This window comes from Lytechinus pictus, chromosome 3 (assembly GCF_037042905.1).
Source record: "Lytechinus pictus isolate F3 Inbred chromosome 3, Lp3.0, whole genome shotgun sequence".
Taxonomy (NCBI): domain Eukaryota; kingdom Metazoa; phylum Echinodermata; class Echinoidea; order Temnopleuroida; family Toxopneustidae; genus Lytechinus; species Lytechinus pictus.
Window position 1 is genome coordinate 48304996 of NC_087247.1, and position 60794 is coordinate 48365789.

Here is a 60794-nt window from a genome sequence, read left to right on the forward strand (position 1 = left end):
TTTGCCATTCAATGGTTACTGACATGGTATCCTTGATTTTGATTGGCTGTTGAGTATTGTTACCATGGTAAATGGCAAGGGTACTAAATTGGCTTTATGCAACAGGCCCAGGGTTGGTGTTGTGGTTGGAACTAATGCCTCAACATCAACACTAAGCCTTCAACACCAAATATGTCATCACCTGTCGTATGTACGATACAAAATACTATCACTAACTCTGCTGCCCGATAGACAATGCTATGTATATTTGCATAAAAAATGTAAGTTATGTTGTTCATTACTAGATGGTGTACTGTATACTACTTAACAAACCACATTCTATCTCAAGTAAATGCATTCTACATCTAATATATGTCATCTATATTTAATAAACCTTTTGTCGATTACACTCCAATTATGTGTCATTTGACTTGTTCTTCAAGAGATGTATGAGCAAGTGAGAAACCCAGGTAACTGTCCTTTGAAGTCAATTCTCCTGGGACCACAGAACTCTTGCCAATTAAAGTAAAGGTTTCCATTAATTCCATGGTACAGAAATTAAACCATCCTTCCAAGAGTTTATGAAAAGAGAACCTGGGTGGTGTTTCACAAAGATTTAAGTATGACTTAAGTGTTGCTTTAAAATGCCTAGTTGTGTGAGTTACAAAAGGCATGACCGCATCGGTCAGATCATGTAAGAGGACGTGAACTACTGTGTAATAATAAGATTGCACATTGCAAATATTTGCATCGGCATTTTAGTGCAACTCTTAAAGTCATACTTTTTATAAGAGGTTCCATCCCATTTGAAAAAGTTTGACAAAATTCAACAATCTCTGAAGTAGTAGATGATAAAAGTTGTATTTCAACATAAAATACATGCAATATAAGCATCATACAATCGTAAACATCCTTGATTCAACGTTAAGTAATATGTAATACCTGTGGCACTATGAACCCAATGCTACCATTTTAATACAGGTTGTCAGTAGCTGTACATTATGTAATGTATCAAACTTTTGATACACATAAAATGCAAAAAAAAAAAAAAAAATCTTGAGTAAAGCTCAACAAGCTCTCAGAACTTAGAATCTAACCTCGGATCATAAATGAACAAAAATATAATGCTGCCCTTATTCAAAGATTTCCTTTGTCAGTGGACAAAATAAATAGAGCAATCTGATTTACTGGGTCTCCTGAAAGGAACAGAAACACTAACTTAAAAATAGTGTTTAGTTTTTTACTACTTATCAAATAAAAATATTGGAGCTAAAAATATCAACACAACAATTGAAATTAATAAAAGGCAACACCAGTCATAAGATGTTGGGCTGTACAAATAAATATCGACCATAAAAGAAAATAAATGAAAGTTGATGATTTTAAAATATTGAATATCTTTTCTTTTCCTTTGTCCAAAATGTATGGAGATGATCTTGATATACATTCTTCCCAAATCATTTCTGAACATACTTTAAATAATAAAAACTCCATACAATACATTTCATTTTTTCTTCAGTAATGGACTGAAATACTATAAGGAAAATTTAATGTCATGATAATACATTCCTCTAAATATCAACAGCATAAAAATTCATATCACTTTTTAAATTCTCCTCCATGAAGAGAAACTTCTGTACAAAATGTAAGCGGGTCAAGCAACATCCACAAGCTGAGGGATAAACCTTTCTCGTGGTCCCCATATAAAAGCAAATAAAGACCTGATCACATGACGAAAATGGGAGATTTTGATGCAGTACAAAGCAAAGTGATGACAAAAATCCCAAAGGTTTAACCCTCAGTGAGGGCATACTTTCTTACATCTTGCAAAAATTATTTAAAATGTCTTATTCAAATTATGACAAACTCTTGTCTTCAAGACGGCACAGGTGTTTAACCAAGCATATAAAGTACACATGACCTGCCGTGACATTTGGTTGACTGTTTAAGCTGAATGGTATTGATAAAGATCCTTTTAAAAAATTACACCATACAAAGTTGACAACTTTGAAGGATGTGATGGAAGTGCAGATAAATCTGAGGCTCAGATCTCAAACAGAAGAACAAGTCAACTGGCAGCAAGAAATAACTTATTTTTCAAGAGTTATGTTAACAATACTGAATACCACAGTAATGCAACTGATGAATCTTTGTTGTTACTGGTTAAATGCTACAGAGTTGAGTAACATGAACACCAACTATCTCTTATTGACGGTCAAATACCCTTCTCTGAATGATATCTTGTGTAATGTAAAGAAGCTATTATACATCATTAAGATGTAACCCATTTAGGCTTTCATTATATCATATCATATCTTGGTCTGCAATTGTACCCTACACTTTCATAAATATGGATATGATTTTTTTTTCTTGGGAGAAAATGTACTTTTTAAGGCAATGACACAAGGAAGCACCTAAATCAACCAAAGTAATACACTTCATTGCATACTCTTTAGAATAGCTTGAATCAGATCTCCATCAGATTAAGAAGCATACAAAGAAGCTTGTTGCCTATCATTTCTACCCAAAAGATGTGTGATTCATAGAGCCCAGGGCTGAACTTGGAAAAAGAACAATCTTCGATCTTTTATTTTTAAATAAATTTTACAGTGAAAATAGAATTTAATCATTGGTTTATTTCAATTATACGAAAAGTTCAGTGTTATATCATGCTGACCATAATATATACATGTGAAACTACATCATGTCAATGGAAGAAATATATAATATTCAGTTGAAATCCTAATGTGGTTGTTATTCCTCTCATCGCCTGCTTGTGGATCCACCCTTTCGCTTTCCAGCAAACAAGTGTTTAGGCATCTTGGTTGGAATCTTACGATCGGCTTCACCCTTCTTGGCGTTCATGTTCATCTTGCGTTGGGACACCTTGGATAGGGTACGCACCTTCTTACGCTTCTGTATGAGTGTGTGAGAGAAAGAGAGAATGAAAGATGAAAAGAGCCATGGTAGCAATAATAAAGAAAAGAAAAAGACAAAGATTGTGAATAGAGAGTAAGAAATAGAAAGGAGAGAAGAGTAAGTCATTAATCATTACCATGTATGTATTGTATACGGTGTAGTCAACTTTAGTATTGATTTATTTCTCAATAACCTACACTATCTTCAGAAAACAAATCCAGTTATTATAATGCATCAATTGAGCATGTACAAAATGTGCACACTTTCCCCCATTAGTTGCATAGAATTATATAGTGTTCATGTGATGTAACAAATTAGTTTGCAGTGCAAAATTCAAGTCATAATACTTTTTAAAAGCATAGACTTCAATCTTATATTAGGAAGAAAATCTAGAATGCCAACACTATTTAGCCGAATAATAACTCATTACATTAATTTCTCAGCCAAGCAAAATATCCACTAAAATATCAATCAGCTAAGTGTAATATAAACATTGGCCCTTTAAAACTTCTTTAATTCAAAATGATTCTCTGATATGTCAACGCGAAACTGTTGATTCATACTATGGTAATAACATAAAAAAAGACCAATAGTAGAAAATAAGTAACATAAAGAATATGATTTCGTACCTCCACATCTCTGATTCCAGATTCATCTCTTGGTGTTCTCATGCTACTGGTTGCACGTCCAGTGGAATCTGTGCGGCGTTTCTTGACCAATGGAGCGCGACTGCTACTCCTTCCACGATTCTGGCTAAAGTTATCCTGTGAATAAAACAAGTTTTATTACATCTTGGGCGCTTTCAGATGCCACTCGGGAGATCAGTAAAAAGTCAGTCACATATTATCGTCATTTGGGATAAAATTGCAAATAACAGGTGATCAGTACCACGTTATTCAGACATTATCACCTCTTACAATAGGTAGCACACTTTATGATTCTCTTCAACAGAACTTGTGATGCATCGCAATGCACATTGCAATTGATCATTTGGATGTTATCGATTGCACAAACATGGCCACAAGTGGTAACAGGTTTAGAGTAGTGATCAATTACTTCTGGTGTTAAAAAGATTATTCCGATGTGATCTATCACCAGTGGTGATTGCTTTCAATTGTGATTGGCAATAACATCTGGAAGGGAGAGGGGGCTCAAAGAATAAATGTTCTCTTTTGCTATTGAATGAAAGCTAACTAAAACAAAGTATAAATAGGTCTCACAAGAATCCGGTTTGATCCAGAGGATTCAAAGTATTCACCAACCCCACAACCTACAGCCAAATTTATAGAGCAATGTCCCCCTCCCCAAAGGGCATTACAATTCCAGCACAAGAGTCTACACTTCAAAAGAAATCGTTTATCAATCAAGAAATTAAGCTTAAAGTGCATCACTATTGATATTTTCTCCATGTGGATGTAAAAAGCCTACAAAAAAGAATGCCACTTAATAATCTGCTTACCCCTGAAATTTCCACACCCAACTCAGTCATCTCACTCTCAAACCGTTTCCTTTTAATCTGTTACGGGAAGAAAAATAGAGAAATCATTAAGAAACATAATATAATTCAACAAAAACTAAGTGAAAATGTATTATGAATATGTTGTGAAAGTTTAGAGCAAGTAGTTTCAGTGATAGCCCTCTAAATCACAATGATTTAACACACAAAAGGGTATGTAATTTGCAACATTAGCGGGACTGACTGTAACAAGACCTGTGAATTGAAAATCCTATAAGACATTACAATAGAAAGCCAGTTAAAAAGTCCAATGTTTCCACTATTACTCTCATGGTATGAAAACTGCGATATCCTGGTTTAGAGTATCAATTATCTCAACAATTAAAGAAATCCCTGTTTAGGGTCGGCAAATCTGGGACATCTGATCACCCCCCCCCCGACCCGTCACCTGACAGCTAATATACAAAACCAGAGAATGAGGTTGCTTTGTTCAATATGTGTTCTTACCCCTTCAGTCTTCCTAACAATAGAAGGATGTCTGATCCTCTTCTTCTCTCTTGATTCCATCTGCATTAGGATCTTCTTGTCACGGATCCTGAAAATAAAATAGTGATATCATATCTTGAATGTCAATGATAACAGTGAATGAAGATGAAAACCTCCCAATATCTTTTCCATAATCTATCGTTTACCCGAGTGGAAATTGAAATGACAATATTGTCATTGTGATTATGGATTGTGTCTAAAATAATTATGACCATTGTGATTGAATTAACAATTCAAATTTTCTACCAAAATAATGGGGAGGTTAACCACAACAGATTAGAAATGAACATGCCTGTAATTAAAAAATCGTATCCAATCTTTTAATAAAAAATAAGTCAGCTCTATATTTTCTACAAAGTCTTTCCTACTCTCATATTCATTGTATGAACAAAATAAAATGTACAGCTAAATGATTTTACTCACTTCTTTGCAGTAATCCTGATTTCCTTCATCTCTTCATCCTCTGACTGTAACAAAAACAAGCAAACCAAATAATGATGATGACAAACAACAACAATAATAATAGGCATTAATAATCAACTCGGCTTACGCTCAAGCAGCCAATCCCTGTGCTGATTTCATTCTAGATATTGAGTCTACCAATTTACCTAACGTGAGTTAAAGATTTTGCCACTTTGGGTCTAGTATCAAGGTACAAGTGAACCTTATCTAATGAGTATCGTTTTGTTGGAAAGGAGTGCCCGTTGTATTTCAATGACAAAAATTCATAAACTCCAGCTGCTCATAAAGCTCTGTATCGCTTACATTAAAGTTACAATATCACTTTCTTGCATTTGTCAACCGAAAACATACCCAAAATCAGTATGGTAAGTGAATGCAAATGGCAAAGCAAGATGAGACTCACCGATTCTTCATTGTCATAGACACCAGCAGCCTCTCTCATTGCCTCCTCCTCTTCTAGCTCAGCAAGCTTAGCATCAATATCAGGATCCACAAAGTCAGCAATGTTCTTACCCATCCAGAGCTCTGGGATGATATCAGTCTTCTCTTCTTCATTCTTAAGATCCCATTCTCTATGCAGCTCTAGGACGAAGTCATCTCCTAGTTCAAGCTCTTCATCTCTGAGAGAACGTTTCTTGCGTTCGGTCTCCATAGCATTCTTGCGGGCTACCACAGCAGCAGGAATGCAGGGCGGTCTTGCCTGTAGACGGCAATGCAGATATAAAATATAATTAAATAAAGGGAAATCTATCTGTTAAGCTCATTCAAGTGACCCCCCCCCCCAAAAAAAAAAAAAAATTGAATAGGAAATATACAATTGCACTTAATCTTCTTCATTAATGAGAAATCAAATTATTTACTCTCAAGCAAGAAAAAGAAAGGGGCCGAGGGCAATTTAGCCTTAGAAATAGAATTGTCCAAAATAGAGGCCAGAAAGCTACAAAATAACCCCATAACCCCTGTGCATTTAGAAAGAATCGAAGCAAGAAAACTATCCTGTACAAAAATTTAATTTCTTCCTAAAGTACAGCTACCAGTATGTATGACTTTGATGGATGGTTTGCAAACTAGTCTCACTAAAAGGAACAGGATTAACAATGTACCTTTTCATCTCTTGGAGTAGGCATAGCAATGTGGAGGCGATTGAGAACATCATTGACCTTACGACCTTTCATCTTCATATCAACCCTTTGTAAGAGGAGTCTGTCACAGGCCTGCACAAAAATAGTGAAAAGTAAAAGGATGACTTCAATAAGGTTACACAGGATTGCCTAATGTCTTTTGATCACAAAACTTAATTCCACTCTTGATAATTGACAACACTTGCTACACAGTAAACACTAATGGTGTCACTTTCCCTAAAAGCTGATGCTATGCAGTTGCTAAGCCAGATATCATAACATAGTAAAAACATAATTAGCCAATCAAGACAAATATTTGAACCATGGAGTGTGTCAGGTTGATATTACAGTTTGGATTTTGTTTGAAATTCTTGATGATTATGATTTTACCTCTGTTTTGACCTGCATGATACCATCCTCTGTGACTGTGCTTGTTTCTATTACATTAACTCCATCAGATTCTACTTTCTTGAAGAATTCCTGTGAGCAAGGGAGTAAAAGAAAGACAAGGAGACAGAGAGGGAGACAGACAGTGACAAATAGAGAGAAAGGGGGATAAAAGGATTTTACTTTCAACAACAAAAAACAATACAATACACTCTGAATACTATTTTATCATAATTGAACAATTTTTCAAAGTACCGACCATGAGTGAAACAAAACAAAAAAGGAAAGGTATGAACAAAGACAATTTCACTGTCACTGTCTTAGTAGTTTATCAATAGTTCAAGTCCATTTTAAGCATCATGACAGCAAATTTGAACTTAAGATGACTCTTCAGCGAAATTGTACATGAAGCATACACTTACATTGCAGTATTGTAACCGTAAATATCCCTTCATAGCCAATACTAATATGCCTTGAAATTTCTGCGACAGTCCTTGTTATCTGCATTTGAATATTGTTACAATTGTATACTTAACAAAGGTTTTTGCTTTGCAAATTGATCAACCGATATTTATAATTTTTCATTTCTTCCACAATTTAATTGGGCACACTAAAATAAAAACCACTGTTGTACTTGAATAATATCCATAAAATAGTTTTATTTTTTATTTATTTGTTGTTGTTGTCATTTTGCCTACGACGAAGATTCTGCTAGGATCGAAAGCTTAGGCCCCTTTTGACTTTCTAATAAAATAATTTACCAACATAAAGCAGCACAAAGACTTCAGCAAGACAGCAATTTCAATATTTTCCCACTTAAATTAATACTACCATTGCTAACCATGAGCAACCATGCAGTGAATAGAGAAGTTGCTCTATGAGTATTGTCATAGCACATGTATGCAAAACATATTACTGTTTGCTATCTATGAACTCACCTTCTGATCATCCCTTAGATCTTTGATCTGGATTATATCTGTCTTGTTTGCTACAATAATGAGAGGTTTGTTGGCAAACAAGGGACGTATACTCTCAAATAACTCCACCTGTAGACAAGAAAGACATTTCAACATAGACAAGAGTAAGTTCATCTCTAAATTTATCTCTTTCTCTACACCAATTGATTTCCACAAACTATTCAACTTGAAAGCCATTCTCAAATGCAACACTGAAATATTTTGGATGCTAAATTTTATTAACATTTTCCAATAAGTACATTCCGAACTAGAGGTAAATCATCAATAAAATTAAGTTTCTAAAACATCTACTATGCAATCTACAAAATTCTTTCAATAAAATGAATCTGTCATCAAAATCCTTACATAAGGCTCAGAATTTTATATTAACATATATATTTATACACAGAGGCATGCTAAGTTTAATGTTAACCTAGTAGTTTTGGTGTTGGGTCAATGTTTACATCAGATCAGTACCAAATAGATGGTCCGAGGATTTATCTCACTAGCAACTGAGCTATGAATAATATGATTTTATAATTTTGTAAACTACAATTAGGCGTTGGAGCTTGGGAATGCTAGTGTCAACACCAACACTGAACTTTAAATCATCCAATAAAAAATCTGTAAACATCAATAAATAATTTTTTGTTCAGAGGTCATCTTGAGGTTACATATCTCTCTCTCTCATTTTTATGTTTTCACTAAACCAATCACATATTCGAAAGTCACATAGCCACGGTCTAAGAGGGTAATCTGATTTCCAAGCATATAGGCGAGTACGAGAACCAAATATACCTGTTCTTCAATTGAATGTCCACACTGTTCTGATACATCCATGATATAGAGAACTGCTGCCCTCAGATGTGCTAGTGCTGTGATAGCTTGCATCTCAATAGTGTTCCTATCCTCAAGGGAATGATCTAGGATACCAGGGGTATCAACCACCTGCCAACGAAGATACCGGTAGTCCATATGACCCACAAAGAGAGACTTGGTGGTGAAGGCATACGGTTGGACCTCTACATCAGCTCTTGTCACCTGGCATGCGAAGTGGAACACCATATATGGGAAGATCATAATTTTTAAGTCAACATTTACTTCAAAAATATATCACTCATACTACACTAAAAAGTGGAATTGAAGTGCAATCAGAGTTTGATAGAGTGTATCGTGGGGGCGTCGTGGTCTAGTGGTTACGACTCACGTCTTTCAATCAGGTGGACGTGGGTTTGAATCTCAGACATTGTGCCGAACTCAACCCAGGTGAGGTGAATGGGTATCCAGTAGGATTTATTCCTTGAATGCTTTAGCACCTATACGGCGGCTCAGCTACAGACGGGTAATAATATACCAAGTATCAAGCGCAGTAGTATATATGCAATTATATTTGCTACGCTATATAAATGGAACATATTAATTATTATTATTATTATCTTTCACCCAGCCAGCGACAAGGGAGACAAGATCTTTTCCTAACCTAGTAGTACTAACAGCATTGCCATAGACATGATTGAATAAACTGACTGAATTCTATACAAGTTACCTTTGACCTGCTTAAACAACAATCTAAATAACTCTTACAATCTGGTTTCAAAACATACTATGCATAAATGTAATGTAAGTTTCAATCTATGTTATAGTAGATGTAGTAATCAAAGGTTGAATTGGGTTTTGTCTCCATGGACAAGGGTGGTGTGATTTACCTCACACTAGAAGAAACTGCCCAATTACTTTTTTCTTCTGCTATGCATAAATGTAATTTTCAGCCCCCCCCCCCCATAGTTATAAAATACATATGAACACACCTTATTCATGAAGCTTGACTTGCCTACGTTTGGAAAACCACAAAGTAGGAGTGTGCGTGTGTTTGGATCTATAGAGGGCAGCCTTGACAAATGCTGCCTGACCTGCTCCAGGTACTCCAGACTCTGTCCTTGTCTCTTCATGATGGTGCACATTCTTCCCATCCCAGCTCTTTTCAACTGCTTGCATCGGTACAAGGAATCACCGTACTTCATCAATCTGCAATAATCTCTAGCAACACTGGAGAAAAGCACATGGCAGTGTGAAACAAAATACAGTAGTGTGAATCATAAATCATTTTGAAAAGAAAAAATAATAGCAAATTCAACAGGGCTAATAATTAGGAAAAATCATTTATGATGACTATAATAAATCAGTCACACAATCTTTTTAATGATATCTTTATGATAGCATTCAGAGCAGAAATTCAGGTCTTTTCAGATTCCAGAATAGATTTGTTCATTTCTATGGAAGAAAAAAATAAATACAAACTGTTCCTTGTATTACTAGAAATCCATATGGTATTACTGAAATGTGATTGGCTTGAGATAGCACAGCAAATAATTTTGGCAAGATTCAGTCAACTCTATATTAGTTCTCTTTGATTATTTCATACGACGTATAATATGAAAGATTCTCAGTATGATAAGCTCTCCCAACCATTGTGCAAATTGTTATATATAGCCATGACCATTGGATATAGCAACTATTTTTGCATGGCCTTTTGTGTATAAATTTCCATAGGCCAAGATGCACAAGAAGTAAGGCATTTAAGTGCTACCTGCATTGGATATTTTGACTGTGCTTCATGTTTGTGATAGATGTCCAATCTAAACAGGTTACTAGGTTCCGTTAATTTGTATCCATTATACAGTGTGTATCAAAAACACACTTTGAAAAATTCCTGGGAATTAAAAAATATACAACATGTGGGTAATTTTTCACATATAATCTTGGGTTTGGGTCTCATCTATCCAATAAAAGTTAAAGTTTTTATAGAATGTTACACTTGAGTGAGCACTGTCCATTTTTGTAAAGCTCTCAGAAATCTGTTTGCGCAGAAATGCTTGTTTTCACGCTGTGTCAAGGGGAAAGGGCGAAATCAAACTTACCCTGCGAAACATTTCTCATACAATTCCCTTGCACTTTTAGTCAATTGAAATAAAACAGATACATTCAAGCATTTTGTAACAACTTTGCCACCGAAATTGAAATTTCAATACTTAGTAAGCACAACCTTTACCCTTTTTGTGCCAGCTGGATCTGAGGACATAACTGAATCAGAGCAAAAGTTTATATCAGACATCTCCAGCATTTTACCACGAAGTTTTTATCATTTAAAGTGGGTTTACATTTCATTTTTTTATTTAATACGTGTTTCTCCACACTTTTCCCAAGCTTGACAATGATTAACAAAATGAAAATCATGCCTAAACCATTTTATGTAAATCACAGCTCAGTGTAAAGCAAATATTGTCACGATGGCCTCGGTGTGTTGGGGAGTGGGGTGGGGCGCAATGCACTCTTCGAAGTGTTTTGGGCAAGGAAACAAGTTTAAAAAGGTAAAAGATATCTTCAAATCAATTTTACTAGCTAAATTCCACGTGTTCTTCATTATTAAGGTTACTTTTATTCGCATAACTATTTCAAAGTTCTGCGCAAATCATTTTTCACTAACTTTTCAAAAGTAAGTGGTGCTCACTCAAGCGGAAATATTTTTCTACAGTTATATCGTCATTTGCTTAAATGGATCTGTACTAATGTTAGAATGTGAACATATCTTCAGGATATTACAAATGTATAATTTTACACGGTTTTTTCTAAGTGTAAACTTTTTTTGATACACACTGTATAGTGCATGCTTACCATGAATTATACCTCATCTCAGGCTAAGGTCTTGGTAACATACAAAATCCACTTTAAAAAATTATAAATCTGTAATTTACCATTTTGCAATACATATACAGAATATCAAATTCACTACAATGTTTAGTACATTACACATGTTTACTATAAAGAATCAACTTGAGTACTTACTTGTCAATGAGATGCAGGGCTGTGTTAATCTGACCCAAGGCAAGCTTGTAATGATCTTTGTCATAGAGAACATTCATCAGATCAGCATAGAATGGATGGACATCCTGTGTGGGGTGGAGGTGTATAGATACTTAATATGGACCTGTTTTCATTAGAGGTACAATTGATTCAATCATACTAAAAAAAAGGAAACCTACAACACCATCACCATCATCATACATTTTAGTTCAAAGTGCTACATCTAAATATGACTATCACTACTGCATACTATGGCAATTCAACTTCCTTTTGTTTATATATAGTAAATATATAAGATATCAATAGACAAGTCCGTATCAAATTAAAGTAACAGTGTATATCATAACACTTAAATACATTTCTCCCACTCACTTCTAACTTGGGAAAATCCTGGATAATCTGTTGAAGTTTGTCATGGTAACTCTGCTGTGTAAACTTGATTTTTCTCATGTAAAATTGTCGTATCCTGCTGATCTTATAATGCTTGTGGACAACTGTTGGAGTCTTCCGTTGGGTCTTTGATAGCACAATATCAATAAAGTCCTAAAATGCAAAATAAAAAAAAGATTTCATCAAAGATCAAAATGTTTAATACACATTTTCTGCTTTTACATACCATGAGCTTGAATTCAATGATATAAAATATGCACATATATCTATACAAAAATAGACTACATGTACTATGTTCAGTCCTCAAGAGCTACAGTTATTAATAAAAAAAAATAACTACAATTTTAGATAGCAGAAATTGCATTATGTGAAAGTGTTACAGTGCAGTGGTTCTGTTTGATTTGATTTTATTTCATTTTATTTTATTCACCAATATAAAAATAAAAAATAAAGATTTCTGAAGATGTAAAATTAGATTGCAAGTTTCTTGCAAATACCTCTCTCTTGACCGATCGATCGAGAGAGATAAAAAATAAATAAAAGCCTAGCTAAGCACTAGTAACACGAGCTGTTTATGTTTAGTTCATGGGCGCCCTCGTGCACGTTTGTATTAGTTTACAAAGAATTGAAAGAAATACAAAAACAGAAGGAAATAATATGGAGATATACAAGAAGAAAAAATTGACTGTATCATTATCCTGGTATTTATTTCAATTTTGATTACTTTATAGACGAGGTCCCATAGAATTGAATATTGTAAAATGATTGTTGTGAGTCGCCGTGTCGACCGACCTGGACTGAAAAACAACATTGCTGGTCTTTGCTGGGCAGCCTGGGCTAGCTAGCGCGCGCTGAGGCTCCAATAAGAGGAGTTAATTGCGTAATGCTTTCAATTTCGAGATCAGAACGGACCCATTTCGTGGTACAAAGTCACCCCAAAAAACATTTTCTCTCCGGAATAAAAGGCGAATTTGCAAATTGTAAGTAAATTCACTCTAAGCTAGGTTAGTAGTTGGCATATATTTTCCTGATTTGAGCCTGTATAGTGTGGGGATTGCATAAATAATATAACTACAATTTTAGATAGCAGAAATTGCATTATGTGAAAGTGTTACAGTGCAGTGGTTCTGTTTGATTTGATTTTATTTCATTTGATTTTATTCACCAATATAAAAATAATATAAAATTACAATAACCCGCACCCGTTGCGGTACGGGTTAACCTGCCGGTATGCCCCCGGTCGCGGGTTGGGCCGAGTTCATTCTCAAACCCGCAGACCATCATACGAAAAAAAGGGAGAAGTAACGACGCATAATAAAAACATTAACAATGAAAATTGAGTTAGGATCATGTGCTTCTTACGTGGCGGATTCTTTTAGAGACGTAGATATTTCCTTTAAAAAAATGCCGGCATATTTTTGTCTTGTGAACAGTGAACAGGACTGAGACAGTTCGACATAATACATCGAGTTGCTCTTTCAAAGGAGCGCCAGTGCAGCGCAGTCAGAGAAAGGAATGTTTTACGACTGGGAGAGGGGGAGAGAGAGAGAGAGAGAGGGGAGGGGATGTGTTCGGAGAATGTAAACAGATGCCAGAATACATTGCGTAATCATGTCTGGCAAGGAGCGAGTAATAGGCCACGTGGCAGAGAAAGGGATGCTTTATGACTTGGAGTGGGGCGAGTCAAGCCTGTTTCCACGGCAACGCTCGCTGTTTGAGCTCGAGGGATTTGCGGTGAACGGCAGTGAGACAGTTGTTTCAACCGTTTCATTTTTCAAAGATAAATTGACTGGCGGGTTAAAACCCGACGGGTCAGCGGATCCCGTTTGCAAATTATTGGATTATACGGGACGATACGGTTCGGGTTTTCACTTGCGGGTTACAACATTAATAATACATGTATAATACATAACAACTGCATCGCGCGATTCAATATACATGTAGCAGCAGTGCTGACTTTGAAAACTACCCGTACTATAAAATAATTATTCACAAAAAACACCATTCATATAATGATACAATACTACGTTCATTGACAATAAATTACATTTGACCTTGATCATGCTACCTTAGACTTGTCAGTAATACTTGATTACCCCTATAAAGGCTATATCCACATTTTATAAACTATATCTTGAAAGTTATGATAATAATCTAATAATTACCTCCAGAATGGCCAAAGCTCATTGACCATAAATGACCTTTGACTTTGGTCATGTGACCTGTAACTCACATGAGATGTTCAGTGATATTTGATTACTCTATGTCCAAGTTTTATGAACTAGATCCATACACTTTTGGAGTTATGATGGTTATTCAACAATTACCCCCCAACATGGCAACAGTTCATTGACCTTTGACCTTAGTCATGTGACCTATAACTTGCACAATATGTTCAGTATACAAATAATGAATGTTTATGAGTTCAATGGATAGAATACTTCATGAGGTGAAAGATGAAAGAGTTGAATGGATCATTCATTTCATCTTTCACTGAATGAAGTATTCTGTCCATTGCACGAATGAAGGAACATTCATTATTTGGTTTATATGACACTTAAAACTAGATTATTTTCATAGGAAATTTATCAATTTCAATGCAAAATATGATCATGCAGTATGAGCTCGGTCTGTTGATTGTCGATTATGTTGAGTACAATGCGTGCGTGCAATGGACAAAATCGTATGGATCCTAAATTGCACGGTCGATGACATCATTGTAAAATGGTCCGAATGATCGATATCAAACAACCAATCAAATGCTTAGGATCTATCTAGGTGTCATAACGAAACTTGATTACTTTCATGTCCAAGTTTTATAAATCAGATCCATAAACTTTCAAAGTTCATGATGGTAATTCAACAAATACCACCAACATGGCCAAAGTTCATTGACCTTTGTCATGTGACCTGAAACTCGCACAGGATATTCAGTGATACTTGATTACTCTTATGTCCAAGAGGCTGTTCTCACTACGTTCCTAAAACTAGTTTACTGGAAACTAGTTTAGTGGAAACTAGTTTAACGCGTAGTGAGAACGGTCGAAGCGGTCTTGGAAGCGATTTTCCAAACCAGTTTGGAAAACCACCTCGCGATGTAGTTTTCAAGATCGCTTTGCCTCGTTAAACTGGTTTTAGCGTAAGTGAGGACACAACCGTTCTTCGGGAAGCGATCTTTGCACATTTTGAGCGCGCTACTCCACACGACAGGTGTAGAATGCCTATGCTGCGGTTTCGAATTTCGCGCGAAACGTGTCACCCCACTGAGAGCATTTCCACAGCAACAAGAGCGCTTTACATGAAGTGATTTTGAAAACCACTTTCGTGTGATCAAGTGGGAACGCTAGCAAAGCGATCTTCCAAAGTGGTTTCCTGAATCGGTTTCCAGTAAACTAGTTTTAGAAAGCGTAATGAGAACGGCCTCCAAGTAATATGAATCAGATCCATAAACTTTCAAAGTTATGATGGTAATTCAACAAATACCCCAAACTTGGTCAAAGTTCATCGACCCTAAATGACCTTTGACCTTGGTCATCTGAAGGAGCGAGGGGTTGACCCCATGTAACACCAACCCCCCCCCCCCCCGCCTTGTGTACGCTACTGGTTGGACGATATATATATGTGTGGATTAATTAAAAATTTACATTTAATTTTCATTTCATTTATTTATTTCAAATTCTCATTAAAAACATACAACACAACATATAATTCAAATTGAAAGAATACATGCACAGTATAAAAATACACAAAAATGGAAATTATAAATAACAAGAGAGAGAAAGAAAACCGACCCCAAAAATGAAAAGAACGGTATAGGAACAAAAGGACAAAACAAGAAAAGAAGAATAAATAAAAGCAAAAAAGCAAAAACAAATAAATAGAAAAGGGGAAAAAAAAGAACAAACCAGAAAATAAAATTGAACAGAAAAAAAATGAGGGAGAAAATAAAACAAAAAAATAAGAAAATAATTAACATGAAAATAAGCTCTTTTCTTGAAAAAAAAAACCCATAGGGTTAGGGAAAAAGCAGAGGCATTTAATTTCGTGACTGGTCGCCAGCCAAACCAATCCAAGAACCTGGCAAAATTTACGCCACTAGACTCATGAATTATCACAAGATCCTTTCTACTCGACGCCTCAGACGATAGCCTTTGTCAAGGCCTTCAGTTGTATTTTCTCCATAGGATCTTTAGTGAAATAGGGGGTCTGATAATAATACGAACATAGTCAAATCACATAATCATTTAATATTTTACTTGATTTTCTTTTAATCAAATTATTATTTTACCTGTCATTTTTGTTTTCTGCCTGTATGGTGATAAAAATCGATTTATCTCGTGTGCCTTCTCACAAGGCTTTACCAATTCTCCATTGCTTCCTGCACGACCGACTTTTGATGCACACCGGGTGATTTGCCCTAGTTTTGGGGCATCATTTCCAAGTTTTGAGGGCCGTGAGAGTTGCACATAAATTTGTGAGTATGTAGTTTTCCATTCTTACATTTTATTAAATTTCATCCTTCCTGCTGTGATTCCCAATGCTTCTTGGATTTTCATCTGGTGAGTTCGAGTACAACTCTGCGCAGCCCGAACACAGCGTAGACTACCTCAGGCAATGGTTTGTATAGGCTACACTACACTTCACTACCGCTACTCTCCGCTCCACCTACATGTATCCGAACCATCGGGTGACAAACATGACAATCGCTCTCACACCAAAAAACAAAGACAAACTGTGGCACTTTATGTATAGAAAGCCAGCACATGAAGACCTAAACATTCAACTGACTACTGTTACTAAACTTACCACCAGACACACTCTCTCCAAGTTGCCCTTTCTTCAAAACGTCTAAAAACCGGTGATTTGAAGCCGAATCGCGGTACCCTACACGTATTACATTCTCTGCCGAATCGAAAATGGCTCATTGCTCATGCAATGTTTTGAAATCGGCAGTGAATTATTTATATGTGAGAGGAACTCGATGTTGGCTCTAAATCACTAATTTTGAGGCTAACCGGAGGATGGATAATATGGACTGAAATTAAAATGAAAAGTAAGAAATCAAGCTTCTTATTCTTTTCAAGCTAGTTTCGGCGCGGCGCAGGGTTTTTACAATAAGTATGCTTTTTTTTTTTGCATGTTCGGGTAGGTGTCGCGTAGTGTAGCGGTAGTGAAGTGGAGCCTGCACAAAAAATCCATTCTTGAGGTAACCTAGGCCCCAATGACCATGTTCGGGCTGCCGCAGTAACCAGCTGCAGCTGTCTAGTAAAGTAGTATAGTGAGTGATTGTATTACCGACCGGCCTTGTATTACCGAACGTGCGCATCATACGCATCAGAAAATAATTCCAAATGCTCAAAATTCTGCAACATCCTTTCAAAGAGAACTTAAAGGTCAAGTCCACCTCAGAAAAATGTTGATTTGAATCAATAGGGAAAAATCAGACAAGCACAATGCTGAAAATTTCATCAAAATCGGATGTAAAATAAGAAAGTTATGACATTTCAAAGTTTCGCTTATTTTTAACAAAATAGTTATGTGAACGAGCCAGTTCCATCCAAATGAGGGAGTCGATGATGTCACTCAATCACTATTTCTTTTGTTTTTCATTGTTTGAATTATACAATATTTCAATTTTTACGAATTTGAAGATTAGGACCTCCTTGCCTGAACCACAAAATGTTAAAATAATGGAATTCCACGTGTTCAGGGAGGAATGAAACTTCATTTCACATGACAATGACGAGAAAATCAAAATATTTCATATTTCATATACTAGTAATAAAATACAAAAGAAATAGTGAGTGAGTGATGTCATCAGTTCCCTCATTTGCATACTGACCGAGATGTGCATGTAACTGTTTTGTGAAATGAAGCGAAACTTTAAAATGTCATAACTTTCTTATTTCACATCCGATTTTGATGAATTTTTCAGTGTTATGCTTGTTGAAATTTTCTCTTTTTATTCAAATCAAGTTTTTGTTGGGGTGGACTTGTCCTTTAAATAGAAAGATGATGAAAAATTGTCAAAAACACATTTTCAAAGTCTTAATATTCGAAAAATAATAAAATATGGTCAAAATAACGCGTCAGTGATTTTGTTGTTTTCTCAACTTTTCCCATAGAAAACACACGTTCGGTAATACGATACCTTTTTCAAGTGACCAAAATATTTTACATGCCAAGAGGGGTCCGATTGGAAGCTAATATTGTAAAAAGGAAAAACGATTTTGGCCAAATTTTTACATATTTATATTTTGTAGGTAATTGTGTATTCATGCTGAAAGTTTGGTGAATTTAATGAGAATAGTGTGTTTGATATGATTGAATTCATGAAAAGTGTTCGGTAATATGATCCACTACCATACTACCGTAATATCAATACGGTACTTTGATTAAAAATAGGACAAACAAGTCTGAAATAGATCTATACGACTTTCAAATAATTAACCTAAAAGTTGAAATATTGTGTAAATACTAAATGTCACAGGAGTCACAATGGAATGGCTGAGGCTGCTGAATTGAGGTCACACCAGCAGTTCGACAGCTGGCACCCGTCTGTTTCGAGGATTTTTTTTCACATTTTTTAATTTTTTCATTACTCCTCGTACACAGACGGCTTGCCATCGTGCAGCCACCATTATGTTTAGGGGGTTATTGATTTTTGTCTTCATTTCATAAAAATATATAAAAGAACTGTACCAAAATAAAGATTATCATTCCATTTTGGCCTGAAATGCACCAAAACGGGGAAAAAGATAAACTTAGATAGAAGGGGAAAAAACAGCCACTTACTTCGGCTGTCGTGCAACTTCACTTTCCTGTTTTATCCAAACTTAAATACATAAACATATGGCCATTGAGTCACTGTACAGATCGAGCTAACGTTAGATTAGAACTTTGGTCTCTGTATTTGGTGAGTGGAGCCAACGGAGTTCAGCGGAACAACCAACATAACAGAGACCGAAGCTTTTGGTCTAACCTAGCCAGGCGGCTTCTTGAGAGTAAAAATCATTTACTAACGTAGGCTTACTCTAAACGAAGCCAGGGAGTCCTTCCTATTCATCTGCGTGTACCGCAAAAAAACCTGAAACTTTCGCCCCCAAGATTTCTACTTTCCTTCTAAAAGATCTAGCTCTAAATCCACTCACACTAATACGAGGTTAGTATATATACTAACCTCGTACAAGGGACCGTATTTGACCCTGGATTTCGAAGTAGTCGGCAAACATCGCTTCATTGCTGAAGTAATATTTGCCGAAACTCCTTCTCGCTATGCACCGGGGCTCTTTCCGGTAAGTATCAATACATAAACAAATTATACATATGATTTGGAAATAATTTCCTTATAAAAAGAGCAAATTTTGCTTACCTCGGGCCTAGCAAGTGACTTCGTTTGTCTCTTCTAGTTCTACGGAAATACAAGGAAGCCCGTTGGTGGCGCTAATAAATTTCACAACCTTGATTCAGCTCCTCAGTAATTTTATTACTGTGTCTAAATTCTTTGAATGCGCAATTCTTATGATTAATTTACTAATTATGGGCACCAATAAATGAAATACCTTAAAAAACATAATTCAAGATTACTATTGGCGATGAAAACACTTTTTTGCAATTAATTTAAAACGATGACTAATAAAAAAAATTGAAAAAAATACACATGCCTGGAACGAAACCAGCAGTACAAGCTTTAACGAACGTTAATACGGTATACCAAAGTCTATACAATGAAAAGATTGGACACTTCACGGACTTCGCGTAATGCCTTGCGTCGATTTGCGTGTAAAATAGTGTAGGTGCCTAGTCTTTCCCTTGTCGTGTCTTTGATATGAATATAAATCGCACGCCCTCTTTGGGAGAAAATTGATATCCACGCTAACCAATTTTTATCTCCGTGAAATCTTCACTAAAGATCAAGAAAATATACATATTTTTTAAAAGAAACTTCAAGGAGAAGTCACGGAAGGATCTAAATGATTCGGTAAGTGTCATAGCAGAATGTGAAATACCAGATTATGCGTGATATTTTATGTGGGCAAAAGCCCAGTATATTTTAGATGTGTCGTGTGTGTCGCGTGCATATGACTGATATTCCTTCGCACGCGAGACGATATGAACCCATGGGTGGCTCTAAATCATGTACATGGGATACACTCACACAACATGCGAGGTTAGTATACTAACCTCGCTCAACGCATGTCATTTCATAATGAATTTAGACGTTTTCATTCATCACACGAATGTGAGAATATGAAACACGCCTAAATCTTCACAATATACTAAATTTAGTAATCTTAATCTTATAATGTAATCTAATTTTAAAAATCAGCACGAACTTATCTATAAAAATGGATTTTAAACGCTTACCTCCAAATCTCAGCCAGTTACTCCGTCCGATCCTTAATACTGCGGTGGAAATTACGCAAACAACAATCGAAATGCGAATTTTTCCTATCGAACAGTCTAGATTCAAGTCGCCGACGCATAATAGGAAATTGTACCAAAAATCAACAGGTTGCATGTCACGAATAATCGCTGATGGCGCTAGGGTAACGCGCCCGGTATTCGGTCACTTAAGGGGAAATCGCCGGTAAAATAAATACCTACCTCATTTATTTGTAAATCCACCGACCAGGAGAAAGAAAAAATTGTCCTCTTTCAGATTATTGAACTCATTTAGAATATTGAATATTGTTGAACAAAATATTGCCGATAGACCGAGGTGGTGTTTTCCGCCCAGTATTCGGTCACGCCGCCCAGAATTCGGTCGCGCGAAAACGCGCGATTTATCTGATGTTAACTATTCGAATTTCTCTTATGCTTATTGTTTTTTATTCCTTTTATGTGATCTCCACATCTTAATTATACATTTCTAGTGTTTATTTTTTAATAATAGCAACAATAAAACCTAATTAGTCCACTAAAAATAACAGAACAGGTGGAAGAATTGAGACTGAACGGTATTGTTTGAAATTTCGCCATGTGATGGCGTAAACTGAATATATGTTTCATTATTCATTCTATGAAAATACATGTTTAATAATTAACTTTTGTATTTTTTCTTCCCTCTTTTACAGGCAAAACTCCTTTTGTATTATTTTACTTTGTTTATGATTTATAATTTCCTACTTTCAATCACTTGTTTTGCTTTGCGACGTTACATTTCATGTTATTTTTTTTCTGTTTTATTTTGGTATTTATATAATCCCAACTTGCATGGTTTCTTACCTGTTTGCCGTTTTCATATTCCTATGCATGCCCCGGATGCATGCTCGTTTGTTTGGGGGTTTTGTGTTCTTATATTTTGTTTATGAATTTCAATTTCCTACTTTCAATCACTTGTTTTGCTTTTCGATGTTATGTTTATGTTGTTTTTGTGTTTTGTTTTGGTAACATTCCAACTTGCATGGTTTCATACCCGTTTGCCGTTTTCATTTTCAGATGCATGCTCGCTTGTTTGGGGTTGTTCTGTTTTTGTTTGAGGGAGTCTTTAATTATTTTGGTCTGTTTATTATTATTATTATTTTTTTGTTGTTGCTTATTTGGTAATTCAGTACAGTGGGGAATCCAAGCGGGGAGCAAGGTCCGTGTACCCGTAATTCCCGTTTCTTTTTACATGATAAAAGTGTCAAATTAAGGGGGCTCATCCCTGGATCCGCTACTGAGTAGAATTTATTATTTTGGAGATTTTACTTAATGTTCATAATTTTCTAAAATCATATTTTTAATCTGCCATCCCGATAGTCCTGATAGTCATTCATGAAAATCTATCAAATAACTTGGTTTTTGTTTTTAGTCGCTCCAGTCAATCACCAAAAGATAATCAGCCACACAACCTATGTCAAATAGTAGATCAACACTAGCTCATTCAAACTATGGGCATCAGAGAAGAGGATTATCTTTTGTATTTTTTAGGGGGTGGATGCAACAATAGAGGTCCCCAATGAATATTAATCCTCTGCTCTGCTGACCATATCAATCCCCTCTCGTTAAGATTATATAAATTTTCAATCACTCAGAATTTTTAATACAACAATCCAAAACGGAATCAACCAGAAAATGGCACAGCATCATCGTTTCAGTCAATTTCATTACAGACAAAGAGTCAAATGGGCAACATGTTATTGAAACTTCACGTCTTTGCAGTCAAGATGTTGTATATTTTTTTCAGTCTATGAAATAAATGGCAAGGTGAATGTAGAATTAATACAAATGGCAAATAAGTTTCATACTCTTGTCTTTCATAAATGGAAAGAAATCAATAAATCAAATACTCTGTAACAAAATTTACTGTTTGGCCATCTACGTACAATACATAAAATTTATATAAAATTAAGAATGATATGAATACAAACAATAGAATGTAAAAATAATTCTTGTACTGCAAAATAATTAGTACCAGGGCGTAACAACTGCGTAGAATATATATTTTCTTTGTAATTTCTTGGATTTTATATTAGTTTATTTTTTACAATAAAATTAATGGCTCAATGATACTTATAAGATCTACGTCGGCCTCCGATATAGGGAAAGCGAAGAGGAAATTTGGATTTCATATCATTCCTTTGATAAATCAAACAAAGTTTTAGGGAACATTGTCATATAAGAGGTCATTGAAGACTATCTTTAATTCACTCAATGCTAAATCTTTCTTGAATACAAGTGTGGTACGCCTTCTTGATGAAATAATTTGAATGAAGATAATGTACATAAATTAATTTCATCATAATGGCCTTAATCTATTATTCTTACACTATCCTTTTCATAATTATGCTCATTGTTTTATTGCAACTTCCTTCAATATCATCATTTACTGGTTCCATATTAAAACACAAAACTACTGCCCTCGCTATTGTCATTTCCTTTACTACATCAATGGTCCTTTAAATCCCCCAAAAATGAACGAGAAACATTAAAAGGGAAAGAAAGACAAAATAACGACGAGACCGACAATTAATTTTGAATCATCTGCTGAAACTCTAGTCTCTTCACCCCGAATTTTGCCATCCGCTGTTCCCATGCCGCCAAATTTGCTTTCATAGCAACGGACAGGTAAGGGCTGGAACCATGCCGCGATTTTACTGGTGTCTTCCCATCGATCTGTGGAGAAACTGGTAAGGAAACATTTTAGAACATTTGAATTACACAGCATGATGGAAATTACCGATTGATATAATAGTTTAAGTTCAGAGTATGGTTAAGTAAATAAAAAGATGTAGACCTACTTTATCCCTATGCGTTGATTTAGGTATCCCATATACCTCAGACGCCCTCCTTTTTGACATCTTGTCTACCATCCAATACCGAGTTGTCAACCTGCTGTTTGATATACTGTTAGTAAAGATTTTGATATCTGTTTGAAAAGTCATTGAAAGTATGAACTCAAAGAATTTAAAATTAATATTAGACGAAAGGAACATTTTATTAATTCTATAAATCACTTTAGGCCTAACTCGGGCAACTGAATTCCAATTGAATTCACAACAGTAACTGATAATTCTAACCGAATTCGTCAACATTGTCATCCACTTTCGATTGATGTTATTAGCAATGATGACAATATTAAAAGGCCCCTTGTTTTAAATTAAAACGACCAAGAAAATTAGCCGCAGACCTCTGATATGTGAGGGACGGGCAAAATTGAGGGGCAAAATTGAGGGGCAATTTTCCAGCCTTTGATCTAGCAATGACGTCTTTTAAAATAACACTCGTGGAAGAGCCTTTTTAATTTTTTTTTTCTTGGGGGGTCCATCCTCCCTGGAACCGGATGTATTATTCAAATTAATAATAATATTGAAAATAACTATAACATTAAAAAAATAACACGGTTTAACTATTGAGGTTGAGTTTGACTATTGAGGCCAAAAAGGAAATCACTAAGACTTAATCTCAATCACGTTAAAGGCAATATCAAAATGAGCCCTGGTCAAATTCGCCAACTTCGTCACCATCGTCATTCACCCGCTCATATTGCATTTTCACAGGCAATAAACATCTTTGTTTTAAGATTTTTATTAATAAAAATAATTGTACTAGGTATATTCTTAACTTATTTAGGCCTAACGTAGGCATATCATTTGCCCTATCATTTGAGAAAGATGTAGACTTCAACTCAATCACGCAAAGGCAATCAAAATGAGCCTTGGTCAAATTTACCAACTTCGTCACCATCGTCATTCACCTGCTCAAATTGCATTTTCATAGGCAATAAACATCTTTGATTTAAGATTTTTATTCATGAAAAATAATTTTAGATATATTCTAAACTTATTTAGGCCTAACAGAACAAAATAATGGATTAAGATAAGTGTTTCACTTGCGAGGAGCAACGTATCTGCACGCTCTTCCCTCCTCACAAACACACCGGCAAAACACTCAATGTTGCGCGACCGAATTCTGGTCGAGCGCCCTCTCACTATAGGGGCAATGTATAAGCCCTCGCTACTCATCAGTTTCACTGCTAGTTGCATATTCGCTGCGAGTGGGTGAACACACAAGTCTTCCCCTTCACACTCGTACCAAATTCACTACACCTACACACAAAGTCATGACGTCACAAGAGTTTACATGAGGCTGCGTCCGTTTAACTCAATAGCTAAGAAACCCGGAAGTAAACAAAACCCCCCCGACGCGGTCAATTTTAAGGTTAGTTTTTGGCTGTGTGCTTGTCTTAATCAACATTTTTTTTTAGGTGGGCTGGAAGTGCTGGTTTCTTGCATGATATGCCAAAGTTTTCTGGCTCATGCATTATTATTTTTTTTTCAACAGCTGTTGAAACAGCTGTCTGACCGAATTCTGGGAGGTGACCGAATACCGGGCGCGTTACCCTACATCATAAAATAACGCTGAACAGCGAAAAAAATGCGGAGCGCCTAGAACGCAGCCAGCAGTACAGCTGATCTGACGTAAACGACGTAAACAAGTTTATTAAATAATGCCGCGCGCCCTCTCTGTGCGTATAGAGAGAACCAGCTAATCGGGGCCATGCCTGCTTCGACATCAAGAAAAATCATCGATATAATTATAAAGTACCAGAAAGACAGAGAGGAATTGAAATTGGCTTCATATCGTTCGGTAAGTTTCATATCCAAAGCTTACTTCATGTAAAATGTAGATAAATTTTAAATTTTTAAATAAGAATAAAAAACTTATTGCAAGTGCCGTGCCAGCAGTTATCCTGTGCACGGCGGCGGTAATGTACCCATAGGTGCATGGGATAAAACTTCATTTCCGACGGAAGAGACTTGCCCGATGTTTACGCCGCCATCTTCAATCTTGATTCTTGTTTCTTATTGTACTTCCCCAACGTTACGCGACGCTCGCGTCCGTAAGGCGTAACGTCTTTTCACAATATTTTTTCATTTTTTTGATGAATTCTTGTTTAAAAATAACGAGAGCGTAGAAATGTCGGAAATGAAGTTTTATCCCATGACCCATGTACATAACATACTACATCATGTACTACTACTAAAAAGTACTAGGGCCTACATCATGATTTACAAATTACAGCTAGGGCCTAGATCTTTTTTTAGAAGGAAAGTAGAAATCTCGGGGGCGAAAGTTTCAGGGTTTTTTGCGGTACACACAGATGAATAGGAAGGACTCCCTGGCTTCGTTTAGAGTAAGCCTACGTTAGTAGGCCTATAGTAAATGATTACTATCAAGAAGCCGCCTGGCTAGTCTAATCAGCGGTACTACGATAACCCATCCGGTACAACCCATCCATTATCGGCGAAAGTCTGGCGGTGCCCTTTCCCCGTGTTCGGCAAATTGATTTCGGTACGAACGGTATTCGCTTACGGATTTTAGTTTAACACATGTAATTTTATTCATGCAATTTATTACATTCAAAATGGAAAAACGTTAATATATGTCACATACCTTGGCTGTTGGCACAACCGTAATCTTCTTAAAGTTGTAAAGAGCCATGTTCTAGTTCGACTTGCAACCTCTTTCGCAATAAAATTTGTGCGATGCATGGATATGAATGCAGCTAGCATACAGCGCATGACATACCGGTACTGTTAAATACCTAGTATATATGGCTGGCAGCGCAGCGCAGGCTAGGCCACGTGCATGAGGGATCTCGACCATGGGCCGATTGCACGAAAGGGTCTTTGCAAGGACCGTCTTTCGTGTCGCCCATCTTTTATGATACGCCATGTGAAACGCATTTCAAATAAATTATCTGCAAATATATTTTATTTGTCCGTTAGAATAAACAAAAATATTTTTTTATAAAATGATGTGATATCTCATGAAATTGTATAAAATTTGATTTAAAAGCTAGCTTACGAATTTCATTTGTTTATCATAAATTTCAGAAACACCCCGCTTATAGCGCATCATAAAAGATGGGCGACACGAAAGACGGTCCTTGGAAAGACCCTTTCGTGCAATCGGCCCCATGGAGCTTCTTTCGTCGAGCAAATTCCGGGGGGGGGGGTGGTAGTAGAAGGCCCATTGGTGGGAATGGTGGTCTAAATTTTTGTGGGAAGCTGGAGGGGCAAATATGGCAACAGTAAAATAAAAAGTAGAATACATGATTAATTATATATCCCTTTGAAATTGTTAGGAAGATTTAGTTGGATTTTGGGCGTAGGCCTACAGTGTAATATGATGACTTATTATGCAATCATCGTAGGGCGGATATTATATAGAGGGGGAGGTATAGAAAACTAGAAATTGACAAGCCCCAAAAAGGAGGGCTTGGGGTCAAGTCTAGTCAGATACAATGATTTATAAAGAAGGGCCCTATTATTCACATGTTCCGAGATTAAAATTAGAGCTAAAAGATCGAAGCTCGTATTGACCAAATATTATTATTATAATGATTTATTTGGCAAAGAAAATTACAAAAAAAATACATTTCAGTATAAACATACAATTCAAAGTCAGAGATAAGAAATATAGACCAAAATTGAAACGCCATAGTAGACCTACTGATGATTTTCATTAGACCAAATATTAATTGGAGTTTGCATGGTTATCAGACGAAATGGGTATTTATAGACACAATGATATTTGACTCTAAACTTCAATGCAATTATGGACGAAATATTAATTGATAAACATAATGGTTAATGGAAAATTGGTTTTAGACCAGAAGATAAATAGACCAAGTAAAGTGATAAATTGAAAAACTGGTATTGGACTAAATGCATGACCATCACATTACTAAGGTAATAGATCTGATAGTTATTAGACCAATATATTTAGATAAATTCCCATGTTAGTATTGGATGAACAATAATGTCAAATAGATCTCTTGGACAAACTGTTAGACCAAATGATGTTGGACGATTTGGGTGTTTGACCATAAATGCCCCCCCCCCCCCGATGACTCCGGGCAAGGGAACCGATCGGAGGTAGATCGAGATTAGATCAAGATCTGTATGCGGATACTATGATAAGCTAACAAACTTAAAAAAGAAAGAAAAGGAAGGGAAATTTGCGGTATACCAGCCTCTATATGATTTTTTGCTTTAATGACTTCCTTTAAAAGGGCGACAATTTATTTTCGCTTACACCCTTCTCTCGTGACTTTTCAGAAATGTTGTACTATATAGCTCCCTCCTTTTTTTGTGGGGGGGGGGGGGGTGAGAGCCCGGAGGAGAGTGGATCATCTGTATTTTAGATCTGTATGGCTAAACTTCATGTTCGAGTCTAGTCGGAAATGGTGGTTCCCGTATACACCATCTTGATATATTTTTTAACCAATTTTTTTTGTATTGCCTGAAGTGTCTTTAGTCAATCTTGACGTTCCCTTTGCCAAATCGTGGCCATGGGGTTCAAAATTTGCAATTTTGGCGGCCATCTTGGATTTTTCATGAAAATCATTTATTTCCATATTTTTTCCACAGACAATGTGAAAATCTTAAATGAATACGCTTTTCACAATGATTTAGATAGTACTTTCTTCTGGTCTGAATAAAAAGATTCAGCTCTATAGCGCATAGCGCTCGCATCATTTGGTTAGTGAAATACGTATGGTCTTAATGAATTCCTATATATATATATATACATATACAAATATATATATATATAAAGCCTTAATGCCCCTCTTCAGTTCTGATCGAATTAAAAAAAAATCAGCTCGAGTTTCGCGATCGCGTGATTTGATTAGAGAGATACATAATTATCTTTTTAAAGGGATGGTCCAGGCTGGAGATACTTATACCTAAATAAATAGAGTAAAATTCACAAAGCAAAATGCTGAAGATTTGATCAAAATCGGATAACAAATAGCGAAGTTATTGAATTTTAAAGATTTGCATTTTTCTTTATGAATATTCGTTAGGTGGGCTGATGATCCCCACTTGTTCTTTTGTATTTTAATACATGAAATTAGGTTTTTTTCAAAAAAATTCTACCAAGAACTAAAACAATTGGATGGACAACTGATTAAAGGCATTAGTTATTATTTTATTGCCGCAACTTATTTCATCATAATGGAGACACATCATTTACACATGTATGAAATAATTAAACATTTATTATTTCATGTAATAACATAAGAAAAAGGAAAGTGTGGATGTAACATCATCAGCCCACCTAATAACTGTTTTCATAAAATAAAGCTGAAAAACTCAGGGATTTCAATCTCAGACGACCTTTACGGCAGCAAATTATACCATCTTGAAGACTGCAAGGGAATCGGCAAAAGTCTCAGCAGCGTTGTCCGGCGACAGGCACGTTTTTTTTTTTTGGCTCTTCCTTCAAACAATGGGTCAACCGTCAAGAAACTTGTAAGATCTGTAGAAGAAGCTAAAAATTTACAATGATGATGATGATTGTGAAAGATCATTTAGTGACTTGCCAGACCTAAATTCCTGAGAGATACGTATTATTTACAGGGACATTTTTTAGACACTTTTTGTCTCGCCCACCAGAGGTGAAGGCGAGACTTAAGGATCAAATGTCGTCCGTCACAAACCTTATGACACATAACTGCGCTTTTCAACCAAACTTGGATGGTAGATGGACTTGGGGGACCTGCATGTTATGCTGCAGTCGGAGGTCACATGGTAAGGTCAAATGTCATTTCAGGTCAACGTTAAAGTTTACATGCAGTGACTCTCTTATGACACCTAACTCCGCAACCGCAAATCACTTTTCAACAAAACTTGGATGGTAGATGGACTTGGGGCCGGGGACCTGCATGTTATGCTGCAGTCGGAGGTCACATGGTAAGGTCAAAGGTTATTTTCAGGCCAACGTTGAAGTTTACATGCAAGACTCTCTTATGAGACCTAGTAACTCCGCCACCGTAAATCACTTTTCAACCAAACTTGGTAGATGGACTTGGGGGACATGCATGTTTTGCTGCAGTCGGAGGTCACATGGTAAGGTCAAATGTTATTTTCAGGCCAACGTTGAAGTTTACATGCAAGACTCTCTTATGAGACCTAACTCCGCAACCGTAAATCACTTTTCAACCAAGCTTGGATGGTAGATGCAGGGGCCGCGGACCTGCATATTATGCTGCAGTCGGAGGTCACATGGTAAGGTCAAAGGTTATTTTCAGGCCAACGTTGACGTTTACATGCAAGACTCTCTTATGAGACCTAGTAACTCCGCCACCGTAAATCACTTTTCAACCAAACTTGGTAGATGGACTTGGGGGACACAGTGCATGTTTTGCTGCAGTCGGAGGTCACATGGTAAGGTCAAAGGTTATTTTCAGGCCAACGTTGAAGTTTACATGCAAGACTCTCTTATGAGACCTAACTCTGCAACCGTAAATCACTTTTCAACCAAGCTTGGATGGTAGATGCAGGGGCCGCGGAAGCGGGGGGGGGGGAGGGGGGGGGGCTGGGGGGCTTCAGCCCCCCACCTTTTTCCAAAACCGTGTACAAAAACGTAAAAATTACCATAGGATTGTGATTTTTTGCATGGTCACCCCCCCCCCCCCCCACTTTGAAAACCGTTCCGCGGCCCCTGAGATGGACTTGGGGGACCTAGATTTTGTGCTGCAATCGGAGGTCACATGGTAAGGTCAAAAGGTCATTTTTAGGTCAACGTTAACGTTTTTTGGAAAATTCGCGATTTTGGAGCACCATTGTAGAAAAAGGCGTTTCTGCTTTGCAGTAAACACACTTTTATTCTTTATTCTGAAACCACTTGGAGACGAGAGAGTAGACCCTCCTCTATCAGCTACATAATAAAGAAGTGCTGGGACATCGAATCGTACTCCCTTCAGGTGGCTGCCGACGTCACCCACCCGTTTTCCGTATTTTGCCTATTTATGGGGAAATCTGACATTTTGGAGCCCCAATTGAGGACAAAAGGTGTTCTGCTATATAGCAAGCCTCTTTCATTGTCTTAAAACCACTTGGAGACAAAAGGGTAGGTTTTTATCTATCAGCTACATATAAAGAACTGAAGCCTACCCACTCAGGGGGCTACCGAACTCACCTACCCCTATTCCGTATTTTGCCCATTTCTTGGAAAATTCGTCATTTTGAAGCCCCTTGAGGAAAAAGGCGTTACTGCTTTGCAGTAAAGCCTTTTTTATTGTAATGTTACCGCTTGGAGACGAACAAGTAGGATTTCTTCTATCAGGTACATATAAACATGATAAAGACGTCCTGGCACATTGAAGCCTACCCCCTTCAGGGGCTGCCGAAGTCTCCCTCACCTATTTGCTTATTTTTCCTATTTATTGAAAAATTCGCAGGGTTTTTGAGCCCCCATTCACACACAAAGGCACTATATAGTAAAGCCACTTTTATTATTTGAAACCACTTGGAGATAAAGGAATATATGCCAGCTACATGTCAAGAAGTGTTGACACATCAACGCTATTCCCTTAGGGACTGCCAAAGTCATCCCACCTTTTTTGCCTATTTTGCCTATTTATGGAAAAAAGGAAGTAATTTTGAGGAAGAGAGTGGCATTTGGGGGCATTTGTACCACACAGTAACGTTTATTTATTTCCAATGATATAATATGGAAAAGATAGAGGATAAATTTTGTTCCACAAATTGATTTTAATATACTCTCTGGCACATTGAAGCCTACCCCTACGAGAGCTTTTAGAGTTTACCCCATTCGGGCATATTAAAGACTACCTTCACGGGAACCTGTCAAGAGTTGCCTCATCCCTTTTTGTACTTGGCTTACGTGTGTATTCGGAAGTATCCTCTTGGGTATGGTGGCCCTGAAGGGACATCGCAAATAGACCAAATCGCGAATATTCACGACGAAATTCACGACGTCGCCAATTTCGTCGTCAATTTGAATATTCACGACGAAATTCACGTCTCACGACGAAATTCACGACGTCGTGAATTTCGTCGCCAATTTCGTCGTGAATTTGTTTTGCTTGCCTGGGTGGTATGCGGGTTGAAACCAATTCGTCTGCTGCTAATTCCTCCACTGCAGGGTCGATCTACATTCATTTAGTCTAATGCAATTCTGTCCATTAACTTTTCGCCTAACAACCATATGGTCCAATAACCATTTGGTCCAGTCATCACTTCGTCTATAATCACCAGTTCGTCTATGACCATTTCGTCTCATAACTAGTTGGTCTAATATCAATTTTATTTTCCTTAATTTCGCCCAATTAACACTTAGTTCAATTAGACCAAATGGCATATGGAATAAATGGCAATTGGACCAACTTGGTTATTAGACAAAATGGCATGTGGATAGTGGACGAACTGATGGTAGACCAAATGAAAGCAGACGAGTTGGCATTAGACCAATTAAAAAAAAAACATTGAAACGACAGAACGATGTCCACTGCTATCCATATGCATAGGCGGATCCAGGGGGGGGGGCCGAGGGAGCAAAAAAAAAGGAAAAAAGGAAAGAAATAAAAAAGGAGGGTTCAGAGAGTAGAAAAAAAGAAGAGGAGGATCGAGACGAGTGAATAAAGTAAGGTGAGGGGAAGACATGGAAATAAAAAGAATATTTCATGTCACTATATAAAAATTTTGCTCGCGCTTCGCGCTCACATTGCCTGTTGGGTGATTTTCATATCTTGTTCAATATGGAGTTTAAATATCAAGTTTGGAAGTCAATATACAAAACATATTTCATCTCGAAAATCAAACTTTCATTATTTTGCATGATTAACAAATTGATTTTTAAAAAGTGCTCTGTAAATATGACAGTTTTATGGTCTGAATATTAACATTTTCCGCTTGCGCTGCTTGCCCGCAAATTTCGATTTATCATGTACCTATTATTTTCGTGTATTCCATAAAGTTTTCAAAATATCCCTTTTCAGGTCTGATTGTCAAAACGTATCAGCTAGCGCTACACGCTCGCATTTTGATCGTATGTCTCAATATTGATTATACAATCCCCTTTTCATGACAATGCAAAGATTTAGGCTCGCAATTTGCGCTCGCATTAATTGTTAAAATATATTAACTGATGCATTCTATTTATAATTACAAAAGTGTTTGAAATATCCAGTTTCAGGCCATAATATCATCAGACTTTACGCCCTCATTAGGCATTAATGAATAAGATATTAATTTAATAATTGAATTGTCCCTTTTGCTTCATCTCGCGCATAGCAAGAGGAATAGGAAGACATTCATCATTTTCATATGATGACATGTCCTACATGTCCTAAGGATGTACCGGTCCTATGTCAAAACTCAAAGTAATTATAATGAAAAAAAATCAACTCTGTGCAATCCATATCCACTTTACAATTTTTTTACAAAGTGCTTGAAATATAGAGCTGAAATTTACTTTTTTTTCAGATCGGAATATCAAATAGTTTAAGCTCGCGCTTCGCGCTCGCTTTGATTTTCATGATAAAATATGTATTTACAATGCCTAGATTCTAGGTCTAAATATGAAACACACGCGTGCATGTTTATTCAGATATTCAACTTGTTCTCTATTTAAATCATTATCCAGTTTCAGATAACAATATAAACAATTTTCTGCTCGCACTTTGTGCTTGCATCATTGATGTAGGAATTACTCATTCTTTTCCAAATTTACAAAACATGAATAGAGTGTCCAGTAACGATTTTGTTGAACTTTGGTTCACAACACAAAAAACAGAAAATAACGAAGAGTTTTTAATTATAGGATAAAATACATAAGATTTCCAAAAAAATTTAGCTCGCGCTTCGCGCTCACATTATACGATATTATATATTTATGTTGATTTATAAGAATAAAGCTAAGAAGACCACCCCTTCACAGAAACCAATATCATCTTCGAGCGGCCGATCGGGGAAAATATGGCTGAAAAATAATTCCGCCCCCCCCTATTGGCGAAGGCTGGATCCGCCCCTGAAACACCTAACAGGCAATGCAAGCGCGAAGCGCGAGTGAAAATTTTATATAGTGACATGAAAGATTCTTTTTATTTCCATGTCTTCCCCTCATCTTATTTTTTAACTCGTCTTCCTCCTCTTCTTTTTTTCTCCTCTCTTTTCCCTCCTTTTTTGTTCAAAATTGGGCGAAATTAAGGAAAATAAAATTGATATTAGACCAACTAGTTATGAGACGAAATTGTCATAGACGAACTGGTGATTAGACGAAGTGATGACTGGACCAAATGTTTAGTGGACCATATGGTTGTTAGGCGAAAAGTTAATGGCCCGGGGGGGGGGGGGCACTTCCATTGACGAGTGGATACCATGCGCGACCACGGGGTCTTGAAAAGTACCCTAAACACGTATTTTCCATATTCTGAAAATGCACCCCTTAACAAGTATTGGCGTGTGAAACTCTACCCTTAACAAGTATTGGAAACAAATACTATTGGCAAGTATTCCCAGAACTGAGCCCCTAAACAAGTACAGCGATGTATTTTCCATATTCTGAAAATGCACCCCTTAACAAGTATTATCGCTGATGTGGTTTACGGTACACCATGTGTAGTGTCATAGAAACAGTGGATAGAAGAAGAGAAGAAATGGATAGGCGAGAAAGTGGAGATTTGAGAATAGAGTATTCTTTCTTGTAAGTAGTCCTGAAAAGGACTGTAAACCAGGAAAGATTGAAGAGTTGAGAACAGCTTGAGTAGTAGAGCCGATGAGGAGATGCTGGCTTGAGTAGGCGAGTAGAGATGATGAGTAGTAGAGAGACTCGACGTTTCGGGCAGGTTGACTGTCCGTCTTCAGGAGTGAGTGTTCGCTTGGCGTGCGGCGGTACTTATGACGTTCGTGCGGACGTGGGGGAAAGCGCTGGGCCGGCGGTCACGGCGGGTTGTCGTCGTAGGTGGCGCTCTGTGCGTGGGTCGGTGGTTTTGGCGGGAAACGAGTTGGCGTGGTATGCGGACGCGGTGTGTAGACAATGGGGTGAGTTACGGCGGCGTGTGTGTCGGCGTGGTAGGTACATCAGTTATGGCGATCTGTGCGTGTTGGTCGGCGGACTCGTCGGGTAGGCTTCGGCGGGATTGAGTGGGTGGCCTGGTGTGCGGATGAGGTGTTGGGTCGTCGGCGGAGGTTGTAGCGAGGTGTCGGTGGCGGCGGTGTGTGTGTTGGCGAAGTCGGTGGCGGCGGTGTGTGTGTTGGCGAAGTCGCTGGTTGAGTTGGTGATTCGATCAGACTGCTGTGTTTGGTAGGAGGACTTGGTGAGGTGACGGTGATTGGTGGCTTGTTGGAGTTGGTTGTGGATTGGTTGGAAGTTGGGTGGTGACGTAGGATTGGGTGCCAGATGCTGTTGATGTGGAGGCCAGGGTCTTGAGGCACGGTGTGGTGTTGATGTATCTCAATGGCTTCCCTGACCCTTCTGGTATTCCAGTGCCGGATGTTGGTGATTAGATGGCTGTTGTCCCAGTCTATGCGGTGATTTTCCTGTTGTGCGTGTTTGACGATGGCAGATCGGTCCCAGTCGCTGCGTCGGTGGTGGGTCTTATGTTCCTTTAGTCTGGTGTCGAAGTCTCGGCCGGTTTCTCCGATGTAGACTTTGCCACAGTCGCAGGGGATCTTGTAAACGCCTGGTTGCTTGTTGGATGGGTGCTTGTCCTTGTGAGAGTGCAGGATGGAGTGTAGTTTTCGAGAGGATTGGTGTCTGACGAGAATGTTGGCAGAGTGAAGAATGCGTTGTAATCGGTGTGAAGCCTTGCCAATGTAGGGAAGTGCTATGGTGGCGATAGGTTTGGTTTGGGTGCTGTCGCTGTTGGTGCTGGGTTGGCGGTTGGACGGATGAGTGTTGATCCTTCTCCTGGGGTAATGGTTGATGGTGGTGAGTGCATTGGTCACGTGCTTGAGTTCCTGTTGTAAGTGGGCCTTATCGCTGAGTTGGTGGGCTCGTCTGACGAGAGTGTCGGCGACTGATTGGTGGACGGATGGGTGGTGGTGTGAGCGGAAATTGAGGTAGCGGTCTGTGTGGGTGGGTTTTCGGTATACTTGATGAGATGGAAATCCGGATGGTGTCTTGGTGATGAGGACGTCTAGAAAAGGAATTGAGTTGTCGTGCTGGGTCTCCATGGTGAATTTGATGCTGGGGTGCTGGTGGTTGAGGTGGTTGAGAAACTGGTGAAGGTCGGGTGTGCTGTGAGGCCAGATGACAAAGGTGTCGTCAACGTAGCGGAGCCAGAGTGAAGGAGTTTTGTCCGCAGTCTTAAGTGCTTGGTGTTCGAAATGTTCCATGAAGATGTTAGCGATGATTGGTGAGAGAGGTGAACCCATGGCTGCTCCTTGTAGTTGTTTGTAGTAGTTGTTGCGCCATTTGAAGGAGTTGGAGTTGAGACAGGTGAGGAGGAGGTCATGGATCTGGTCTGGTGTGAGAGTGGTTCTCGATGCGAGGTCTTGGTCGGTGATCAGGCGTTGCTTGATGATGTCACATGCTTGGTCTACAGGTACGCTGGTGAAGAGGGAGACGACATCAAAGCTGACGAGTGTGTCGGATGGCTGGATCTTGGTCTTGGAGACGACGTCAATGAAGTGCTTGGAGTTGGTGACATGGTGCTGGGTTTGGCCTACGAGTGGTTGAAGAATGTTGGCCAGGTGGCGTGCTGTGTTGTAGCAGGGTGACCCACGGGTGGAGATGATAGGACGGAGGGGAGTGTTAGGCTTGTGTATCTTGGGTTGTCCGAATAGGATTGGTGATTTGGCTGAAGAAGATCTGAGTTGGAAGTAGAGTGCCTTGGGTAGTGCGTCGGATCGGTGAAGAGTTAGCAGTTGTTGGTTGATTCTTCTTTCGTTGGCCGGAGTTGGGTCTCTTTTGAGTTTGGAGTAGGTGTCCTTGTCCTGGAGAATGTCTTCGATCTTGTCATCGTATACGTCTTGGTCCATAACAACGGTGGCGTTGCCCTTGTCAGCTTGAAGGATGTGGATGGATTGGTTACGTCGGAGGTCCTGGATGGCAGAGTGTTCTTCTTTCGAGAGGTTTGGTTTAGGTGGCTTGGCGTCGGAGAGGGCATTGGTCACTTTGAGTCTAATTTCGTTGGCGGCTGCTTTGGAGAGAAACCGGAGTTTGGGTTCAACTTGCTGTACTATGTCGGAGAAAGGGATCTTCTTGGGAGCTACGGCGAAGTTGAGTCCGAGTGAGAGTACTTTGTGTTCGGCTTGGGTAAGTTGGTGTCGGCTAAGGTTGATTACGGTGTCCTTGGTTGTTTCGGTCGGAGGTTGTTGGTTGGTTTGTGTGGGCTTGCGGGAGTGGAGTCGGTCGAACTTATTGATTTGCTTCAGTTTGGTGGACTGGAAGGCTTTGCGAGATGTGTAGTTGTTGAATGCTTGGACTTTGTCTAGGTCGTCTGGCTTGAGTCGTCGGCTGAGTTGAGTTTGAGTAGAAGCGATGCTTGAGTTGAGATCGTGGAGTTGGTGTCGGGTGCGTGAGATGCGTTCGCGAGTGAGGTCTAGGCTGGCTTGGTGCAGGATGCGTCTGGCTTTCGGGGTGTCAACGGAAGACTTAAGTTGAAGTCCTGGCGGGATGATGTCGGAGTCACGGCAGCGTTTAAGGAAGGTGAGGTGGTTGGTAAGCTTAGCTGATTTGACTACGTCGCGTTGAAGTTGCCTGGCGGTGCGTTGAGTAGGCTCCCCGTAGAGCTGAGTCAGATGTTGTTTGAAGATGTTGTTTTCAGGACTACTTACAAGAAAGAATACTCTATTCTCAAATCTCCACTTTCTCGCCTATCCATTTCTTCTCTTCTTCTATCCACTGTTTCTATGACACTACACATGGTGTACCGTAAACCACATCAGCGATTGTACATACCACCATGCAAACCTTCAAACAACATCTTTAACAAGTATTGTAAACAAAATGATACTCTTAGCAAGTATTCCCTGAAATGAACCCCTAAACAAGTACAGAGATATTTTATTGTTATGTCACGCGTCCGTCGGTCGTCGGTTTTACCTGTACACACCATTATTTTGGTTTAGTACGGCCCCACCTTCCACACCTTGGGGCAAAAAGGACATCCTTTATAAAACATTTTGATTTTGTTTCATCATCCCCGCATATTTGACCCTAAACACGTATATTTTTCATAGCGAAATAGATACCCTTTTTTCAATATTTTTGTGTTTTTGACACCCTTATCACGTTACGTATGTAACGTGCCCTATCTTGAAAAAGACATCCTTTTTACGTGTTTTTTTGGTCGCGCATGGTATCCACTCGTCAATGTAAGTGCCCCCCCCCCCCGGGGTTAATGGACAGAATTGCATTAGACTAAATGAATGTAGATCGACCCTGCAGTGGAGGAATTAGCAGCAGACGAATTTGTTTCAACCCGCATATACCGCCCAGGCAAGCAAAACAAATTCACGACGAAATTGGCGATTTGGTCTATATTTGCGATGTCCCTTCAGGGCCACCATAATTGGGTCGGTGACTTCGGCAGACACCTGAGGGGGTAGGCTTCTATGTGCAGAGAGAAAAACCTACTCTCTCGTCTCCAAGTGGTTTTAAGACAATGCCAGAGGCTTGCTATAGCAGAAACATATTTTGGCCTCAATGAGGGCTCCAAATTGGTAGATTTCCCCATTAATAGGGAACATACGAAAAATGGGTGGGTGACTTCGGTAACCATGTACCATCTGAGGGGATAGGCTTCAATGTGTTATGCCAGCACCTCTTTATATGTAGCTGATAGAGAAAAACCTACTCTTTAGTCTCCAAATGGTTTTAAGACAATAACAGTGGGTTTATATAGCATAAACGCTTGTTTTTCACAATGGGGGCTCAAAAAATTGCATATTTTCCCATAAATAGGTAAAATATGACAAAAGGTGTGGGTAACTTCGGCAGCCACCTGAGGGGGTAGGCTTCAATGTGCCAGAACTTCTGTAGCTAATAGAGGAAAGCCTACTCTTTTGTCTCCAAGTGGTTTTAAGACAATAAAAGTGGCTTTACTGCACGGCAAAACGCCCTTTTTTGCCTCAATGGTTGCTCCAAAATGGCATATTTTCCCATAAACTAATAGGTAAAATACAGAAAAAGAAGTGGGTGATTTCGGCAGCCCCTTGAGGGGGTAGACTTAGCTGTGCCAGCACTTTATATGTAGCTGATAGAGGACAGTCTACTCTCTCCTCTCCAAGTGATTTCAAAAGAAGAAAAGTGTTTACTGCAAAACAGAAACGCCTTTTGTCTTGATGGGGTTCCAAAATGGCAAATTTTGATAGAGAAAAGTCTACCCTTTCGTCTCCAAGTGATAAAAAAATAAATCAGTGTTTTTTTCTACAAAGGCTTTGTAAAGCCGTAACCATTTTGCTGCATTGGGGGCTCCAAAAAGCACAATATTTTGATAGTCAAGCTACGGATAAGGGTAGGGTATCTTCGACAGGCTCTTGCGGGACTATGCTTTAAGGTGCCCGAATGTAGTTGCATAAAATATGCAGAGCAATGCCTCCTCTAACTTTTCCAAGAGGTTTCATTAATAGTATTTGGTTTAGAGCCTGATCAGTTCGTCATCGACGGAGATTTAACAAATTCTGAAAGTTTAAAGACTTGTAAAAATTAGTAGTGGAATTTGTCAATGTGTACTATGCTTTAAGGTGCCCGAATGTAGTTGCATAAAATATGCAGAGCAATGCCTCCTCTAACTTTTCCAAGAGGTTTCATTAATAGTATTTGGTTTAGAGCCTGATCAGCTCGTCATCGACGGAAATTTAACAAATTCTGAAAGTTAAAGACTTGTAAAAATTAAGTAGTGGAATTTGTCAATGTGTACTATGTTTCATTGCAAAGAGTATCACTGAGATTGTTAATTAATTGTTTATAGAATTTTTTGCCATGGTTACCTACTAAAGATAGAATCCATTAAATATTCAATGTCACGGACGGACACGATAGAAATGGGTTTCTACACTTGTCAGTGATCTTTTGTTGTGTCTATCTACAGGGGCGGATCCAGCCTTCGCCAATAGGGGGGGGGGGCAGATTTTTTTCTTCGATCGGCCGCTCGAAGATGATTTTTTGTTTCTTTGAAGGGGTAGTCCTAATAGTCATATACATCTTAGCTTTATTCTTAAAAATCAACCTAAATTCATATCATAATCCTTATTTATATAATGCGAGCGCGAACCGCGAGCTAAATTTTTTCGGAAATTTTATGTATTTTTCCTAAAATTTGAACATTCTGGGCAATGTTTGTTATCCTGAAAAAGATTAGTATGCAACTAAATAATTACTATGAATGCGAAGCGCGAGCAGAAATGAACTGATGGAAAAGGTACATGTTAAAGACTGCTTGCAGTAAGTCATGAAGACGTTACATATTTAAAAAATCAAGTAATGCGAGCGCGAATCGCGACATTTTAACCTAAAGAATGGAAATTTTAAGCACTAATGTAACTTAAACAGATTTAACTAACAATTGATGCGAGTGCGAAGCGCGAGCGGAAAATTTCGAGATTTAGACCTACTGAACGAGACACTCTATTCATGTTTTGTAAATTATCATGAAAAGGATGAGCAATTGGGGATCTTCCTTACATTAATAATGCAAGCGCAAAGCGCGAGCAGAAAATTTTTGATATTGTGATCTGAAACTGGATAATGATTTAAATAGAGAACAAGTTGAGTATCTGAATAAACATGCGCGCACATGTTTCATATCTAGACCTAGAATATAGGCATTCTAAATACATCTTTTATCATGAAAATCAAAGCGAGCACGAAGCGCGAGCTTAAACCAGTTGATATTCCGATCTGAAAAAGAGTCAATTTCTTCTCTATATTTCAAGCACTTTGTAGGAAAATTGTGAGGTGGATATGGATTGCACTTAATAAAAAGCTGATATTTTTAATTATTATTACTTAGGATCGGGACATCCTTGGGACACGTCATCATATGAAAATGATGACTATATCTTCCTACTGCTCTTGCTAAGCGCGAGATGAAACAAAAGGGACAATTTAATTTTTAAATCAATATCTTATTCATTAATGCCTAATGAGGGCGCGAAATCTGATGATATTATGGCCTGAAAACTGGACATTTCAAGGATAGCTACAAAGCTAAACGATTCATGCGAGCGCGAAGCGCGAGCGGAAAAAATCGAGATTTCTACCTAAAAGCCAATCAAAATGCAAGCGTGCAGCGCTAGCTGATACGTTTTGACAATCAGACCTGAAAAGGGATATTTTGAAAACTTTATGGAATACACGATAGGTACCTGATAAATCAAAATTTGCGAGCGCGCAGCGCGAGCAGAATATGTTAATATTCAGACCATAAAACTGACATTTTTACAGAACACTTTTTAAAAATCAATTTATAAATCACACAAAATAATCAAAGTTCGATTTCCGAGGAGAAATATGTTTTGCATATTGACTTCTAAACTTGATATTTAAGCTCCATATTGAACAAGATATGAAGACCACCTAACAGGTAATGCGAGCGCGAAGCGCGAGCAAAAATTTTATATAGTGACATGAAAGATTCTTTTTATTTTCCAAGTCTTCCCCTCATCTTATTTTATTCACTCGTCTTCCTGCTCTTCTTTTTTCTCCTCTCTTTTCCCTCTTTTTTTTCTTTTTTTTTCTTTCTTTCCTTTTTTGGCTCCGCCAATAGGGGGGGGGGGGGCCGGGCCCCTCGGCCCCCCCCCCCTGGATCCGCCTATGTCTATCTCAACCATGCTGACAATTTATTTTCGTTGCAGATGTTAATCTAATAAGTTGACTTCCCTGACTGTAATTTTGAAGTAATTAAGCTGTAACAGTTACCATGGTTACTAGAAGGACAAAAAGTTTTGCCACGGATGGACATTTCCAGTGTCATCACGGATGCGGGACATTTGGCGTCACAGACGGACATTTTGTGTCACAGATGGGCATTATTCCAATTAAAATTGACATTTCAGCCCAGCACCCAGTACTCATATCATATCTATAATAGCAATAGAAATTTTCTGTGCCCACAGGACAGAGATGTTCCAGCTATAATGCAGTCAGTAAGCATTGTCTTAATGAGTGTGTGGAAATCATTTTGCATTAGCTGTGACCTTTGACCTGCAGAATCCTACTTATACTTGACTTGTGTTTTAGTGTCATCTACCTACATACAAATTTTTTGATAATTCTGTTAAATATTTATCAAGTTATCACCCCAAACCCAATTTGCAAATATAATAAGCTGTGACCTTTGACCTTTTACCGAAAGACTCCAAATCTGAACTTGACTTTTATTTAAGTGCCATCTACCTACATATCAAATCATTTTTAAATTCCGACGAATATCAACTTATCAGCCAGAAAACAATCTGCATATATAATGAGCTGTGACTTTTGACCTTGGACTTGAGGACTCCAAATTTGAAAATTACCTGTACTTTAATGTGATCTACCTACATACCAAAAAATATTTAAAAATCTGTCAAATATTTTTAAAATCATCATGCCGGAACAAATTAGGGGGACGGACGGTGCAACATATATGCCCCCCTCGAGATTTCGTCAGTGGGGCATGAAAATACTTGTGTGTGAGTGTATTGGGGTAGGGGTTATTTGGGGGTATATTTATGAATTACAATATCATTTATTGGATGTATGTAATAAAATATCTACCCAAACTGATAAAACACAAATTACAAATAAGAAATCCCCTACATTGCAACATAATGCAAATGTCCGTCCGTGAGAAAGTTTTGTACGTGCGTAACAATATGCCAATTCAACTTTCCAACTTTTGCATATGAATACTTATTGATCTGGGTTTTATATATACACGCTTTATGTCTTTTGCTTGTGAGATAGCTCAGCATGTTTTTTAGTTCATTGCTCCAGCAATAGAACATAAAACTTTTGAATTTTCTTTCTGTCACGGACGGACAAATTTGCATAAACATGAATATAAAAATGCGGTATGACGATTCCAGGACAAATATTTCCCAACATTTTTTTGTATATTAGCAAACTTGTGTTTCATCTATTATTACTTGCAAACAAAACTCAAGGCAATCTGATGATTGTCAAAATAGGACCAAGTCAATATTTCTCAAAAGCATCGGCCGTCCGTGACAGCAGTGTTCAACGCCCCAGTCGCTTTTCGGACCTTACCAAATAAATATGGATTTTAGAAACCTTAGATATCAATTAAATATCCGGCAGTGATTACATCATAAGAATATGAAATGAATTTTTACCCCAATGCTCACTTTAACCGATCAGGCTCTTTAAAGGACAATTCCACCCCAAGAAAAAGATGATTTGAATAAAAAGAGAAAAATCCAACAAGAATAACACTGAAAATTTCATCAAAATCGCCGGATGTAAAATAAGAAAGTTACTGCATTTCAGAGTGATGAAAATAAATAATACCTTAGTATGAAATGAGTTTTTCTTTATACTTTGGTAAAGATAAAGGTAAAACCGACGTCCGGACATCAATTAAGATATCGCTGTACTTGTTTAGGGGTTCAATACTTGCCAAGGGTATCGTTTTGTTTCCAATACTTGTTAAGGCGGTTTTCCACTAGGGCGCGGACAAGACCAGGAAGGGTTCCGGAAGCAACTTTTGTCATTTCGGCATGCTGTCCGCACCAAATCCCGAAAAAGATTATGCAAATGAACTTGTCCGAGGACATAACCAGGACTGTCTGCGTTTTGTCCTAGGACATTCCTGGGAATGTCTTTGGAGTGTTTTAGGACAGCAATGTCTGAATATTTTTTTTCGGCGTTTGGCGCGGACAGCATGCAGATCGTATTAGGACAAAGCCGGACAAACTTAGGACAACGTCCCGAGAGGTAAAACCAAGGACTCGGATAATCAGAATAATATACGGACAACCCCCCGATATACAAAGAAGTTATCGTCAAGTTATTAAATGAGAAAGCACTTGTTTCCAAAACAACCTTGATTTTGACCCATTCGAGAGCTGGCGAGAATAAAAAAGTGTTTCGTCATCAAAATACAATTTTCAAAGTAGTTATTCCTATTACATAGGCTACAATATTTCCTTTTTTTTCAAATCGAAATTCATCCATCATGTCCATATTTTATGCCTTCATACGAATGAATGAGAGGAAAAATATATCTTTTCGCCTGACATGTCAGAACAGTGTTATATTCTTATATGGAAACGCGCCCCATGCTGTATCACATAAGTCATCTTATCATATCATCTAATTAGCAGGATAATGCATCTACCGTATTGTTCATGATTTTAATATAGTACATCGAATGGAAAAAAAAAGAAAAAAATGTTATTAAAAATGTACCAGCGTTGACGTTTCAAAAGGTGCCATAATAATATCAGCATTTGGCCATTACTTGCTGAATTTGTTTACTTGTTTAAACATCATAATATCAAATTATCAACCGTAGCGCGAGCACCCTCTTCAAAGTTTATGGTGTGAAAAAAAATCACGATTAAGTCCCCTATCTAACCAAGAAGTGCCCGTCGTGTCGTCTTAAATGTTGATACGCTGCCTCTTTCTATTTCTTTTTTTTTTACAATGACCACTGCTGGCTGCTTTCGTCAACTCGCTCACTGCATATCCGCACATTCCTGAAACATTCCGTTTGCCTTCTTACTCCTGTCCGCGCATTCCTAACACATTCCTCTTGCCTTCTTATTCTAGTCCGCATGTTCCTGACACATTCCGCATGTCATCATTCCGCATGTCATCATTCTTTGCTTCGTGAAGCTGACCTGATCGCGGATGGTTTCCGGAACACGCGGAAGGGTTTAGGAAGGTCTGGACATCATCAGGACATCGTCAGGACAGGGTCCCGAAGGTGTCAGGAATTCAAAATCCGCGTCCAAACTTTGGTCTCGACCAAAATTTGGATGCGGACAAATTTTGATTTCCCGAACACCAGGAAGAGTTTAGGACAACACGCGGACACCCTAGGAATGTCCGGACAGGTTGCGGAAGGGTCGCGGATTACATTTTTTACATTCCGCGCCTTGTCCTGACGCTGTCCTGGCCATAGTGGAAAAGGGGTAAAATTGGATGCGGACAAATTTTGATTTCCCGAACACCAGGAAGGGTTTAGGACAGCGTGCGGACACTCCCAGGAATGTCCGGACAGGTTGCGGAAGGGTCGCGGATTGCAATTATTACATTCCGCGCCTTGTCATGACGCTGTCCTGGCCCTAGTGGAAAAGGGGTATTAAGGGGTGCATTTTCAGAATATGAAAAATACTTGTTTAGGGTGCTTTTCGAGACCCCATGGTCGCGCATGGTATCCGCTCGTCAATGGAAGTGTCCCGCCCCCCCGATGAAGGTATCTAAAAAGCTGTTGCATTTCTACTTTGAATGCATATTATATTATAGCATGCTGAACAATATAGGCCTATATACTTGGCAACCTGTGAAATACCAGTCAATCGTTGACGCATTGTCGTTTTTTGTGGATGTAAATGAAAGACACAATTCCTAAGAATATATGAATGATCAAGACATCAAAGTTGTTGCTTATCTCATTAAAATGTTAAACCACCATGTCACTTCAGCACCAATGACATTCCTCTGATCATGCGCAGAGTTGAACTACGAACTGGCTCCATGCTGGGTGCTCATACCAGCTTTTAGACCTATGAACTTCTATGAGTTAAAAATACAATATGAGGGTACACAATTTAGACAAAATGAAGAAATATTTGCTGCTTTAACCAACATTGGTTTAAAAACGAAAAATTGGGGGGGGGGTGTTTTAGAACTCCTATCCCAATGATCTCCCATTATTATAAGCCATAAGAATAATAAAAACTTGGCAATCAAAGCATTATCATCAGCATTATTAAGCCATAAGCGTATATTTCTACATATCTATGGCATAGCATCCCTTCAGCATCCCAGCTAACGAACTCCACCGGTGATACGACATTTGCTCCTGCGACAATACTGCTCCGGGCTGATTAGATGTAGGGTTATATAGGGTTATAATGTTGTATTAGGGTTTTAGGCTAGGTATAGGGCCCGTTTAGGGGAGGGTATAGTGGTAGACCCCGGATTAAAGTTGGTAATTCGATTGTGTGTGGAACGGAGCAAATGTCATGGAACAACCTCACCACCCTCTTGGAATTACTCCATGACAAACCGCTAAAAAAAGGGGGGGGGCTTCTGGAAGCTTGATAAATTTTCGAAGTTGCTCAATGAAAATGGCCTATATTGTGGATATAGCCTTATACTGACAAAGCCGGTAGCCGCCCCCTTATAAAAGACTCGTTCTAATATCATGCGAGGTGGCGTAGCGACCGAGCAAAAAATCACATTTTTAAAATGCTTGAGAATTTTTCATTAATATTTTGCATCAGGGCCTGACAGGTGTTACAGATGGAGATATGGGGGTATGACTGATGGCGAGGAATATACCTTTCTTCTTCATAATATTGAATACTGTTCATGTTTTGTTAGATTTTTTCTTTCATTTGTATTATTAAAAAATGCTTGATAATTTGTTGATTAGTTCTCTTCATGGCATGACATTTATTTATTTATTTATTACACAATATTTCAATAGGGTGCCCTTTCAGCAAAAGCTCGTATCAAAAGGGGCCCTAAAAGCATGACAATCATACATTAAATAAAACAATGAGAAATCAATCATGTATTCTGTAAAATATCACATTTAATCACCAAATGAATCATTTTTCAAACTTTTGACCGATTGTGAGTTCTTTTGAGACATTCGTTCGCCGTATTACTTTTTTTAAAGATGATTTATTGTTTTTCTCTCAAATTAAATTCATACAATGCAGTCCACAAAGTAACAATTGTAAAGAATAATTCGAACAAATTACTTAAACTCTTATACATTATGCACATCATGTAATTTTATCATAAGACACTGCATGTACCAGATGAGTGTGACTCACAAATATCAGAGAAAAAAAAACTAATAAAAGTATATTACCACTGATCAAATCGATACCAAAACTCGATATAAACACTCCCTATTCCCCTTCATCAGAAGTTTAAAGTCATTGCATATTTTAATTACTCGAATACTCACGTTCAAAGGCTTTCTAATAGGCCTAATGTTATATGACCCCCCTCCTGTGAAGGTGGTTTTTAACCCTGATCTGCATGGAGCCATAGTCTCATAGAGCTGAGTGAGTGAAGGCTCTAGAGTCTTGAATGAATAAATACATGATACTCCCCAACATTGCAAACCATCAAATTTGAATGCATTTTAGCACCTAACAAGATTATTAACCCCAAAACGAATACCCAAGGTTGACGACGTACTTTTCATTCTTTCTACAGGACCGGGTGTTGGCCCGGTATCCATTAAAGAACAAACTGCTTCTTATATACAAATATTTGTTTTTCGTCACACAAGACAAGCTTTCCAGACGGAGTCACCAAGCATGCACTTCGATAAAAAGATGTGCTCGGGTCGTTAAAACCTACCTCCCCTTTCACCTTGATTTCACCGTCCGAAGACATCTGACCAACGGTACACCTTCCACTGGTCTTATTCCAGTTGGTCACAAATATAGTGTCCGTTAGAGTCTCTGATCGAAACAAGGAAAAGTCCCCTTCGTCGTAGACATGTGACTTTGTTTCCCCATTTCTTGTGATGACGGTGACTTCGCATTCACCACTACGTGCGATGATGCTCCCTGATGACAAGGCGTGGATCCGTCCGCGGATTTCCTTTCCTGAGAAGTTAATCGTGTCCTCAATCTCTCCATTGTCAGGGTTGATGATATGGATGCTTGACTGTCCATAAATCGCGGCAAGGATCTTACCATCTGATCCAACATCCACATAGGCATAATTGTAATCGACCTTTCTTGGTATAGGAATGTTCCGAATCAGATTCCAGTTGTCGTCGTGTACAGTTACACATTTGTCCAAAATGTCCCCAGTACATCTTTTGCTGAACTTTCCGCATGCTACCCTGCTCCGGTCGATAGAGGAACAGGCAACAAAGTATGTATCGGGACTGCCCTCGACTGCCCTGATAGATGTGCCTTGACTGAGATTGATTACATATAGTCCAAGATCAGTTTGTTCATGATTTGTCACAGCAATGCTATCGTATCCCACTAAGCCCACAAATTTTGGCACCTTCACTGGATTTTCAATGCCTTGTACATCGATAGTCTTGATGTGTTTCCACTGCATATAATTAGAGCATTCTAGTCGCCCACAGAAAGAGCTATTGATGTAGCCTTTGACGAACCTGACGTTGCGCAGAATGTGTTCCAGCTTTCTAACTGCTTGGCAACCTTCTTCATCACGTAATGAGCGAATCAATTCCAAGATTCGATAGGTATTTTTCATCAAATCACAGTCGTCTTGTTTTAATTCTTTGATCTTTTCGTGAATGATGGTGAGCTTCCTTTTGAAGTCCATCTCTAAGTTTTCAATTTTTTCTTTAAGAAGCGAGATTTCCTTAAGAATTTCATTCTTCTGCTGCTCCAAAGGCTCTATTTGTTTATCAGCATACTTGTAACAGAACCTTATCTTTGCCTCCCTCTCCTCATTGATTCGGCATATTTGTTCATCCGCTTCTGCATTTATTTCCCTTTCCTTTTCCCGCTTTATTGTTTTTTCATTTTCAATTTTAGTATCGTAAGCATTTTGAACAGCTGTTTGAACCAATGTCAAATCGAAAGCTGCAACTCTTTTGCAAGATTTTATACCTTCTTGAACATGGAGTAAATACTCATTCCTTTGTCCAGTATCTGTTTCTGTTTTCATTTCCCTTATAAGATCCTCTATGTTCTCATTGTTGCAAGTTATATGGTTCTCAGTGACACATATATTGCATATAGCTATCACGTGATGTTCGCAGTAGAATTTGATTGGCGTGTTGTGTTTTGCACATGACCATGTTGCGTGTCGCCTTTCTCTGTTCAGTCGATCTTGTTCAAACGGCCCTGAGAAATCAGACGCCATAATGTATCACGTCACCTGTTCATAGATGAAAAGAAAGTGTCTGATATGAATTCAATGGCATTAAGAAACGACTTCGGCTGTTATAGAATTCCACTTTCTTCTATTGTCTTCAGACGACTTGCAGACTGGATGTGTAAACTTTTAATTCTTTCACTGGCCTTTTTTGCATTCATTCATGCCTGCATGCATTAGGTTGAAATACCAAATGAATATAGAAAATATATTTTTATAACGACGATGCCGAGAGATATGACAATCTGGATAGTGGTTCCAAGGAAAACCGATAACAGGCCGGTGCGTCACTGATCTTTTTTTACCAGTCAGTGAGTGCAACAAATCCGATCGCTTCTCAGCATCGGGGGGGGGGGGGGGGGTTGTCTTCAGATTGAGCAAATAAAAACAAACTTTAGGAAATGATTGATTTACAATTAACAAACTGAAAATACAGTTTGATGTTCAATATACCACCCCCCCCCCCCCCCGTTTCATTAGCATGGCTCCATGTGAAGCTTAATTTATCCTGCAAAAAATACCATCACAAAAAAGCATACTAGAGAGCAACAGAAGCGTCTGTGCTGGAGGGAGTTTTCGCAACCGCAAGGCACAACGCTTTCAGGAACATAGAGACAGTATTGCCAAATGTCCTTCATGATAATGAAGTCTTTGTCGATCGAGGGTTGATGAATCGAAACAATAGTTTCGTCCTGGACTCTTGGGAAAAAGACATGCACGTATATTCACAACTTTTCGTCAGCTCCGAAACGTAGGACGAAACTGCTGTTCCAATTACTTTCGACAAAGCCCAGCCGGCCAGCTTTTCATTGTGATTTGCATTTTCAATGTATTGCTGTGTTCTATGATTCGTTGTGCGTCACGGAACGAAAACTCCTTATTGTACCGAAAATATAACTTCGGCGTATTTAACAAGGCCTTTATTATAACACATATTGCGTCAGCCGAAGTGGGAAGTGTTTCAAAATAATGATAAAACTTGGGGAATTAAAATTCCACACCAGAATAAACAAAGGCCAAACTTTGTCCTACCTTTTATATTTCAGCTACCATGTTCAGACTATTAACTTCATAAGACGTGCAACAGTACAGGTTTTCAAAGTGAACCGTCATTTTAAACCCATCATATGCCTACTATTTACACACAGCCATGCAGGCATACCTTTTGGTTAATATGGTTGAAATCCACCCTTTTCGTGTGTATAATACGTATGTCCTCCCCATGTCCTCATACATGTTATAACAATTATTGTCGCCTATTGTCATGATCGTGAATGATTAGCGATGCCGATGATTAATGGGATCACAGATGAACCAATCACATATTGTAACTTTGAACGAGGTAACCACCGGGAGTAGCCACTATACTCGTTTTCATCGATATATATATATTCCAATGAAAAGTTTATATGCTTATATGACGTTACAATAACACATTGCTTACCAAAATAAGATCAAACTCCGTGCAGATAAGGTTCGCCGCTGTAAAGAAGTCTCATGCATCATTCAGGATTCAGCCATTTAATTCAGTCGGCCAACAATCTGGGGATATTCGGGTTCATTGGAGCATAATAATAGGAGTCGATATAAAACGATGCCCGCCCCCGCCCCGACGATTTCACACAATAGAAAGGGAATACCCCTTATAGGCCTGTACTGGAACTGGCAAGGGGGATGCTGGCCTTAGAAGGGGTACTCCGGGCTAGAAATAATATAATATCTAAATAAATAGAGTAAAATTCAGTGAGCAAAATGCTATAAATTTCATCAAAATCCGATAAGGAATAATAAAGTTAATCATTGAATTTTAAAGTTAAGCAATATTTTGTGAAAACAGTTATGTACCGTGAATATTCACCACTCAACATCTGTTTCTTAATCAATTATTGAACAATACTCTGACCAGGCTTCCTTTTCCTGTTAAATCATAATTATTTAGCGGTTTCCTATTGCTTTAACTTTTCATTTTGTCTTAACCTTACAGTAACATTTTCTTGCAATGCAATTTTGATCTTTTATTTGATTGTATTTTAATGTTCACAATTATATCGATCTGTTTTTTTAAAGTAATACTGTAGTACCTGTATATGCATGCCATCTTCTTTGATATATTCGTTGTAAATAGTTATTGTACATATTGATTTTTATCTCAGGGCCCTCAAGGACAGCAGTTTGTGTAACTGATGAGGCCAACCTGATTAAACAAAACTATATAGGGCCTAATAAAAATAATAGCAGAGACAAAATATGCATCATTCATACTTAAGTCACGCGTATAGAGCGTTCAATTGCTGAGAAAATGAAACATGAATAATTAATTTCATGACTCAGAATTCACGTGTGGACATTAAAATAGGTACCCCACGGGATATCAACTTTTCATCCTAGTTCATGGAAGTAAATCGTAAATGTTTCCTTGTAAAATAACGATAATTATACGTTTTTTAATGATTCCAAACATCATCAAAATAGTGTAACATAAATTTTGAATTTTTGGATTTAAAATTGTACCTCACCAAATAACAAATGCGAGCGCGAAGCGCGAGCTGAAATTTTTTAATATCCTGAGATGATAATTGGACGTTATATAAACATTGTAACCATGGACAGGATGGGTATTTAATTAAACAATGTATATGCGAGCGCGTAGCGCGAGCTGAACATTTTTTAATATTCAGCATTTTTGAAAAATGGAGGCGCGATAGCTCAGTCGGTAGAGCGGGGGTTTCGGATTCCGGTGACCCGGGTTCGATTCCCAAGTGGTGCGCTAGTGCCCTTTGGTAAGGCATTTATCCTCATTACCATGCAGGTCCCTCGGAAAGGACCTTAAGCCGTTGGTCCCCTGGTTGCTTGCTCACAGGCATGCGTGCTTTCTTAGCATTCAGGTAAAAAACCTCGGTATAACAAATATGAACATGCAGAATGCGTATCTCGCTAAAAATAAATAATTAAAACTCGAATTTCGAGAAGAATAATTTGTGCTTATTGACTTCAATACTGATTTTTTGAGCCCCATGATATCCTATTGAACAGATCAACAACTACTGCGGGCGCGAACATTTTGAATGCAATGACCGGAAAGATTTGTGTTTAGTTGTTGGGAATAACAGTGACTGGATGAGAAACTTTTCAAAATTTGAAGAGTGAATAATATTCACTCAAAAACAACACATTGATATGCTGTTTGAAGGACTTTACAGCTTGAGTGGGATGTTTTGTTAGCATTTACTATACATCATGTTTTTAGTTTTTAAAATTTCTGGGGGGGGGGCAAGCGGTGGCCCGGGCAAAGATCCTGACTGGGGGAAGGGAATGCACAAGTATTTTAATAGTTATGTCACGGACGTCGGTCGTCGGTTTTACCTTTACCTACATCATTGGGTTTAGTACGGCCCCTCGTGCAAATCGTACTCTAAATACGTAGTGTTGACTGTTGGGGCAAAAAGTAAAACATTTTTTATACCCTTGCAAATTTGACCCTAAACACGTAGCTTTCCTAGCGAAATAGATTGATACCATTTTTTTTCATTATTTTAGTATCTTGAAAAAGACATCCTTTTTACGTGTTTTTTTTTTGGTCGCGCATGGTATCCACTCGTCAATGTAAGTGGCCCCTCCCCCCCGGGGATCATAATCCTTATCCACGGCGTAAAGGATTAAAAACTATAGGCCAATCAGCTTACTTTCAAAAACCTACAAATTATTTATACAAAAGTTATAACAAACAGAATCACTGTAACGACCATGGATTTTAACCCCGGGGGGCACTTACATTGACGAGTGGATACCATGCGCGACCAAAAAAAAAACAAGTAAAAAGGATGTCTTTTTCAAGATAGGGCACGTTACGTACGTAACGTGATAAGGGTGTCAAAAACACTAAAATAATTAATGAAAAAGGGGTATCTATTTTCGCTAGGAAAGCTACGTGTTTAGGGTCAAATTTGCGATGGTGCAAAAAATTAAGACTAAATGTTTTACTTTTGCCCCAAGAGTCAACACTATACGTGTTTAAAGTACGATTTGCGCGAGATACGGGAGGTGGGGCTATACTAAACCCAATGATGTAGGTGAAGGTAAAACCGACGACCGACGTCCGTGACATAACAATAAAAAATATCGCTATACTTGTTTAGGGGGTCAATTCAGGGAACTTGCCAAGAGTATCGTTTTGTCTCCAATACTTGTTAAGGGTAGGGTTTCACACGCCAATACTTGTTAACGGGGGCATTTTCAGAAAATGGAAAATGTTTAGGGTGCTTTTCGAGACCCCATGGTCGCGCATGGTATCCACTCGTCGTGAAGTGGCCCCCGGGATTTTAACCAACCGAGGGAACAGGCCGGATTCAGAAGTGGTTTCTCTACTACAGACCATCTCCACACACTTAACCAACTATAGAGAAGAATTTTGAATACAGACAACCCTGGAGGGCGGCATTTGTAGACTATGCGCAGGCAAGCTTTGCCTTAAAGGTCAAGTCTACCACTAGCATAACACTGAAAATTTCATCAAAATTGGATGTAAAATAAGAAAGTTATGACATTTTAAAGTTTCGTTTACTCGCTCACGAAACGGTGATATGCACAATTCAGTGACATGCAAATGAGACATGCGGTCGATGATGTCCTTCACTCACTAATTCTTTTGTTTTTTATTGTTTGAATTATACAATATTTCAATTTTTACATATTTCACATAAGGACCAACTTGACTTAACCATTTATTATTATTTATTATTAACAATGCTAATTCCACAGGTCGAGGGAGAAATTAATCGTGGTGTCACTTGACAATCGGGAGAAAATTCAAATATTCCATATTTCATATAATAGAATACAAAAGAAATAGTGAGTGGATGACGTCATCAGTCTCCTCATTTGTATACCAACCAGGACGTATGTGTTCAGTTTTGTGAAATCAAGTCAAAATTTCAAAATGTCATAACTTTCTTATTTTACAACCGATTTTGATGATATTTTCAGTGAATAACGCTTGCTGGATTTTTCTCTTTTTATTTAAAGGAGAATGAAACCCTTGAAACCAGCTGAATCCATATCAAAGAGAAAAATCAAAGAAACATATTGTTGAAAGTTTGAGGAAGATTGAATGAATAATAAGAAAGTTATGAGCATTTGAATATTGAGATCACTAATGCCATGTAGTTCCTCCCATTGGCAATGCAACCAAGATCTGTGATGTCACACACGTACAACTCCCTCATTACTTTAGTACTTATTTCACTTATATTCTCACTTTTATAGAGTCTATCACAAGGTGAGGTGTTCTCTTTATGAGAGGACAAGTACAGAGGTTTCACAACATTATATCATTGATGAATCGTTTGTCATATGATTAGAATGATAAGCAAAAAGGGGCAAAAAGAGATGTTTTGGGGTATATTTTCAGTGTCCAAAAGGGGAGAGTTGTTCATCTGTGACATCATAGATCTTGGTCGCATTGCCAATGGGAGGATCTCCATAGCATTAGTGATCTCGACATTCAAATGCTCATAACTCTTTTATTGCTAGTCCTATTTTACTCAAACTTTTGTTGATCTTATTCTTTGATTTTTCTGCTTTCACAAAAGCTAACTTGCTCCAAGAGTTTCATTCTCCTTTAAACCAACTTTTTGTTGGGGTGGATTGCATCAAACTCATTCAGGAAATGTATAGCCAAGCAACTGCAACCATTCACCTGCACAAAGACAGTGTTTCCCATCAACAGAGGAGTGCGACAGGCCCCAGGGAAATACCATTTCATCCAAACTTTTCAACGCTGCACTGGACATTAGACTGGGAAAGTCCCGGGAAAAGTACGGAGCTAAACATTAAGGTGAGTGTCTCCACCACCTGAGATTTGCCGATGATATCACTGATCAGAGGCGTCGATCCTGGGGGGCAGGGGGGCGATCGCCCCACCAATGAAAATATTGGGGGGCAAACATTATCATTTTGCCCCCCCCCAATAATTCCGCATGTGCAAAAAATAAAACAAGATTGTAATGTTACACAGAAATCAGCAAGCGAGATTGAGATACACAACTCGTTCTTTATCTAAAATCGTGCTCAAAATGTCTGCTTTCCAGATTGGAATATAATTTTTTTTAGCTCGCGCTTCGCGCTCGCATCGTTTCTGTAGCAAAAACCCATACTTTTCATGATTCAATAGGTGAATAGAATGTCCCGTTTTCAATTCTAGACCTCAAAAGAACTCCCACTTCGATTTGCAATAATCTTTTGTTGGATATATATCTTGTTCTTTATTAAAAACGTCCATTAAACTCAATTTTTTCAGATCGAAATATCAAAATTTTCAACTCGCGCTTCGCGCTCGTCATCTATTGTTTTTTAGATACCAATCTTAATCATTAGTACCAAAAATGCTTAGAATATCAAGCTTTCAGGTCAGAATATAAAGAAATTTCAGCTCGCGCTTCGCGCTCGCATTAATTTGTTGGTGAGATAACGTGTCTCTATCTCATGAGTCATATATATATATATAGGCATATGTGTGTGTGAGTTTATTTGTTTTGTGTGATCGAGTGCCTTTGGAAAGTTGATTCATGATTTTGCCCCCCCCCCCCAATCTGTAAAATGGATCGACGCCCCTGTCACTGATGATGGTCACAAGCTAGAAAATATGCTCAACGATCTCAACACTGAAAGTAACAAAGTACTTAAAGGACAAGTCCACCCCAACCTTTAATTGATTTGAATAAATAGAGAAAAATCCAACAAGCATAAAACTGAAAATTTCATCAAAATCGGATGTAAAACGAAGAAAGTTATGACATTTTAAAGTTTTGCTTAATGACGTCATCCACTCACTATTTCTTTTGTATTTCATTATATGAAATATGAAATATTCAAATTTTCTCCTCCTCATTGTCAAGTGAAACAAAGATTAAGTCCTCCCTGAACATGTGGAATTAGCATTGTTTTCATACTGTATGGTTCAGTGAAGTTGGTCCCTATTGTGTCTTGACAAAGGTTGCTTTTCGACGCTATGGAAGAGAGCATCGGTGTGCCTAATACCTAAGGGTCCTCGGGTCACCGCGACTTCGACCAACTTAGACCGATTTCAATAACACCTATCATTGCCCGACTGTTTGAGGGATTCCTCGCAGGATGGATCATGGATGACATTTATCATACCGTCGATCACAAACAGTTTGGCAATATGAAGGGAAGTTCTCTGAATCACTACCTAATCAGCATGCTTGATACCATATAGTCAAGGGCCTTGATCAGCAAGGACGTATCGCCAATTTGTGTGCTATTGACTTTCGCAAGGCTTTTGACCATATCAACCATACAATTTTGATCGAAAAACTGATTAGGATTGGTGTTGATCGATCTATCATTCCAACGATATGTGACTTTTTGTCCTGCCGTTCACAGGCTGTTCGATACAGAGGGACAACTTCTGCTCAACTTAACATCACCTGTGGGGTTCCACAGGGCACGAAACTGCATGGGCCCGATCCTATTTCTCGTCATGGTGAATGATGTTGCCTGCTCCACGGAGAATCGATGGAAATACGTTGATGATCTTAGCCTTGTTGAGGTTGTCAGAAAAGATCAATGTTCTGGCCTAAAGCATGATGTTGACTCACTGGTTGATTGGTGTAACGATAATGACATGAAGCTGAATGCTGCAAAGTGTAAAGCGATGCAAATCAGCTTTCTCCGTACGAATCCGCTTCCTCTGCAGCTTAGGATTGATGATACAGACTTGGAAATCATGACATCTATAAATTACTTGGTGTCATCATACAACACGACCTGAGATGGGACCTGCATGTTCGTCAAATCATCAGCAATGCTTCTCGTAGGCTGTTCATTCTTAATAAGCTGAAGAGAAATGGCGTGATGTGTCCGGAACTTGTCACTATCTACAAGATGTACATCAGGCCATTGATTGAGTTTGCCGTGCCTGTTTGGGCATCTAGCATTACCTGCCAACAATCCGCTAGCATTGAGCGGGTTCAGAAGAGGGCTCTGCGTATCATTGCCTGGCCAAATGTCTTGCTATACATATTGAACTTCTACAAAGTATGAATGTGTCATCTCTTAAAGACAGATGGAGTGAACTTGTTGAAGGATTTGCACGCTCGTTGCTAAAATCGAAACGACATCGCCACTTCTTGCCTGAAACCCGTAGGGTCAGAACTGGTCTTTCCCTAAGAAATGCACATCATCTTGAGATTCCTCGGACTAGAACAAAAAGACACCAACAGTCGCCAATCCCCCACTTTGTGCAATTGTTGAACTCTGTAATATAATGTAATTTTATATGCATCTTTATTGTTTTTAGCAACTGTAACACTTTTTGTACTCCCCTTTATTGTTTATCTTTAATCTTATTGATTTTATGATAGGTTTGTCACCTTTTTATTCCAATGTTCTTTTTTTTACTTACTTGAGTTCCACCTACATGTAATACGACTATTCGATCTGTAATTCTGCCTATAACTTCAATAATTTGTTGGTTCGTTTATTTATTTATTTATTTTTACCATAAAGCATACTGTACCAGTCACATTTCTTTAATTGACTACCTATTTGCCTGTTTCGGCCGGAGAACAATGGATTCAGTGCACTGAATTTGCTGTTCTCTGGTCCGGGCAGGTGAACGGGTGGTCAAGGGATTGTGACTGGTGGTGTACTATCTACAGTATATCACATGGTTAATTCCAGACTTCATACCAATCTATTGTAACATCGTATTTATTTCGCGTTATTTTTATGACTGTCATACATGTATTCTCAAACTAATTTGAAATTGCAATTATTCACAACATTGATCTGGTTTATATTTTTATAGGACTTATATATTATTTAATTTGTCTTGCTATTTACAATTTTTTATATACATATTTTTCTTGTTTTAAATATGATGATATTTTAAAAGTGTAAATGTTAATTTATATATGTTTTTAATACTCGCAACTTTGCTGATTTAATTTTGACGATGATAGTTTTACAATGTTATAATTTCAATCAATTTTAATATTTTTTTGAGATTGTCCAAAATTATTTTTTCTGGCTTTATTTGTTGATTATTTGTCTAGCACTAGAATAATTGTGATATATTGTAATATTTTAATAATATACATGTACATTTTTACTTTGTAAATATGATAATATGAGTCTTCGGACTTTTGTCATGTACCATTTTCACAATAAAACCAGAATTGAATTGAATTGAATTGTCAAATCTGTAAAAAATGAAATATTGTATAATTCAAACAATAAAAAACAAAAGAAATAGTGAGTGATGGACATCATCGACTGTCTCATTTGCATGTCACTGAAATGTGCATATAACTGTTTTGTGAAAAATAATCGAAACTTTAAAATGTCATAACTTTCTTATTTTACATCCGATTTTGATGAAATTTTTAGCGTTTTGCTTGTTGGATATTTATTCAAATCATCATTTTTCTGGGGTGGACTTGACCTTAAAGCGCCTGAAGATCAACATGAAAAAGACGAAATTAATGTTCAACAAATTTGCTACGGAGCAAAGAAACATAATGGATAATTCTGAAATCGAGAAAGTAGATCGTATCTACCTTAATTGGGCCCGGCCTTGGGCAACACGTCAGAATGGATCACGAACAACTGGAAGAATTTAGGAGGACAAGAGTTGGATGGATCGCTTTTGGGAATTTTAATGACATTATGAAGAGTAATATGCCAATTTGCTTAAAGAGAAAAGTCTTTGACAGTTATACATGTATGTACCGGCAATGACCTATGAAACCTGGGGAGCGTTTCATGAAAGGACTTGTCGGACGTTTTATCCGACAAGTCCCATTTTATCCGACAGTTACCATTGGCATAGTAACAGTACCTCTCAGCCAATCAACATCAGAGAAAGATGTCAGATCTGACAACTTGTCGGATGAAAATGTTGATGAAACACGGCCCCTGGTCTGTAACAATTAATGGAACCGAAATTAATAACCACTCAACACAGTATGGAGCGTATAATGTTACGGATATCAAAACGTGACGGCTAGGAAAATCATGCAATGGATTTGGAGCCATGAAGCAATTAAATCAATGAAATGGAGATGGGCTGGCCACCTTGCAACATCATGATAATATGGTGGACCAAAAACGCATCACAGAATGGAGACCATTGCTAGGATCACGAAATCATGCAGAGTAGACAAAAATTGAGATGACCGGAGTGACGAGCTCACATAATTCATTGGCATAAATTGGATTGCTACGGAGCCCGAGAGGGGACATGCATGAACATTTTTTTTTTAGTAAGTCGTTCCCACCACTTATAAGTCGTTACCACCACTTATAACTCGTTACCACCACTTATAAGTCGTTCCCACCACTTATAAGTCGTTACCACCACTTATAAGTCGTTACCACCACTTATAAGTCGTTACCACCACTTATAAGTCGTTACCACCACTTATAAGTCGTTCCCACCACTTATAAGTCGTTACCACCACTTATAAGTCGTTACCACCACTTATAAGTCGTTCCCACCACTTATAAGTCGTTACCACCACTTATAAGTCGTTACCACCACTTATAAGTCGTTCCCACCACTTATAAGTCGTTCCCACCACTTATAAGTCGTTCCCACCACTTATAAGTCGTTACCACCACTTATAAGTCGTTACCACCACTTATAATTCGTTTACTGCGTCTGGACTAAATTCTTCGTAAGGCCTTTGCTAGAGCGATTTAGAGTCGATTTAGAGTCGTCTTTTTTAAAACTACTGACTTTGTTCTGACCATTTTAGCCAAAAATGGATGAACGAGAGCAAGAACGAAATGCAGTGATAAAGATATGCTTTGAAATGGGACTCATGTACAAAGACATAGTTACGATTCTTGCCACAGAGTGTGGAATTGTAATTTCTTTCCGTCATTTGAAAAGGCTGCTCAGACAGCATGGCCTGTCAAGGAGAAAAAACTACAGTGACATCGGTGAGGTTGTAGACTTTATTCTAAAGCAGGTCGAGGGATCGGGTCGTCTGCATGGCTACCGATGGATGTTTGAAAAATGTCGGGCACATCATATCAATTGTAAAAAGGAAGATGTAAGGATAATCCTTGGAGTTGTCGACCCAGAAGGGACAACTCAGAGGAGAAGGAGAAGACTGAGGCGACGTCAGTATTCATCCAAAGGGCCAAACTTTTTGTGGCATCTGGACAGCTACGACAAACTGAAAGCATTTGGAATATGCATTAATGGCTGCATCGATGGGTTTTCCAGGAAAATAATGTGGATGAACGCCTACCACACTTCATCAGACCCGAAGGTGATTGGAGGGTACTACATAGAAAAGGTGTCAGACATCGGAGGATGTCCATCTGTTGTACGTGGGGATCTAGGTACCGAGAATGGATATGTGCGTGACTTTCAAAGGTTCTTCCGTGAGGACGACGAAGATGGCATGGCGGGCATTCGCAGTTATCTAGAAGGTCCAAGCACAGCCAATCAAAGGATCGAGTACTGGTGGTCCTTCCTTCGAAGGGAGTGCATGGAATTTTGGATCTATTTTTTTCGCGATTTGCAAGATGACGGTGATTTCAATGGCAATTTCGTAGATGTCAATCTCCTACGGTTTTGTTTCTTACATCTTATCCAGGTAAGAGCAATGGCAATTTTTACCTCCATTTTAGATTTGCATGACCATCGACCAAAATTAAGAATCAGAAATTAAGATTAGAAGAAAATCTTTAACTTTACTTTATAATATCATATAGATCTAGGCCTTTAATTGTTCTTTTACAGTGATCAACTTTTTTGTTCGCACTGCAAATGAATTGAAGCAGCGCAAGGATCTGGTTCTGGACATTTGAGAATGTCGATCCCCAAGAAGTAACGAAGTTGGATATTGATCAAACTTTCAAAAGGATCAATGTAAAAAAAAAGTTGGGGCGTTTTTGCAGGGTAGCTTTGCCCCCCCCCCTCCAAAGGGTCAGGGGTGCTGCTCTCAGGGGCCTGATTTAATATAGCATTTAGTAACCGAAGCCATAGATGTTTAATCATGCTTCAGTGCCGAATAGAATATTGCCAAACATTTTACATTTTAATTTTCATGTTTCCTCCCTTGTGTCTTTTGTTGACGGTATACTGGTTTATGCTTAAAATATTAAATGACGCCGTTTTATCTCTTTCCCATCTCAATTGCAGGCTGAGCTTGATGAAGTGGTAGATGTATGGGATCGGCATCTCATTAGACCATCGAGGAACATCCAAGCTCCTAGCGGCCGCCCAAACATTATGTTCAACTTGCCGTCTTTGTACACTACAAGAGATTATCTGCATGGTGTGAGCCAGGAACGTATGCAAGCATGCAAAGAGGAATATGTTTTCAGAAAAACAATACCATGTGATGAAGACATCTTTGAACTCTGTTGCATCGTGATGAATGAAGTTGGGTACGAGTATCCAAGAGACCGACACGGTGCTCGACT

General features: G+C 38.2%; 3 protein-coding genes across 4 annotated transcripts; all 3 read right to left on the reverse strand.

Moving 5' to 3' along the window:
* Nucleotides 1-816: 816 nt before the first annotated feature.
* LOC129255536 (GTP-binding protein 4-like) lies at nt 817-12237 on the reverse strand. Its single transcript, XM_054893884.2, has 13 exons — nt 12060-12237; nt 11670-11773; nt 9635-9872; nt 8625-8867; nt 7809-7916; nt 6874-6963; nt 6466-6576; nt 5766-6062; nt 5324-5367; nt 4862-4949; nt 4358-4414; nt 3528-3662; nt 817-2895 (listed from the first exon to the last, which is right to left on the reverse strand). The coding sequence occupies exons 1-13, from the start codon at nt 12135-12137 to the stop codon at nt 2743-2745; spliced, it is 1746 nt and encodes a 581-aa protein (XP_054749859.2). The 5' UTR covers nt 12138-12237; the 3' UTR covers nt 817-2742.
* A 22162-nt stretch (nt 12238-34399) lies between these two features.
* Nucleotides 34400-44049, reverse strand: LOC129263375 (uncharacterized). Its single transcript, XM_064095998.1, has 2 exons — nt 43996-44049; nt 34400-37054 (listed from the first exon to the last, which is right to left on the reverse strand). Exons 1-2 carry the CDS (start codon nt 44047-44049, stop codon nt 34400-34402), a joined length of 2709 nt encoding a protein of 902 aa, XP_063952068.1.
* A 1967-nt stretch (nt 44050-46016) lies between these two features.
* Nucleotides 46017-49864, reverse strand: LOC129256263 (uncharacterized). Of its 2 annotated transcripts, none has more exons than XM_054894512.2 (2): nt 49777-49864; nt 46017-48335 (listed from the first exon to the last, which is right to left on the reverse strand). In XM_054894512.2, exon 2 carries the CDS (start codon nt 48318-48320, stop codon nt 46701-46703), a length of 1620 nt encoding a protein of 539 aa, XP_054750487.2. In that variant the 5' UTR covers nt 48321-48335; nt 49777-49864; the 3' UTR covers nt 46017-46700. The 2 variants fall into 2 exon arrangements, with proteins under 2 accessions (XP_054750487.2, XP_063953961.1); XM_064097891.1 differs by lacking the exon at nt 49777-49864 and adding an exon at nt 49365-49508.
* Nucleotides 49865-60794: the final 10930 nt, after the last annotated feature.

Bases quoted from the DNA above. Each gene is read 5' to 3' on its own strand.
- LOC129256263 (XM_054894512.2), bottom strand. From the start codon at position 48,320: ATGGCGTCTGATTTCTCAGGGCCGTTTGAACAAGATCGACTGAACAGA.
- LOC129263375 (XM_064095998.1), bottom strand. From the start codon at position 44,049: ATGCGGACTAGAATAAGAAGGCAAGAGGAATGTGTTAGGAATGCGCGG. The intron at 37,055-43,995 runs GTAAGAAGGCAA...CATCTGACTCAG, and splicing joins TTAGGAATGCGCGGACAGGA to CTCTACGGGGAGCCTACTCA.
- LOC129255536 (XM_054893884.2), bottom strand. From the start codon at position 12,137: ATGAGAAAAATCAAGTTTACACAGCAGAGTTACCATGACAAACTTCAA. The intron at 6,964-7,808 runs GTGAGTTCATAG...CCTTGCTCACAG, and splicing joins ATCTAAGGGATGATCAGAAG to GAATTCTTCAAGAAAGTAGA. The intron at 4,950-5,323 runs GTGAGTAAAATC...TTTTATTTTCAG, and splicing joins ATCAGGATTACTGCAAAGAA to GATCCGTGACAAGAAGATCC.